Source organism: Vulpes lagopus, chromosome 3 (assembly GCF_018345385.1).
Source record: "Vulpes lagopus strain Blue_001 chromosome 3, ASM1834538v1, whole genome shotgun sequence".
NCBI lineage: Eukaryota > Metazoa > Chordata > Mammalia > Carnivora > Canidae > Vulpes > Vulpes lagopus.
This window is the reverse complement of record NC_054826.1, coordinates 146,295,110-146,367,198: the sequence shown is the minus strand read 5'-3', so window position 1 is coordinate 146,367,198 and position 72,089 is coordinate 146,295,110. Positions and strand designations below refer to the sequence as shown.

The 72,089-nt window shown below is 39.2% G+C and overlaps 1 protein-coding gene across 1 annotated transcript; it reads left to right on the top strand.

Moving 5' to 3' along the window:
- The first annotated feature begins 26,240 nt into the window (after nt 1-26,240).
- Nucleotides 26,241-55,125, top strand: CDC7 (cell division cycle 7). The gene is made up of 12 exons (XM_041750844.1): nt 26,241-26,351; nt 27,041-27,238; nt 35,874-35,957; nt 38,536-38,671; nt 41,852-41,945; nt 42,031-42,173; nt 43,319-43,571; nt 44,190-44,285; nt 45,035-45,213; nt 46,019-46,101; nt 48,246-48,395; nt 51,036-55,125. The coding sequence occupies exons 2-12, from the start codon at nt 27,121-27,123 to the stop codon at nt 51,428-51,430; spliced, it is 1,731 nt and encodes a 576-aa protein (XP_041606778.1). The 5' UTR covers nt 26,241-26,351; nt 27,041-27,120; the 3' UTR covers nt 51,431-55,125.
- The last annotated feature ends 16,964 nt before the right edge of the window (nt 55,126-72,089 follow it).

Sequence of the window (72,089 nt, the reverse complement as noted above, 5' to 3'; positions counted from 1 at the left end):
TAGCATTCCCCTCCTTCATTGCCTCAGGGAAGGGGTGTTACAAAGAAAGCAGATTTTAAAAGAGCCTCTTCCTAGTTTTTGAGTTTCATACCTAGGCTCTGAGGGAAACTGAACAGACTGGTATTTTTTCAGAAAAAAAGAAAAAGAAGAAAGGAAACAAAAATAAGAACCTGGCTTCAATCCTGGAAGGTAGAAGAGAGGAGATTCTGTAGAGGACAGCAGTAAGAGTGTAAAAGCTTGGGGTCCTTGAGAAAAGGGCGTCTGCATTTCCTCACTTGGGTTGGCATCTGCGCTTCCTCCTTTGGGTTGGATTGAGACCTGAGGAGATCTACAGAAATTCTGGAGAGGTTTTGGAGAGACAAGAACAGATGAAGTCCTGCAGGTGATAAGGCCCTGGAACCAGGACCTTGGACAGTCTCATCCACATGCCACAATGTGCTGCAAATCATGGAATGCCTTCTATGTGCTCAAGAGGTCACAGAAGTGACAAATGACCCAAACAACTTACAGAGCTTTCTATGGCTCAGCAGGTCATGGGAGCACCTCACTGAGAAGCAGAATAATTGCTACTGCCCTAGAGGAGGGACCTAAATCCAAAGGGCTTTAAAAATGAGCTTGAGAAGTAAATCAACATATAGCTGGCGTAGATCACAGATTGAGGATCCAAGGAGCTGATGGTAGTCCCAAAGGATATCAGTTTGGCCAGATGACATCAAGGATCTAATGTCTAACCCCAACCTCACACCCTAGAACTAGAACATAAGTACAACCTTGGGAAAAGGGAGGAGAAACCCCAATTTAACTGAAATTACATTTTTGCCATCCAAGGAGAAGACTCAAAACAGAACTTAAATTGAGCTAGCGACAAAGACATTTATATTTCTTGTATATCTGTATTTGTGGATGAGATTTGAACCCACTACCTATAGGGAAGGACATGCAAGATCACAGAATCATAGCACAATCTGCTCAAAAAGATCAATGGAAGAAGAATATAAACCAGAACAACTTTGAATCTAGACCTCCTTTACTCACCCAGTGAATTCAAATAGCTCCCCTGCCCCTTCACTCCTTTTGTTTTTAAATTTTATTTATTTATTTATTTCAGAGAGAGAACACACACAACCACAGGCAAGGAAAGGGGCAGAAGGAGAGGGAAAGAGACAATCCTCAAGCAGACTCCTCGCTGGCATGGAACCAGACACAGGGTTCCATCCCAGGACCTGGATATCATGACCTGAGCCGAAACCAAGGTCAATTGCTTAAGTGACTGAGCCACCCAGGCACCCTTCTTCCACTCCTTTTAAAGCCACTTTAATACACTTAATATACTCTGTTAGCATGACTTTTACATTCCACTTCCTTGATATCATCCCCTTCTTTCTATTCCCACGGCCACCTCCTTAACCCTCATCATTTCTCTTTTGCACCAATATATTAATAACAACAACAACTACAAGCTAACATTTATTTATGTCTGATTATGTGGCAGGTATTGTACTGTGTGCTGTACCTCTATTACTTCTTTTAACTGTTGCATCAATCTTATGAAGTAGGTACCATCTTCACCTCCATTTCACAGATGAGAAAACTGAGGCACAAAGAAGTAAATTATCCCTAGCTATACAACTAGAAAATGATGAAGCCAGGCAGTCTGGGCCTAGGTTTAAAGCACTGCACCACACCCCTCCCTTTTGTTTCCTCACTGTCCCTGCATCTGTGTTTCTCCCCGCCATGCTACTACCCATGTAATCTTTCCAAACCATAAATCTGAACTGAGTATATATTAAATAAAATCTTTTAATGGCTACCCATCACCTCTATTTATTTTTTTAAAGATTTTTATTTATTTATCCATGAGAGACACACAGAGAAGCAGAGACATAGGTAGAGGGAGAAGCAGGCTTCCTGTAGGAAGCCCGATGCGGGACTCCATCCCAGGACACCAGGATCAAAACCTAAGCCCAAAGCAGATGCTCAACCATTGAGCCACCCAAGTGCTCCAATCTACCCATCACTTTTAGCATAAAATTTAAACTTTTTGGAAAAATGTACAAGAGCTGAATGATTCAGCTCCTGCCTACTTGTCCACTCCATCCCATAGACATGTTTCCCTGCCAGTATAAAACTAGTGAGTTATTCCCTGCCCCAAATGAATGGAAAAGACACCTCCCCACACACATACCCCAGTTTTTATTTGTTCCTTTAAAGAATCCACTTATGTGCACCTTTAGAAGCACCTTTTTAGCATCCTATTCTAAACATATAGTATTAAATTCTAATCAGTAACTTTTTTCTCTGATCAGTGATTTTGTTTGCTCCCTGCACTAAAATCAAGTCTATATTTTTATTGTTTGAATTGGGTCAGAATGTAGTAGGTACCCAATACAATTACCAAGTAAAGTAATTGATCCAAATATCTTTCATATTCTCAACTTTTCTGCGTATTTTCAATAATAATTTCACAAATATAAATTGTGCAACTGCTAATTGCCAGGCACTTTGACACATACTTTCAAATTCAATTTTCCCAGGCAAAGCATAAGATAGATGTTATCACTCCAGTTTCAAAGATGAAGTAAACAGAGCAGCTGGGTGGCTCAGTGGTTGAACATCTGCCTTTGGCTCAGGTCATGGTCCTGGGGTCCTGGGGTCCTGAGATCAAGCCCTGCATCAGGTTCCCTGCAGGGAGCCTGCCTTTCTCTGTGTCTCTCATAAAGAAATAAAATCTTTAAAAAAAAGATAAATTAAACTAAAGCTAAGAAGTGCATACAGAATAGGATGCAAGGGGCACCTGGCTGGCTCAGTTGGTGGAGCATGAGACTCTTGGTCTCAGGGTTGTGAATTTGAGCCCCACGTTGGACATAGAGATTACTTAAAAAAAAAAAAAAGAATAGAATGTAATAATAACAAAATACTTGCAGGATTGTTTGAGAATTAAAGATAACACAAGTAAGTACCAAGCACCAGATCCTGAACATAGGAGCAACTCAATGACTGGTAATCCTTATAATTTTTTATCAGTAGTAAGCGCCAGGGTTTATTAGTGTCTCCTAATTATATGTCAGTGCTGCTCTAGATCTACCACAGCTGCTCAAACTCAAAATAAATGGCTCATCTTCCTTTCCTAACGCTATTGGCTATTGCTTCCTTTCCTTGGTGTTCATTCTAATCCTTGGTGCTATCCTTGGTTCCCACAAGGTCCACATGTCTAATTTCTAGAGATCATTCCACAAAATGAGACACAGCTCCCCTCTAGAGACTTCTTGACCTCGCTTTGGGGAATACATTCTTACATTTTTCCCAGCATTTGAAAACAATTTCCGCCCTGGCTTTAAAAAACTGAATGCTGCCCGCTTCTTGTCATTTGGGAGTTGATGAGTTGCAGCCTTGCCTAAGCACAGTCAAGCGAGCACAGCTAGGGAGTGCTGGGAGAGAACCAGATGGTTCTTCTCAGATGAGCCACGCAAGACTCCCCCAAATGTCAGTTTCATTTTCCAGCCCCTTTCACTAGCACCTGGAAATGCTCATGCTCTGTAATGCTAATAGGGTACCATACAATATTTACTTCCCATTGAGGAGTGGGGGTTGGCTCTGGCCACCACAAATGAGCCATCCCTTCTAGCTTGCCCGTCCCAACCATGCCCAACCCCAACTGCCTGAGCTCCCCCCACACACACACACACTCCCCAGAGATTATGGTGAGAAGAGACATGGGGACATAAAAAGAATGCAAAGAAAAACCACAAGGGATCCCACACCAGCTCATACTTACTCAGAAAAAAGGATCTAAATTTGAAGATCCAAGTGTTAGAGGAATGCACCACAAAACCAACTAGTTCACTGGTGATTAAATTTCTTTGCATGTGGGGCGAATTCAGGAAAAATGAAAATGTTTACAGGTGTGGCAGGAATGCATCTTTGCAATTTAACTTTTTTTTTTTTACCCTGTTTCCTTATAGGTCATAACCTTCTCTTCACTCAATGGCAGATAGAATATGAGGCATGCATCGCCTCAAAGAAAAGATGACACAGCAGGCCATAGATAATAATTCTTGGTTTATGAGTTTCAAAACCCTAGATCTAAGCTTAATAATAATATTATATCAAACTAAGCACTTTACATGTATTCTATTATTCAATCTCCACAATAATCCTATTACATGATATAGACAGAATAATGGCCCCTCCAAGATCTCCATGCCCTAATCCCCAAAACCCATGAATCTGTTAATGCAGATGAGACATAGTTAAGGATTTTGAGATGGGGAAATTAGCCTGGATTATCCAGGTGGATCCAATGTAATCACAAGGGTTCTTTATAAGAGGGAGGCAGAAGAGTCACAGTCAAAAAAGATGTGATGGTAGAAGCTGGAGGGTTAGGGGGAGAAGGGGAGGGGGAAGTTCGGGCAATCACTCATATCAACCAGGATCAAGGAATGTTTGATTATTTTTCTGATTTGACAAGGTTCATATTTTGTCCTGACCTAAGTATGGAGGGGTCCCATTTTTGCCTTGATCCATCCCAGTTGCAGAGTAGACTTGACTGATGTTGCTATTTTGTGAAATTGTTTATGTTCAACAGAGAAACAGTAATGCCTGGCCAATAGCACCATGCTAGCTCTCAGATCAGGGGCCACTTCTTTCTTTCTCATTTTTCATATAGTTTGTATAATCACCCATTTGATGTTTCATTCTTTATTCTGTTGGACATACAAGTTGTTTCCAGATTTTCTGTAAAATTGTAAATTTAGGCCTCAAATTGACTTAAACAATAAAGGAGTTTGGTTCTTATGATTCACATCAAAAAAATGAAAGACGTCACAGATTAGAAGATATTTGCAAATAAAGGCCTTGTGTATACAAAATACATAGAGCTCTCAAAACTCAGTTTAAAAAACCCTAATATTTATTTATTTATTTTTAAAGATTTTATTGATTTATTTATGAGAGACACAGAGACAGAGAGACACAGGCAGAGAAACTCCATTTTAGGATCCCAGGATCACAACCTGAGCCAAAGGCAGATGCTCAACCACTGAGCCACCCAGGTGCCCTGCTCTGACGATTTTCTTACAAGAATCTTAGAAGTAGAGTTACTGTGTGTGGGGGAAAGGTACGAAAAATTTTAAGACTTAATGTCCTAGGTAAAAAGAAAAGAACAGCACACCAAAGGGGTAATTGAGGAGAGTTTAGTAAAGGACAGTTTTCAAAGGAGTGAGAATTAGGGGCTGATGGAACCACTGGGGACCAACAACAGAAGGGTGGGCTGAGGACTAGGGAAGCCTTTGTGTTTTCTAGACCTGAAGGGTGAATATAGAGCTGTTCTTGGAAAGTGGTAAGAGTAAAACCTGTGGAAGAGGAACTCTGGGGGTGGGGGTGTAGGCCTTGGGTAGGGAACACAGTCCCATCTACCTGGGGCCCAGCAGGGAGGGAGCTGGATAAATAAAACCTCAACCTCTCTCTTGGTGCTCCTTCTCTCCTGCCTCCCAGTTACCCAGCCTCACCGGACTCCACTAGGTAATGTGGCCCAGTCAGTAAGGATCAGGGTCCCAGGGCAGAGAACAGAATGAGAAGGGCAGAGCTTGGATGTAGAGAAAATATCCAAGATGATAATTCACGCTAAATTGCTTTCTACAAAGCTACTATTTTTTTAAAAGATTTTATTTATTTATGTGAAAAAAGGGGGTGGGGGAGCAGAGACATAGGCAAGGGAGAAGCAGGCTCCGTGCAGGGAGCCCGATGCGGGACTCAGGACTTGATCCCAAGACCCTGAGATCATGCCCTGAGCCGAAGGCAGATGCTCAACCGCTGAGCCACCCAGGCATCCCCACAAAGCTACTATTTAAAAATGGGTATTTGCCTTTCTTAAAATATTCCTGGGACGTGATTAATGAGGGACTTACATGGCCTTTAAGAAACAACCTCCTATCCTACCTTTGCCCCCAGTTTGTTTGCAAAATATGTTTGATATCATCCTACAACTGAAGTTTTCTGAAAGGCAGGACAGCAGAGCATCTGGCAGAGCCAACAGGGAATGGTTTTTTAAAGGAGTGTGTTCCAGTGTGCTCCAGTGCCTCAAACCACCTTAAATCAAAAGAAAGTCCAGATGCTCTGTTTCTCTAGGCTCCTTATGCTTTCAAATGCATAAGCCAAACAGTTCTGTGTGAATAAAAATATAAAATATCAGGGCACCTGGCTGGCTCAGTCAGAAGAGCATGCAACTCTCTCTATCCTGGGTTTGTGAATTGTAGCCCCATGTTGGGTGTAGAGATTACTAAAAAAAAAAAAAGTAAACTTAAGATATATACACATATATAGTCATATATAGTATCAGTCTCCTCGCTTTATCTTTAAACACAGGGTGGGGGAGTGCCCTAGAATAAAAAAAGATGGGACATTCTTCCTGAGAATAAGCCATATTAGGAAAGAGGAAAGCAAATGAGAAAAAGATAGTGACTTCCATGCAAAACAGGAATTCCTTTGATTTCCAAGGTTTGATGCTATTATAAAGTTATGTTGTTGGGTCTTTTAAAAATTTTTTTTAAGATTTCATTTATTCATGAGAGATACAGAGACACAGGCAGAGGGAGAAGCAGGCTCCATGCAGGGAGCCCGATGCGGGACTCCATCCCAGGTCTCCAGGATCAGGCCCTGGGCTGAAGGCAGAGCTAAATCACTGAGCCACCTGGCCTGCCTCTTGTTGGTTTTTATTGGAGTAACAGAGAACACTATTGAAACAATGACCTTCTCTAGGTTTGTCTGGTTGCATCTGCAAATGGCTTAGGCCAAATTATAACAAATGTGAGCCATGGAGTCTACAGATAGAGAATAAATCCTATATAAGGCAGGGTTTCTCAAACTTCAATGTACATGGGAATCATGTAGGATCATTTAAAAATGCAGATTCTGAGGGGCACTTGGTTGGCTCAGTTGGTTAAGCATCTGCCTTCAGATGGCTCAGGGCATGATCTCAGGGTCCTGGGATTGAGCCCTTCATTGGGCTCCCAGCTCAGCAAGGAGCCTGCTTCTCCCTTTCCCTCTGCCCCTCACCTCATGCTCTCTATTGCTCTCTCTCTCAAATAAATAAATAAAATCTTTTAAAAAAAATGAAAATGCAGATTCTAATTCAATAGGTCTGAGGTAGGGCTTGAGATCCTGCCTTCGCACCAATTCCCAGGCAGTGCTAATACTGCTGGTTGAGGAGCATACACTGACTAGGAAGACTATAAAACCAGGGTGCAAACTCAAAGTTCAAGCCAGCAGAGATGTGTGATGTGTACAACATAACATGTTGGGTTCTAGTGGGAACTGTGGTGAACTGGGGCATGCATTCTCTGCCTTCAAGCATTCAAACAGCAATATCGTGCTCTCCCAACAAAAGCAAGTCTGCCTCTGAATTCCACCCCACCAGTGTTCAGCTGGTACAAAAAGGAAAAGGCAGGCAGGTGCACCTGGCCTAGTGGCAAAACCTGAATAATAAACAGGAGGCCTAATTCTTGCTCGCTCAGAATTTTTCAGTTTAGCCTCAGCATGGACTCAGGTCTATATTATGAAGAGCAGACACTTTATCATTGTATGGAGCTGTTGCACTTAAAATTTTCTAAAAGATATTTGGGCACAGGTGGTATACCTCTGCTCTCTCTCTGATAGTAAAACACAAAAACGTCAGAGCAGCATTCTCCCCTAACTGCAGTTAGGAGTTATTTTGGCACTTTGAAAGTTCCCCTGTAGTCACAGAGGTGGCAGTTTCAAGTAGATGCAGTGGTTCCCAATGGAAGTAGCAGCCATGGTGCCAGAAAGGTGATGCCTACAGGAAGGGGGATGAGGTAGGAGGGAGAAAAGCCACATAGTAACTAAAATTTGTTCATGAGAACCCCTGAGAATACCCAGAAATAACAGGATGGGGTGAGGATGGGGGTTTCTAGAAGCTAGGAACCTACATTGGTAGATGGGACAAGACTTAGCAAAACACAGGTTCCATTAAGATCACTAGAAAACATTTCATTTGTCTTACATGATCATTTGTACCCCTATTGTTTTATATTCCATCTTTTTTCCCATCTTTTAAAACAGGCTACACCAGCACAATTCAATAGAGATATAATGTGGGTCACATATGTAATTTTAAATGTTCTAGAAGCTATGCTTTAAAAAGTAAAAAGGGCACCTGGATGGCTCAATGGATTAAGTGCCTGACTTAGTTTCAGCTCAGGTCATGATCTCGGAATTGTGAAATCAATCCCCTCTTCAGGCTCTGAACTGGGCCTGGAGCCTGATTATGATTATCTCTCTCCCTCTCCCTCTGTCCCTCCCCTCCCCCTAATAAAATAAAATAAAATAAAATTTAAAAGTGCAATTTATTTTAGTAATATGTTTAACCCAATACATCAAAAACATTATCATTGCAACATGTATTCAATGTAAAAAATTGAGGCTTTTCACTTTTCTGGAACTATGTCTTCAAAATAAGTGTGTGTTTTATTCTTACAGTATATCTTCCGCTCAGACTAGCCAGATTTTGAGTGTTCAGTAGCTATAAATGACTGGGAGCTACCATACTGGGCAGCACAGGATTAGACTATACTAACCTCTTATCTTGTACTTTAAAAGCCTCATTTCACATGCATACTTGTATTCCATAGGATGATTTCCCCAAACTTTAAATATCATATACTTGTATCCTAAAGTTTATTCTAAAATGTATTACAATATAATTTATATGATCATTAATCGATTTCAATAAAAATTCATTCCAGATAACATATCTAGGGGCATCTGGGTGGCTCAGTCAGTTAAGCAAAAGACTTGATTTCAGCTCAGGTCATCATCTCAGGGTTGTGAGATCAAGCCCCTTTGTTGGACTTCATGCTGGGCCCATGTGAAGCTTGCTTAAGGTTCTCTGTCTTCCTGTGCTCTCCCCACCTCACACTCTCTCTCAAAAACAAAAACCAAAACAAAAACAAAAACAAAAAAAAACCCACCATTATATATTTATTTACTCATCTACCCGAACTCTAAGTACTTTAGTGGTGGAAAAAAATATTATTGTCCGATCTTGATCAGCCACAAAGCTAAATGTTAACAGCTTTAGTTAATGTAACTTAATGAAATTAACACCATTTTGTCTCATTATTGGTGCTGTGTATTTAAGTTAGAGGTTATCTAAAGATTTAAAAAACTGAAACAAAGTACTGTGTAGCTTTAAAGTATTGTGGAGAGCAGTGAGGCGTTTTAAAATTACCTACCTACTTTACATGAGAATATTGAAGTGGTAATTTCAATAAGCTGTACCTTGATCACATGCTCTAGTTTTCCAGGAACAATGCCAGTTTATACCTGTTGTCCCATCATAATTATTAATGACGCCTCCTTTTGCTCTCGAAATTATCCCAGTTTGAACAATTTTGTATAAAGTATTACTAATGTGTACAACTTATACTTACATATTTTCTCAAAAAACCCCAAAAACTTCCTATGTTGAGTTTTCTTTTTTTTAAAAAAGATTTTATTTATTTATTCATGAGAGACACAGAAAAAGAGACAGAGACATATGCATAGAGAAGCAGGCTCCACGCAGGGAGCCCAACGTGGGAGTTGATTCCGGGAGTCCAGGACCACGCCCTGGGCCAAAGGCAGGCACTAAACCGCTGAGCCATCCAGGGATCCCTATGTTGAGTTTTCCTATGTAAAATCTTATATTTAGGGTAAAGAAAAAACAAAGGACATTTCCATCTTTCTTTATGCTTCATACCAAGACTATACTCAATAGACTTAATTTACATAAGTGAATTATAGAAAATTGACCCATCAGCATAACAGTCTGTCTTTATTTTCTGTGCTTTCTTTAAGATTATTTGTTCCCCCACAATAAAAGAGATTATTTTGTTTCAGTAAGATGTTCATTTCTTTTTTTTTTTTTTTAAGATTTTATTTATTTACTCATGAGACACAGGGAGAGAGAGAGAGAGAGAGAAAGAGAGAGACACAGGCAGAGGGAGAAGCAGGCTCCATGCAGGGAGCCTGATGTGGGACTCAATCCCGGGTCTCCAGGCTCAGGCCCTGGGCTGAAGGCAGCACTAAACCACTGAGCCACCTGGGCTGCCCCAGATGTTCATTTCTGAACATAGCACTCTTAGCAATATGTTAGTATCAGGTTTTGCAAAAAAGATACTATGTGGATATAAATTCTTCCTGCTACTAAGGTAATATAATTATTTTTAAATAAAAAAGAGAACTACTTTAAGCAATTTATTTTAAATCACTACAGTTCACCTGGAATAATCTGGACCCAGATGGAATAGTCTAATATACTATCAAAATGCGCTTTCAGTTGTCTGGGAGGGCTGAGTCTGCAAGTGGTCTCTCTCTCTCTCTCTCTCTCTCTCTCTCTGAGATTATACAGAAAGAGAGCCTATTTGCTTTTCTCAGAAAACTCTCAGTATGTAGATTTCCAGATTTTCCTTTTTCCTTCTTCATTTTATGGATTCTATACAAATTTTTTGTTGGTGTTTAACCTTGTGTTTTATTGTTTTAGTTAAAAGCATATTCTGAGATTTATTTAAATCTCTGTGGGGTGCCTGGCTGGCTCAGTAAGTTGACTAGAGCTCAGGGTTGTGCCTTCAAATCCCACAAAGGGTGTGGAGATTATTTAAACATAAAAATTTTTAAAAATAAAAGGAGTTTCTTTACGAGCTGTATAATAGAGTCTTTCTTAGGGTATTATCTCTATTTATTACTCTAATATTCTTTAATGTCTTTTCCAAAGGCAAGTTGCCACTTGTCATTTTTGCTTCTGAAAAATCAAAGTATAATTTAACCAACCAACCAAACAAACTGCTCTAGGGAATCTCCGAAACCCCCGTGTAGAACATCCAGAAGATCCCCTTCAGTGCTCTGGGATGTGCAATCCAGAAAAGAAAAGGAAGGTAATCAATGGGGAAGAGAAACCAGTGGATATAAACTTCCTTCCTCTTTTAACCTCAGTGGAAAGTTCTATAATGTATATCCACAAGCTCTCAAAGAGGATCATTGCAGGATCATGTACCAATCACCCATAGGGGTAGCCAACCCCTTAATACATCCTTGCCTTGCCTTCTCCTCTCTCCTGCTTTGTATGCCTGATCCCTGGAATCACACTGTTTAATAAATGTTATTGGCCTTAGGAGAACCCAGACAAAGAGAGCATCTTACATGTCTTGGCTTTAGCAATTGTTATTTTCCCATAAGTTAATATCCAGAATATGTGAAGAGTTATTGTTTTGGGACTAAGCTGCTTAGTGTAAAGAGTCTGGGATTCCGGGTCCTAACAGAATACCAATGCTTTTCAGGTGTGGTAAGAAGAATGTTTAGTCCCTCTATTGATTTCTAGCACTTTATTCATTTCTAAGACTTCCTAATCTCATATTGAAAAAAGAGCAAATGGGGACGCCTGGATGGCTCAGCGGTTGAGCCTCTGCCTTTGGCTCAGGCCGTGATCCTGGAGTCCTGGGATCGAGTCCCACATTAGGCTTCTGCATGGAGTGGGCTTCTCCTCCCTCTGCCTATGTCTCTGCCTCTTTCTGTGTCTCTCATGAATAAATAAAATCTTAAAAAAAAAAAAGAGCAAATGTAAAATGATAACTACAAAATGAGAGAAATGGGTGTATCCCACAAACACATTAGTTTTTATAACTGCCTACTCAAGTTAAAAAAAAAAAAAGGCATGAAAATTAGAATGCTGGTTTTTAGACCAATTCTGCAATAAAGTGCTCACTTTGTTCAAGCAAAATGTAAAGTTTAAGGAAACTTATCCTTCATTTTTCATATTCATAGTGATTATCCATGGGTAAACTGCAGTGGAAATGTGGTGGAAAGAAGGCATTGGCCAGGGGTCTTGCTATAAGGAACTATCTTGTAAAGTTAACTCATTTTGACAAGTTCCAGATGTGCCGCATCTTACCAGAATTATTGAGATACTAGAGCCTAGCATAGATCATGGAGATGTGATTTTTGCTATATAGAAAATGAGTCTTTATGTAACCAGTTATCTACTTCTAGGATCTAAAAATAGAATAGGATTTTTATTTTAATCTTTAAACTACTGTTTATTTGGGATATTATGCTTTATATGTCACAAGTAAGAGGTCATCAATCATTTTAATTCCTGAGCCTCTCTTTTTCCTTCTTTTTTATTATTTGGTTACCACCCTCAGCCACTTTCTCAACATATTGCTCACTATCTTCAGCTATGGCTAACAGGCAAGGGGTCCTCTTTTGCTCCCTACAGCATATTCTGAGATCACTGTTACCCTTTTTTGAAGAACTTCCAGGTTTCCAAAGAGGTGCCATAAAAATTACTTTTAAAGTTTATGATGTAACTTATTTTAAAGACTTTATTTGGGGGGAGGAGGAGCAAGAGAGCACACAGGAGAGAACACAAAAGAGGGAGCAGAGAGAGATGGGAGAAGCAGACTCCCCACTGAGCAGAGAGCTCTATCCCAGGGCCCTGGATTTATGATCTGAGTTGAAGTCAAACGCATAACCGACTGAGCCACCCAGGCGCTTACTTTAATTTTCTCCAAATTTTAAGACACATATGCTACTCCATTTTTTTTTCATGTGGCTAGCAGGAGAGAAGGTATTAGGACATATGTGTAACAATGTAAATAGGACTTAAAACTGTTAAGAAACAATTATTACTATTGAAGGATGTTGAAGTAATTTTACTGGCTTTAGCACAATTCCCAGCAATGCAAGCACAGTAAGAAAAGACTCAGTGAATCTTTACCTTCACTTTAAAGAGGCACTGAGTAGGGATCCCTGGGTGGCGCAGCGGTTTAGCGCCTGCCTTTGGCCCAGGGCATGATCCTGGAGACCCTAGATCGAATCCCACATCGGGCTTCTGGTGCATGGAGCCTGCTTCTCCCTCTGCCTATGTCTCTGCCTCTCTCTCTCTGTGTGACTATCATAAATAAATAAAAATTAAAAAAAAAAAAAGAGGCACTGAGTATTTGCTGGCCTCTCCCCACTGGTGTCAACAATAAAAACCCAAGGTACTGTCCATCCATAGTCACATTACTAATATTCAGTATATGGAGTCATGCCATATATCCTCCATCTCTGCCTTTTGTGTTTTTCTCACATGAAGAGGATAAATTGAGGCTCTCCTGTCAAGAAAAAGAAACTACCATTAGAAAGTAGTAGGCATAAATCTAAACTGTTGTCATTAATAACACTAAAGTATTTGTGTCCTTTTTTTTCTCCCACATTAAGTAGCTGACTTAATGTATCGTAAAAATTTGTCCTGCACTCCTTAGTGACATTTGTTTAATTTGTGTATTCATGCTACAATACAAGCTGATTTGATGATAATCCAGGAGTTGACAAACTTTTTCCATAAGTAGTCAGATAGTAAATATTTTAGATTTCATGAGCCACACAATTCTGTGGCAACTACTCAATCCTGCCAATGTAAGGTAAAAATAGCCACAGACAATACATAAACAAGTGAGTGTAGCTGTGTATCAATAAAACTTTATTTATGAACACTGAAATTTGTTTTTTATACAATTTATACAAATTTCAGGTGTCACAAACTATTTAAAATTTTTTTCAATAATTTAAAAATGTAAAAATAACATTCTTAATTTGCTATGTGTATGAAGACAAGCAGCAAACTAGATTTGGCCCACAGAGTATAATTCACCGACCACTGATGCTCCTAAAGCAAACTTATTAAAATTCATCATTATGTTTAAAGCTTAAGAGTAAATTGTGCCTGTGGCTCCAATTTAAATTACATTTTGGGGACATTTTGGGGAGGGGTAGGGATTTACAAATTAACTGTAAAATTTCTTGGAGGGATAAAATCTGGTATTTAAAACCTAAAGCAAAGAAAAAAATTATTCTACATCTGAAAAATCACTAGCAGTGAACTCCAATTAACATTATTGTATTAAACTATATTTTGATAAACTATCTTAAAATTAATGGACATTTACCTCTGAGTTTTTAAAATAAAAGTTTACTAATTATAGTCTTTTTTTGTTGTTAAAGATTTATTTATTTGTTTGTTTGTTTATTATAGACAGAAAGAGAGAGAGAGAGGCAGAGACACAGGCAGAGGGAGAAAACAGGCTCCATGCCGGGAGCCTGATGTGGGACTCAATCCCGGGACTCCAGGATTGTGCCCTGGGCCAAAGGCAGGCGCTAAACTGTTGAGCCACCCAAGGATCCCCACTAATTATAGTCTTAATCCAGAATTTTAAAATATACAGAAATATTAAAAATTCCGTACAATATTGATATAGCATTTTAAGAATTTACTCTCCAGTGTATTTCTTTTTCCTCAAAAGGGCAGCAAGAAAAAGGCCCTGAACCTGGGAACTTCTAGGGATTTTTAAAAATCATCTTCTTTAAAGATAACAAGCAATTTGGAAGTCAAATATTTATGACTTCACTGGAGTGAATATTCTTCCCATTAATGGCTAAACTGAAATTGTCAGCCTACTTCAGAGTGGTACCAGATGCTACAGAGTTTCAGTGCCTGGAGATGAAACTTGACACATTACAGAATTTGCTCCTTGACCTCCCAGTCCTACTAGTATTTTACTTTACCATGGAGCCCAATGAATAAAAAACGAAAAAACAGCAAAAATAATAACAACAACAACAACAACAACAAAAGACAAAGCAAAACAAAACTCAGCTTTCGTAAGTTTGCATTAAATTTTAAAAATATGAATTTGGTCCTATGACTCTCTGAATGACAAGATTTATCCCAGAATGTTTGAAATCTATATGTTTTAAGGTGAAAAATTCTGCAGTCACCTTCAAGTACAGCACGTTTATTTTATCCTATAAATATTTTTTTCTTCCTTGTTAGATTTCCAGATATTTTGTACAAAGGTCCTTGTTCTTATTTTTATTTTATTTTTTAAGATTTTATATTTTCAAGTAATCTCTACACCCAACATGGAGTTCAAGACTCACATGCTGAGGCAGTCAGGCACCCCCTCATTTTAATTTTGAAACTGGGTTACAACTACCCACAGGTACCACAAAGATGGACAGATGAATAGACAGACAAGACAACAAGATGATATTATACTAAACAGCTTGGCTTCCTTTTAAAAAAAAACCAACAACACCTACTCCTAAGAGAATTATCTCTTTAAACTATGACACAAAGGGCACCTAGGGGGCTCAGTCAGATAAGCATCTGCCTTCAGTTTAGGTCGTGATTCCAGAGTTCTAGGATGGAGCCCCATATCAGGCTCCTGGCTCAGCGGGAAGCATGCTTCTCTCTTTCCCCCTGCTTATGCTCTCTCTCTGTCTCACTAAATCTCTCTCTCTCTCAAATAAATAAAATCTTTAAAAAAAATAAACTATGCCACAAAATAATAAGACAAAACTCAGTATGTTCTTTCCAATAATAGAGTATGGAATTACTTGTACTTTCAAATTGAATTTAAAATTAACTTAATCTGAGCCATTTATGTGCTAGTTATGTTGAGCAAAATTCTCTATCTTTTTTTGGGGGGGGGGGGACAGAAAGATAGAATCTTAAGCAGGCTCCACACTCAATGTGGAGCCCAACTTGGGACTTGATCTCATAATCCTGAGATCATGACCTGAGCTGAAATCAAGTCAGATGCTTAACCAACTGAGCCAGCCACCCAGGTACCCTGAGCAAGACATTTTAAAAAATACAGTTGAGGTTGGGGTGCCTGGGTGGTTCAGTCCACTGAGCTTCTGACTCTTGAATGCAACTTGGGTCATAATCTCAAGGTCATGAGATCGAGTCCCACATTTCCCTCTGCCCTTCCTCCTGCTCATGAACATGTACTCTCTCTCTCTCTCAAATAAATAAATAAAATCTTTAAAAATATATATGCATATACATGTACAACTATATATGTATATATAGTTGACGTCTTACTGGAAAGACTGGATATCCACATGCAATAGAATGAAGTTGAACTTTTCCTAAAACCATATACAAAAACTAATTCAAACAGACCAAAATCCTAAACCTGAGAACTAAAACTATATCTTAGAAGAAAACAAAGGCATGTATTCACAACATTAGATCTGGCAATGATTTCTTGAATATGACAACAAAGGAAGAAAAAATGGACTAATTGGATTTTATGAAAATGAAAAAATTGTGTGTATCAAAAGACACTATCAACAGAGTAAAAAGGCAACCCACAGAATAGAAGAAGACATTTGTAAATCATACAGTTGATAAAGGATTAACATCCAGAATATATAGATAATCCCTAAAATCCAGCAAAACAAAATCCAATTTAAAAAATGAGCAGAGGATATGAACAGACATTTCTTCAAAGAAGATACAAATGATCAACAAGCACTTGAAAAGATGCTCAACTTCACTAATCATTAGGGAATGCAAGTCAAAACCACAATGAGATACAACCTCACACCCATTGGGATGGCTCTTCTTTCAAAACAAAACAAAACAGAAAATGACAAATGTTGATGAGAATGTGGAGAATTAGAACCCTTGGCCACTGTTGATAGGAATGTAAAATGGGATAGCTACTGTGGAAAATTATATGGCAGTTCCTCAAGAAATTAAAAATAGAATTACCCTACAATCCAGTAATTCCACTTCTGGGTATATACCCCCAAATAATTGAAAGTGAGGTCTCTAAGAGACATCTGTATACCCACATTCATAGCAGCATTATTCACAATAGCTAAAGTGTAGAAGCAAGCTATGTCTACCAATGGATGCGTGAGTAACCAAAATGTGGTATATGCATACAATCAAATATTATTCAGCCTGAGAAAGAAAATTGTGACACATGCCACAACATGGATAAACCTTGAGGATATTACGCTAAGTGGCAGAAAAGGCATACTTTGATTGCTATTGACTCTCATCTTCCCATAAGGTAGAATCAAGGCTCAATCCATCACCTGGACAAAGCAGGACACACATAGGAAGTGCCTTCTGTGTCTAGGGCTCAGGCTGTCCCCTTCCCAACCCCTACTCCCTAGAAGACTCACTGCTCACTAATCTACCTCCTCCAAAAATGGCTACATAAAAAGAAGGGAAGTGTTTTTCATTGGCTAATTTGTTCCTACATTCACTCAGAATAGCTGACCTAGTTAATATTGCTTCAACTGTTTTCTCTTGCAAAGGAGACTACATTAGCAACACTAGAAACAACATTCTTGTGGTCAGGTCAGCAATGATGAGAACAAACTTGCTACTCCTGCTTTCTTGTACACTTTTTAGTTCATAAGGAAACTAGAGGCTTGCTCTCCTTTCAATATCCCTCAAGGAGATATAAACACAAACAAACAAAATAGAAATGACTTGTATACAACATAAAACCTCATGAAAGAGGAAACACACAAAAAAATGAAGGTTTTCCAAAAAGAGACCATTTCAGGTCATCTATTTCAAGTTCTTGCTCCTCCTGACTCTAAACATTTATTTAATAGGTCACCCAATTATAGCCTCTTTCTTCTATAGTTTATTTTCTATACTCTCTCCAAAGTGATCTTAATAAAAGTAAAGTTTATATTTTTCTTCCCCCCATTTAACACATTTATTAGCTTGCTATTACCTATTTTGAGAATAGTGCACAAGAAGGTTCATGTTGAGGTCTGTGTCTACTCTCTAGCTCATCTCTCTTCAATCTTTTTCTATTTGTGTTGAAAATATTACTAAGCAACTTATAATTCTTTGAACACATTTGTCTGTTTCAGTTCTTTTTCAATGGCTAAGAGAATGCCCTTCCTTCCCCTATTCACCTGGTGGTTAACTTATTAATTTTTCAAAACTCAGCTTGAACTTCAATTTCCCCAGAAAAAGATCTCTGATTCAGAGTTAATAACCTGTTTTTCTGTGCACTTACTCCGTTTTACTTATTCAATTATTTGACAAGATTCAGTAACATTTGACAAATATTTACTGACCTATTTAATACATATCAGGTACTGCACTAGGGAATCTCATCATCATCTTTGTCTTCCTGGCTAATACATACAGCTCACCCAGTACTGGTGAGGTACTGGTGAGTACTGCCAGGTACTGTTCTAAACAATATACATTTATTAATTAATCTGAGCAACAACTTTGTGAAATAGATACCCTTACTATCATCATGGTATAAATGAAGAAACTGAATCTCAGAGAGGGTAAGTAAGTTGCCCTGACAATCTAGCTTCAGAGTACATGGTCAAGACAGGCCTGGTCCCTATTATAAGAGATAACAAGTCTAATGAGGAAGATGAACACTATCAAGTAATTGTGACAAAAGTGATAAAAGAAAGAGTACAGGGTGCTATGGAAGCATACACCTAAAGACCTAATTTGTTCAATTGGTGATGCTTCCTTGAGAAAGAGGTGCTTATAAGCCAGCTCATGAAGGATGAATATGAAAACAGTCTACTTTAACCCCTACATAGACCTCAAGCCGCTTAATAGAGGAGTCCTCTTCTTAGTCATCTCCATATCACAGGACCTATTCTATTGCTAGGCACAAGAAGTATGAGAAGATATTTATTGAATTAATAAATTAATTAAAATGTTAAGTGTCTTCTAGGAGCTCTACCAAAAGCTCTATATGTTTTATGTAATCTGTGTAACATTCCCACAAGGCAGTTATTTTTCCCTCCTGCATTGCTAATTGAGAAACTGAACTTTGGTTCATTCAATTTATATATTCCAAAAATTCTTGCTATTCCACTGCAGCTTCAGGATTGTCTCTTCAGGATAGACAGCTCTTTAATTTTTAAATATTTTAAAAATATTTTTCCCCATGAAATGTTAGTGTTTTTTCCTGTGTATATTTTACAATGAATGTTTAGAATTTTGTTTTATAACATGGTTTATTTCATGTACCTATTTTTGTCTTAATTCATTCAGGCTTCTATAACAAAACTACCACAAATTGGGTGACTTAAACAACATTTATTTCTCACATTTCTGGAGGCTAGCAAGTCCAAGATCAAGGCCCAGACAGATAAGAACATTTTCCTTGTTCATAGACAGGAGCCGTTTTGTTGTGCCGTCACCTGGTGGAAGGGATGGTGGGCTCCGTGGGGTCTCTTTATAAGGACACTAATCACTCTCAGGATCACTTCCCAAAGGTACCACCTTTTCACACTGTCACAATGGGGACTGGGCCTCAAAACCAACATGTGAATGGAGGGCCCCTTGAAGCATTAAATCTATAGCGATTGCCCTAAGAGAAAATTTCTGTTCATATTCAAAAGCTATATATTTACTTTATATCATAGGTTATCTTTGAGGATTTCCTGAGAGAGTATCTCAGCTTACTAGTGGAAGTAAAAGAAAAAACAAAAAAGAAAAAAAGAATTTTTTTTTTAAAGTAGGAAGGGGATAAGACTTCTAATAACTTTTCCTGTTGGTAGGTGCCTCCACAGAAAGAAAGAAAAATGAATAGAATTCTTTGAAAGTTGTGCTGGAAATTTATTCTGAGTTAACAATACAATTGACAGGGACTCCTTGCTTTTTTCCTAGAATGAGAGACTACACCCAAATCAAATTTCCAACTGCCCCAAGTCTCCACCTGCTGGGTACCTGGTTTTCCCAAATAAATTGTCTGTAATCCCTTAGCATCTTAAACACGGATTGCCTGATGCCCAAATAGTTTGAATCCCACTAATAAGATCATCCCCATGTGTTTCTTATAAGAAAGGGGAACAATAGGAGGGCAGGATAACCTTTGCTGCAGCACAAACCGGTAATCTCACTAGTAACAAGAGGTCTATGGCTTCTCCTGCTAACCGTTAGCTAAAAACTTTTCCCAATAAAGGTTATTTCTTTTTCCAGAATATGTGACTCTGACACTATAGAATTCACTCTTAGCCACCTTGGAGGACAGCCCTAAATGATTTCTTATCTGTCAAATAAAAATTTCTGCTTTACAAAGCACTCAGGAGTAAAAGGTTTTGAGAGGGAGCTGTGTTAAAGGGTAGAAGGTGAGAAGAGGTCTGCTGACAGGGAAAGGTTTTTAACACAACTGGATAAACATGGGAGTACTTGGAGCCATATGGCACCCCATGCTCCAGCCCAAGTAGACAATGGTTTAATTGTCCTTCTAACTTGCTCACTCTTCCAATGAAAAATGCACAGGCTTTGGGACATGAAGAGTAGAATTATAAGTCCTGACTCACCTGCTATTGTGTGAATTTATCAAGCAAGTTTGACTTCTAACACAGTTGTTCAAAACCCTGCTGCATTTATTTACCTAAATCCAATTTAATTTGCCTCTGAGACATCATTCTGCTGAGATGTAGGAAATTCATTCTCTGTATCCCCTCAAACCCTGCAAGGAATTATGCAAAGATTCCGGGGAGATGTCGTATGTAGCACCACAGCACTGGGGAGACCACCTGTTGGTGATGGGATGCCCACTGTCCCATTGTCCAGTCTACCTGCTCCCACCTTGCTCCTGCCCACAGCACATGGGCATCTCACCAGGCCTGGGAAGAAGCAGTCTTCCCATAAGCACTGCTTAGTCATTTCTCCACTGAAGTCTTCCACCTTCTCCTCCAGGGGATAGGGCCTACCAATGTGGCTGTCTCCCTCTGAAGGCCCCTTAACCCCCTCCTGATAGCAGTTGCGTAAAATCATTGAAGAGCTTTCTCATGACTTTGAAATTAAAAACTACCTCCAGATTCCCATTTCAGTGGGTTTTGCCTCTGTCTCTTCTAAGTCTCCCAACTCTCTGTTTCCCCTTCTTGATAATCCTTAACTGTCTCCTGTATAAGTGGAGGAAAGAGAACAACCTACTGTTACAGGATTTCTGTTCCTTTAGTGCCCGTGGTTCTGAGTCACACCATTTCCAAGACTGAAGAGGTAGACCAGACGAAGAGTGATAGGCAGCAGAGTTTATTGATAGTATTAAGTGATGGTACAAAACTTGTCAAGAGGGAGAGGATCTGAGAGGGTTGCCACTGGAGTTTCTAAGTTTAAGGATTTTTATAGGCTTGTTGGTGGGCTGTTTTAATCTGATTTTTAATAAAGATTTTATTTATTTGAGAGAGAGAGAGAGATAGGGACAGAGAGCACAAACAGGAGAAGGAGAAGCAGGAACCCTACTGAGCAGGGAGCCTGATGCAGAGCATGATACCAGGACTCTGGGATCATGACCTGAACTGAAGGCAGATGCTTAACCAACTGAGCCACCCAGGCGCCCCTGTTTTGATCTGATTAACCCTCCATGTGCCTGTCACCCAGTCAGGTTTTTGTCATCTACCTATCACAGGGGAAAAGGTGGAGGGTCCTTCCAGGGTGGTGTAAAATCCCTTTAAGGGTGGTTTTCTCTTGGGGCAGGGGGGCCCCTAGTCCCTGCCTCTCTTTCTTCTGACTATCCTTCATTACTACCGAAAACAAACTCTTTCCCTCAGAATATGAGTTTATTTACATAGGATCAAAAGCTTAATACATATACACCGGAAACTAATAACACCATATGTTAACTAACTGGAATTAAAATAAAAACTTAGGGATGCTTGGGTGGTTCAGTGGTTGAGCATCTGCCTTCGGTTCAGGGTGTGTTCCCAGGGTCCTGAGAGCGAGTCCCACATCAGGCTCCCCACAGGGAGCCTGCTTCTCCCTCTGCTTCTCTCTCCGTGTCTCTCATGAATAAATACATAAATCTTTAAAAAATAAATAAATAAAATAAAAACTTAAACTCAGTACATGTTGATGATGACTGCAAAAAGCATTAGTAAAACACTCTGCAGTTAGCATGAATTAAGTGCTATGAAGAATAAAAGACATCCTTAGAAGACAAGGTCCTTTTCCAAAAGATTGCAGTCAGTTCGAACATGAAATGCACCTAAGAGCATGTACTTCAGAGAACATGAACAGAAATCTAACAAAGAACGGAATTATTCAGTAGTAAAGTAGAAAACAAAACACCCCGTGTGAAGTTTACTTGTAAATGGTCCATAAGGAGTTAACCATGAATTAGGAAAGGGACAGATCCTGAGCTGGGATAGCTAGAGAAATGGAATCTTCACTAACTTTGGAGGATACATAGATACAAACAGAAGACACACACACACTCCTGAAGAGGCTGAAAAAACATGCAGTGAAGGAAAAATAGTGAAGGCACTGGTCTGACTCTACATAGTTACATAGGGTTACACAGTTAACAATATCCTTAAGTAACAACTATTAATTCACCCCACAAGTCAACAATTGTTAAGTGTTTATTTAATAATTAAATATCAGTTATATGCCCATTTGTATTATTAATCTGAATTTTATAATTAAATTCAACAATCATTAAATCAATCCATCTTCTGCTTGCTCCTGGAGATAAATATGCAACTAGCAATTTGAAACTTAAACTCTTAAATAAATAAATAAATAAATAAACAAACCTAAACTCGAGGGGCTCATGGATAACTCAGTCATTTAAACATCTGATTCTTGATTTTGACTCAGGTTATGATCTCAGGGCTGTGAAATCAAGCCCTGCATCAGACTGTGCTGGGTGTGGACCCTGCCTAAGATTCCCTCTTCCTCTGCCTCTGCCCCTCCTACCCTACTCTCTGCCTTGCTCCCTCTCCAAAAAAAATTTTTAAAATAATAAAACCTAAACGCTAATTGTTTATTAATTCCATAGCCATTTATTATTCCTCTACCTTGTGGGCAGCACTGGGAATAGGACATAGGGAAAGAGGAAAAAAATACCGACTATAAATTAAATGAGCTAACATAGGCTTACTAGGCTAGCACTTTACATGTCTTATCTTACTTTATCTAAGTCAATCCCTCCAGCAAAACAAACAAGCATTTTGTGCATTTTACATTTTTGAAATAGAGACTGAGTACCAGAGACATCGAGTAACTCATGTAAACTACACAGCTAGTATACAGCTTATAAACAATTTGAGACAAAAGATATAGTCATTCAAATAAGTAGTTACTGTGTACTCAGTGTAAAGGATACAAAGGGGAGGATAAAGACTATAGAAGTAATTATATGATTAATGAGAGGAAATAACTTTGGCAAGGATTATGATAACAAGCTTTACAGATTAATGTGACCAAATCTAAACTAGTGGTTTTCACCCTGTTGCACATTGGAAACCAATGGGGGAGCTTTAAAAGAATCTGATGTTTGGATCCTATGCCCAGAAATTCTGATGTAATTGATCTCGGGTATAGTCTGGGCTTTAGAATTTTAACAGCACGGATTCTAATGTGCAGGTAAGGTTGAGACTCTGTGTTCTAGAACAGTGCTTCGAGGCTTTAGAGATCATACAAATAACCTAGCGAGGCTCTTTTACTGAAGATTCTGATTCAGAAGGTCTGTGGTAGGGCCCAGATTCTTCATTTCTTTCCTATGCCTATGTGCTGAAATGGCAGCATGCATAAAGTACTAATGGAACCGAGAGGAAGGGGTGTTACTAATTGCTTGGGGACAATGTGGATTAGGCAAAATAACTGATATCTCCCTGGCCTTAGCATGGGTTTTGGACTAGGACAATACAATCTTTTCACACCATAACAGATCTTTTTTTTTTTTTTCCCTCCAGCAAAGTTAACTACCCTCTTGAATGCAATAGCATTCTCTGAAATCCCAGTTTTCACGACTCCATGCATCATCAGCTAGTTCTGTCCTTTTAACACAACCTCATAATTCAATTATACCAATTCTTAGATTACAGAGAGAGTTCCAATCCATAGTTCCCAGCACTTTTAATCTATATATCAATCTGTCAATCTATATATCAGTATCTATCACCTTCCTATAACCTTTTCTTCTTGCCTTCCAAAGATTCCATGACACATCATTAGCAATCACTTCCTTGTAAACACCCTCACTTGCTCCTCTATGGTATTCATCCTCAAAAAAATCCAACCATTCTTTTCCATATCTGCTTTCTCTCAATTGAATGTTCATTGAGAAAATCATACCACCATGCCAATCTGGACTCACTTTAAATTGAAAATAGGCACTCAGTCCTGCTGACAATATCACAATCTTTCCACAGTTCACCTTTTCACTTCAAAATATATCTCTGGTCTTCTCATTCCTCCCTCTTCTTACCCCCTTTTTGCCTTACTCTTAGCTGAAGACCTCATCTCATTTTATTAAAAAAATGTATGTCATCTAATAGGAACTACTTTATTCTCCCACCCATATACAAACATCTGCATCTGAATTCATCTTCTGCTTTTTCCTTCTTGTTAAAATGATGGAAATCTATGTAATTTTCAAAGGCCCACTTATGCTTTGGATCAATTCCTTCATTCTCCCCTATAATTCCATTCCTGTAGGTATTTTCTTTTTTCTCTAACATCAACAATTTCTGTACTACATCACCCCTACCACTATCACTTATCTGCCAACACAACAACATTAACAAAAAGCTTCCCTTGGTCTGCTTAACCCACTCACCATCCTATTTCTCTGATCTTCATCCCCCACCCTTGCCCCGCCAGAATAACTCCAAGAAACCAACCAAAGAAACAAAACCTGAAGCCATGTCCACACTTGTTCATCTTTTGTTCTTCAGTCTTCCTACCTCACTACACCTTGAAACTATTCTTGCCAGAAACTAATGATTGCCATATTGCCAAATCCATTGATCATTTCTGTGTCCTCACCACTTCCATGCAGCATTTGCTATAGTTGACCACTTCCTTTCACTTATAAAACTTCCTTCTCTTGACTTCTATGACATCAACTTCTTACCTCACAGGTTGTTCCTTCTCAGTCTCTTGCTGGCTCTTCATCCTCTGTCCAATTTTGAAATGTTGGAGCTTCTCATAGCTCAATTCTCAGTCTACAGTCTGCTTAGGTAATCTCATGGAATCCCAAGGCTTTAGGTTTCATGTATAAATTCATAACTGCCAATTTTATGTCTCCAGCCTAGAATCAGACCAATATATCCATCTGTTTACTTGGCATTATCATTTGTATAATCGGTCTCTCAGACTTGATTATTGTCAATGCCACTGACCAAAGACCACTGGGAATAAAACTATTGTTGAGCAAGGTGGGTTTATTGTTTTAGTAGGTGAGAATATACACCATGGAGAACCTTGGGCGTTTCAGTAAAAGGGCGTTAGAAATTTGGACTTGTTATATGACTAGGGAAAGATTCAAGGGAAAGGGGCTTTGATTTGGATTGGAACCTACAGGGAAGCAGGAGTAATTTTATAGCTATACTTTAATAAGTATTATCTAGAAGGACTCAGTATTATCTATTGGGCTGAGGCTAAGACTATAATTGGAAAAAAAAAAAAAAAGCAGCAGTCACTCTTATTAGCCAGGATAGGAAAATGTTTGCTCATTTTGTGGCTCAGACAATATTTATGTTTTTTTATTTTTGTCTTGATTTATCATGGTCATAGAGTGGCTTTGTCTGATGTTGATGTTCTGTGAATTTACACCTTCCCTTATCACTTCCCCCAACATACCAAGTTCATTGCTACCTCTGCACCTTCTCTATCCTTTGCCTGGTAGTCTCTTTCCCTATTGGTCCCATCATGGTACCTCCTTTCTAGTCACTAACACATCCTTCTACTTTATTTCCTTCAGAACACTCAGCAATATCTGGAAGAAATTTGTTCATTTGTTCATTTCTCTGTTGTTGCCTCCTTACTGGACTTTTGCTTCCCAAGGGGATGGTGTTTTTCTGTGGTGTTCACGGGTGCAAGGCAACCCCATCCTCTAGAAATCCGCCTTACAGCCCAGGGGGGCTCGATAAACCTACACTGACTGAACGAATGTTTGAACGTCGCTGGGCTCATTTCTGCAACAGTCATACACAACCAGCAATTGCATTTTTTGTTTTAATGAAGTAGGGCATTCCACAAAAAGAAGTGAGAAGCATGGGGTCAGGAAAGTGACCACCTTTAATTCATAGTATGTGCCCAGCATCTAGTGTGACCACGGTAGGTCAGGATCTGCTCTTTTCTAGAACCTGAGGGTCTGCTGTCTCTGAATTACCTTTCCTGAAAATAGTGCTGGACCCTTAACCGTACGGTCCACCTTTTTCTTTCTTTCTTTCTTTTTTTTTTTTAAGCAAAGAAATTTTTTTTTAAAGCAAAGATTTTTTTTTTTTTTTTTAAAGCAAAGAATTATTCCCGGGCTTTATTTCCGTAAACGCTCGGCCAGCCAACCACCGCCTAGGGGAAGAAACCCAACCCCCTTGCGCAAGCGCCCGGCCGGCGATTCCGCGACTCGGAGCGCTTTACAGTGCGCATGAGCAACTCGAAGCGGCGAGGCGGGAAGTGCTGCGCAGGCGCGTTTGGCCGACTCGCTAGGTGTGGAGCTCTTGGAGGCGGCGACCCAGGCATCTGGGGAGCCACAGAAGTCATATTCCCTGAAACTGTGAGTTTCCGACGGTTTGTCCCATGGCGCGGGATTGTGAGGGATTAGAAACGAATTCTGGATCGTGACTTGGGTGTTATAGCCGCGCAGTAAGCCCACCCCGCGCCTTCGGACCCCGCAGACCCGCGGCGGGAAAGGCGTGCGCCTGCGCGCTAAGCACCCCGGCGGCTCTCGGGTCTGAGGGGGGAGGTCGTTCCGGGCTGAGCTCGCGGCCCGCCCTCCCCGGAGGAGCCCATTCATTCCCTCTTCTCTTTCTTTGCTCGGCGCTCGCGGCCAGAGTCGGATCAGTTCTCCATCGGCTTGCATGGGCCCTCCCACGGGCCTCCTGGCGCTCCCTTTGAGGAGTCAGAACGATTTCCCCCTTCAGCCCTCTCCCCGGGGTCAAGCCTCTCCCCCCACCAGGCCTCGCCCGCCCCGGGCTCTGCCGCCTCCGTTCCCCCCAGCACCTGCCCCCTGCCGCCAGCCGCCGCCGAGGAGGCTCCCCTGACTAGGACAGTTCCCCCTCGTCCCCCTGCCTGTGTTTCTGGAAGGTGAAAATGAAGCAAATGGAATCCTTAGAAATAGCCCACGGGTTTCCCACCTTTGGGGACTTACACATATGGTGCGCTTTTAAACGTTTGCCCCTTGGGGGACAGTGGCATCTTTTAGTGCCTGGTTCAATAGTGATTTAAACTTCTCGTGTTCTCCAGTATTCTAATTTTCGCAGCTGCTTTGCTCCCCCTGTGGACATGAGCCCTTGGCTGGCATTTTGCATCCCAGTTGTTTTGTGATGGAGGCGTCTTTGGGGATTCACATGGATGATCCAATGGCTTTTTCTCCCCGGCGTCGTGACCAGGTTCAGGTGGATGGCTCGTTAAAAAAACATGAGCAGAATGTTAAACTACCAGGTAGGTGTTTAATTCCAAGGACGTGCAGGCTACAGTTCTGTGATCTTGATTATTTTTCCTTAAAAAGGAACTTCCTGAATGGTAAAGTGAGTTGTATGTTTATATGGGAATATTTTTTTACAAATCAGTAAAGCAGGGGGATCCCTGGGTGGCTCGGCGGTTCAGCGCCTGCCTGTGGCCCAGAGCGTGATCCTGGAGACCCGGAATTGGGTCCACGTCGGGCTCCCTGCATGGAGCCTGCTTCTCCCTCTGCCTGTGTCTCTGCCTCTCTGTCTGTGTGTGTGTGTGTTTCTCATGAATAAATAAATAAAATCTTCAAAAAAAATTAATAAAGCATCCTGAGATCTAGATTTAGGATTGGAGTGCATTTTAGGATTACAGTCCATCCATGTCCTTTTACAGATGATGTTGCTAAGGTCTAAATATTGGTGGTTATCCAAGAACACAATTGTTGATGCCCAAACTAAAATTTCTTTTCTCCTAGACCTGTGTTCTTATCTCTACACACTGTATAGCATTAAACTTGGATTTAGAAGTCAACGTTGGAGGGGTTTTCACTTAAAATATTGAAAAGCAGAATTCACTGACAAAAATAAATGGTTGTAGCAATAGTAAAGCACTGTATCTCAGTGTAACATCCTGAAGTGTTGTTTGACCCTAACCAAGACCCTGAAGTGAGAAGGAGAGGTGCAAATGAGACCTGATCTTGTACACTAAAATACCCACCTTCATTCCTGCTCTAGGAGTGTTTGGGACATAACAGGCATTTAATAAATATTCCTTAAATAGTGGAGTTCCAGTTGACCTTTTTTTTCCCCCTTAAAAGATAGCTAAATATTCTTTTCCATCTTTGTTTTAAACATATTTAGTGCTTGCCCAAAAGATACTACTTTTGACCTTCTATCCATGACATATATTTACCCAAAATAGATTTTAACAACACCCTGGAAAAATGACATTACATGCTTTTGCTTCTTGACTAAAACTAAACTATTCTTTGGTATCAAAATGAGTACCCTTTCTGATGTTCCTATTTTTGGTAATGAAAGCTGCTATTATTCCACTTACCTATGCTTAAAACTTTAGAGATGTCTTAGATTTGTTTTTTGTTGTTTTGGTTTTTAAAGATTTTATTTATTTATTTATTTATTTATTTATTCATTCATTCATTCATTCATTCATGAAAGACACACACAGAGAGAGAGAGAGAGGCAGAGACACAGGCAGAGGGAGAAGCAGGCTCCATGCAGGGAGCCTGACATGCTGGGACTCCATCCCAGAACCCCAGGATCACGCCCTGGGCTGAAGGTGGCGCTAAACCGCTGAGCCACCCGGGCTGCCCTTTCACTTAGAATTGTAATTTTCCCCATATCCAGTTACCCAGCTTTATCTTTTTCCTTTTTTTTTTTTTAATATGTTTGGCATTGCTTCTTTCCATTTCCACTTCCACTACAGTCATTCATTCCCTTACACTTTGCTCCTGAATTGCAATGAAGTTTCATATCTAAACTACCTGCTTTCACTTCTTTTTCATCCTACAGTTCATCTGGTACACTGCTACTAGAACAATCTTAAAATGCTAAAGTTTTGTGGCTTTTATGTAACAGTTTTGAACCTTATAGGCAGTATCTTTGATAATTCATAAAACATCCTGAAATTTTAGTCATAACTTTTTTTAATGACTCTTGGTAAAAGCTAAGGTTATATCAAAAAATAGCTTTAGTCAGGAGTAAAGCTGATGAAATCCAGGCCCATAACTGTTTTATGATCTAATATGATTTACTTTCCCTTGATGGAATAACTTTTGAATGGTGGGAACTTTTTATACATCTTTATATTCCCAGAACCTAATAGTGTGTTGCACATAGTAGGTGCTTGAGAATACTTGAATGAGTGGTTTAATGCAAGGATTTTTTCTTTTTTTAAGATTTTATTTATTCATTCATGAGAGAGAGAGAGAGGCAGAGACACAGGCAGAGGAAGAAGCAAGCTCCACGCTGAGAGCCCGATGCTGGACTCGATCCGGGTCTCTAGGATCAGGCCCTGGGCTGAAGGCAGGCGCTAAACCGCTGAGCCACCCAGGCTGCCCTAATGCAAGGATTTAAGTAAAATATTTAGTGTAATGGATGAATAATGATCTTTTATTTTGGGAGATTTGTCAACTTTGTATAGCTTTTTTTGATAAAAATTATACTTAAAATTTAGAAATGATAGAAAACCAAAATAAGGAAATAGTATCTCGCTATACAAATATTGTCACTGTTACATTTTGTTACAGTCCTTTAGTCTTCCTTTCATACAGCGGTACATAAAAAAAAAAAAAATTAGTATTGTAACCAATTTATTCCTAATCCTTATTAGCAGTATATAACCTGAACACTTCCTATATATTTAAATAATCTACAGGTTGATTTAAGTTGACTGCCTAATGTTTCATTGCATAGTATGCTATTATTTAATTACCTTTTTTGTTGAACTTTTGTATTTTCCATTTTTTCCTATTAAGAAAAATGCTCCAACAAACGAAGTACTGGGCATGGTATTAAATGTTTATGTTCCTCTGTATTGTTGAACTATACCATAAGGCATGCATTTGGTGTGTTATATGGATGCTCTTAGCTCATACTACTGAAGTGGGTTATAGGTGCCATATGATATGCCTGGGACAGATCCAGTTTATGCTTATTGTCACACTGTCATTATTATTAGTGCCCCATTTTCACTCTCAAAGAGTGCCTCAATTTGGACTAAATTATATGATCTTCCTAGTTTAAGGAATGTAAGTCAGGCAGTACATGAAGCTCCAGAATAAGCATCACATATGTTCCTAGAATGTCCGTTTTACTCCTTGGTAATTGAAAACATTTCATTTATATGATGAATATTAAATGTTTATTATGTGCAATTACTTCTCTAGGTACTGGGATAAATCAGTGCATACAACAGAAAAAAACCATTGCCCTCAGTCTAAGGGAAAGATAGACAATAAAAGAAATAGTATGTTCAAAAGTAGTTAGTACTGTGAAGAAAATATAGCAGGGAAGTGGAGATAGGAAGTGTTAGAGGAGGACATTGTGATTTTTAATAAGTGTAATTGGTCACAGAAGACTTCACATTTGACCTAAGACTTTAAGATGGTAGAGAGCTATGTAGGGGAAAGCATTCCAGGCAGAGGAAACAGCAAGGGAGAAGGCCCTCAGATGGGAGTGTGCCGAGCATTTAGGAATAGCAAGGCGGTCCTTGTGACTAGAAGCTGGAGGGTGATGGGAGTGATGACAGAGAGGTGTGAGGAGAAGAGGTAGTTCCTTAGCTTTTATATGAAGCAAGTTATTAAGCTCCTATGGGTTGAGCAAAATAGTGATACGATGATGTACCTCTCACAGGATTACTCTGGCTGTGTTACAAATAGATGACACAGGCCAGCAATGATGAAAACAGGGAGTATAAGGAGGCTCTTGCTGTATTAAGGCCATTTGGGTATATTATGTAGCAGGAAAAAAATTTTTACTTAAAATTTCAAAGCAGAAGCCTAGACCTTTATGTTTAAAATATAGGCATTTAGGGCAGCCTCGGTGGCTCAGCGGTTTAGTGCCTGCCTTCAGCCCAGGGTGTGATCCTGGAGATCCAGGATCGAGTCCCATGTCAGGCTCCCTGCATGGAGCCTGCTTCTCCCTCTGCCTGTGTCTCTGCCTTCTCTCTCTCTTGCTCTCTCTCTCTCTCTGTGTCTGTCATGAATAAATAAATAAAATCTTTTTAAAAAATAGGCATTTAAATAATTTTTTGGCTTATAGACTTTTCAGGCTCTTGCCCTAATCCTCAGAGGATATATTCATTCATCTCTGTCTTCATTAGTATTTTCCATCGTTTAACATTAATGCTCTCTTCTGCCGTTTACTCTCATCTCCATTTCAGAATTGAGGATTTTGCCTTCAGTTTGGTTGTCAGAAAGTTTTACTGTTGTTTAAAAATGTCAAAGTTGTGACTGGAAATTAATACAAACATATTTTGGGTTTTATAAAGATAGGTAAGTACACAGCAGGTTAGTAGTGAGTGATTTGAAAGCACATCGAGCTACATAGTCATTCACATGACTTGTGCATTACAGTAGTTCTTTATTACATAAAATCTCTCTCTGGTGATTTCTAGTAGTTAACTAGCATCTCTACCACTGACTGCCAGCTCATGCTACTACAGAAGGAAGTTCCAAAATACGGAACTCAGTAGACTTGGAAGTAAAGTTCGTTTAATATGACCCTTTTGTTTGCAGGTTAAGAAACTGCAACTGGACATTAATGTGGTTTAGTGATAACCATTGAATCTAGGCTTTCTTCTTCTATATCAACATTCCAATAGTACTTTTTGTGATAATGAAAATGTCTCTTTGTTGTCACCTCTGGCTAGTGTGACTGAGGAACTTTTTAATTTTTTTAAAATTTTAACTGAAATTTAAATAGTCACATGAAAATAGTAGACACACAACTCTTTATCATAGTACTACAAAGCTTTTGGTATTGATCATATATACACATACGATAGAACATGCACACAAACTTTATTAGTTTGATATGTTTAGTAATAAAAAGACTACAAACAGGCTTAACATATTTCATCATATACAAATATCATTGATTGTTAGATATACCATTTTATGTACTATGCAAAAATGCTAAAAAAAGAAATGCCACCAGTTATAACACAATGCTTTCTTATCACTTAGAATTTTTTATTTTATACTTTTTGAAAGAGTTCTTTTAGATCTAATTGAATAATTCTTAAATTATTAATTAAATTACATTAAAAGGGGGATCCCTGGGTGGCGCAGCGGTTTGGTGCCTGCCTTTGGTCCAGGGCGCGATCCTGGAGACCCGGGACCGAATCCCACGTCGGGCTCCCGGTGCTTGGAGCCTGCTTCTCCCTCTGCCTGTGTCTCTGCCTCTCTCTCTCTCTGTGTGACTATCATAAATTAAAAAAAAAAATTACATTAAAAGGAATTAAAATTAAAAAGGAATACGAATATTTCACATCTTTCTCTCCTGAGTCAATTTTTGTACTCCAGACTTTTTTTTTTTTTTTTAAGATTTTATTTATTTATTCATTCATGAGAGACACGGAGAGAGAGAGAGGGAGGCAGAGACACAGGCAGAGGGAGAAGCAGGCTCCATTCAGGGAGCCTGACGTGGGACTTGATCCCGGGACTCCAGGATCACGCCCTGAGCCGAAGGCAGGTGCTAAACCGCTGAGCCACCCAGGGATCCCCTGTACTCAGACTCTTTGATACCCTATTTCCCCCCCCCCTCACAATATTGTTCTCTATACATTAGTGATGCAGAATTTCTTTGAAGTTTATCTTTTTAGAGCCTTTTTTTTTTTTTTTTAAAGATTTACTTATTTATTTATTCATGAGAGAGAGAGAGAGAGAGAGGCAGAGGGAGAGGGAGAGGCAGAGGGAAAAGCAGAGGGAGAGGGAGAGGCAGAGGGAAAAGCAGAGGGAGAAGCAGGCTCCATGCAGGAATCCCATCGTGGGACTTGATCCCGGGTCTCCAGGATCACGCCCTGGGCTGAAGGCGGCGCTAAACCGCTGAGCCACCTGGGCTTCCCTTTTAGAGTCATTCTTAATGGGAGCTCAATTACATGGAGCTAACCTATGTTTGATTTCTCCTTCACTACCTTTACCATGTCTCCCTAAAACCATTTGCTCATAAGGGTTAAATGTGAATGCTCCTTTGTGATTTCTTGGATTTCTTTAAGGTACTAATACCTGTTCTGTAAGTTTTGATGCTGGCCAACAATAATTGTAGGTTGCATCCCAATTTCAGATTTTTTAAAATGTGTTTCAGAATCAAGGAAGTGTAATACAAAATTGAACATATTTTACCCTGTGACACTGGAATTTGAAACTGGTTGGAATTGACACTCATTAGGAAAGATTGCAATTGACTGTGGTGACTGTGACTGCTAGAAAGCTGGCTTTTCCCCCAGGCCTTGGTTTTGGTTTTTAGAGTGAAGTAGTGTGGTAGCTGGTAAGTGGTTGCTACTGTCTTTGGCTTCACTCTTTTGTAACTTCTAAACTTTTGGGGTTTTTTTCCCTACAGCTCTCTCTCAGGGCCCGAAATGATAGTAATAATTTATTCATTGAACAAACATGGCAGGCACTGTTCTAACTAGGAGCTGAATGTACGGTGGTAAATTATATAAACAGAGACTGTACTGGTGGAGCTTATATTCTGGTGGGAGGAGGCAGAGAGCAAACAAACAGGATGATTTTATAGTGGATAAGCACTCCAAAGACAATGAGTAGGGTAATATGAGTAATGAGAGGAATGGTATTTTAATTAGGGTGTCAGAGAAGACTGACCATTGAGCCAGCCACATGAAACTATTTGGGAAAAAAATTTCAAGTAGAGGGAATAATAAAAGCAAAAGTGCTGAAGAAATAACAATAACTACAACAATAAGAATTACCACTGTCTTTTATTTAATATTTACTATGTGCTAGGCATTGTGTTAAAAGCTTCTCTTGGGTATATTATTTCATTTAATCCTCACAGTATGTCAGTGGCATGGGTATAGTTATTGCCCCTTCGCTGTACATGAAGAGACTAAGGCTCAAAGCAGTAAGTTGTGTGCTGCCTGTTAAATATTGGAGCCAGGATTTTAATTTAAGCCTCCTATCTCCCAGACTGATAACAAAGTACTGTTATATTCTTGCCTCTGGTATTGAATGAAACTCATGAAGCTTCTCCAGTTCCCCTGTGAAGTAGATGGTAAAGTTAGTTCTTCCCATGCTTAGATGGATTGAAAGAATACTGGACTAGCTCTTCTTGGCCTGTTATTTAGTTCCAGTTTTTTTTTTTTTTTAATTCATTTGAGAGCCAGCACACACACAAGAGCAAGTAGCGGGGAAGATCAGAGGGAGAGGTAGAAGCAAGACTCCCTGCTGAGCAGGGAGCCTAGTGATGTAGGTGGGGCTTGATCCCAGGACCCCAGGATCATGACCTGAGCTGAAGGCAGACACTTAACCAACTGAGCTACCCAGGCACCTCTAGTTTCCAGGTCTTAATGTTGTATTTCCTCCCTTCAAATTCATCCTCTACTTATTTTTCTGCTTAAAAGTTTTCCATAGCTTTCACTTGCATTCTCTGTCTTTCCCTTCTTCAGCCACATTGAATTTCATTACTTCCTCACCTGCCTCTCCCCAGAAAATAATCCATGTCTTTTTCCTTTTGTATGTCTTTGCAGACATAGTTCTTTATTCCTAAAATACCTCATCACTTTTTCTACTTGGTGCTTCACAACACAGCTTAACTGTTACCTGAAGCTTCCTGGTACCTTCAGATGTGTTTGTTCCCCTCCCCCTCCTGCTATCTAGTAATATGTGCATTGCCTGTATTACTACAATTACTGTTTTGTATTCAGAGTGAGGTTAATCTGTTTTTTTTCAATTAGACTAAGCTCTAAGAGAACAGGGCTGCACCAAATTTGTTTTTTTTTTTTTTTAACTTACCCATCACTGAGCATTTTTAAAATACAGTGTTTATTAAATGGACAAATGATTTCACTTCCCTGAATAGGGTTTTCTTATCTGAAAATCAGGATAATTTCTGTTCTGCCATTACCTCAGTGCTGTTGTGAAGATCTGAAAAGATAATACAGGTGAAAGCGATTTGATAGCGTCTTAAACCATTAAATATACTATTCAGATTATTATAACTTAAAAAGTAGCTGATGATTGGTTTAGATGTTGTAATAAAATCTGATGGCTTTTAAATATGTAGCTTTCTTTTTATATCCAGTAGTTTATCACACCTGGTTTTACTGCCTCTCCTTATTTTTAAACATGTATATTTTTGTGGAGAGCTTATATTTATTTAAAAGAAATTTATCATTTGCTCTCAAGGATAGAGGATACTATTGATAACTGGGACAATTCTTTAAAAATATTTCTAACATTCCTGAGAGTTTGGTAGACTTTTCTCTCTGAAGGTATACCATGACTATTCAATATATAAAACTTTCCCAAGCTTTTAAGATTTTGTGTCTTTGGGAGAGAGAAATATTTTCAAAAAGATTAGCATTGTGTCCTTGTCATGCCATCTAGTGATCGCAGGACAAATTGTTTAGTTATTTTTTAAATTTAGCTTCTTTATTGTGTTGTATTCTATACAACGGCAGTGTATCTGTTAGTATGTAATTCCAGAGTAATAAAAATTCGATGTGTGTTATTCTAGGACTTACCAGTTTTACCTGTTTGTTCAAGAAGGTATGTGTGTTATAGCAATCTAACAGGGTTTTAAATATTTTTACCGGGATCCCTGGGGGGCGCAGTGGTTTTGGCGCCTGCCTTTGGCCCAGGGCGCGATCTTGGAGACCTGGGATCGAGTCCCACGTCGGGCTCCTGGTGCATGGAGCCTGCTTCTCCCTCTGCCTGTGTCTCTGCCTCTCTCTCTGTGTGTGACTATCATAAATAAATAAAGAAAAAAAAGCTTAAAAAAAACCAAATATTTTTACCATGATTTTAAGATTATAGCTATGTTTTAATTCGTAATTTACTCTTGTTTTAGAATTTATTTCATTGAGTTTATTTTAAAGTATAAAATACACTCATTAATTATAACTATAAATTCTTCCTTGATAGGTGTTAAAAAAGATATCGAGAAGCTTTATGAAGCTGTACCACAGCTTGGTAATCTGTTTAAGATTAAGGACAAAATTGGAGAAGGTAACTTAGAGATCTACTTTATTTATAAGTTTCTTTTCCTTTGTATAATCTTGATTTTCATTACTATTTCCTATTGAAAAGTATATCCTTTTAAAAATATTAAGAACATGGTCATATTACTAATTATGATATCAGGTTTTCTTTTTCCCTGGAAAGAATGAAAGAATAAGTATTTACAGTAAAATGAACAGTCCTGTTTTCATCTTTATGCTGTTATACTATTAAAAGTATTGGTATACTAATATATCATTAATGATAATTATTAAAAATGAAAATTTCTAAATGCATATGGGAGAGTTTGATCAAGGGAAAACACCTTTTCCTTTCTCCATTAGTCAGATAGAACTGTATGCTGAAACATTTATGAAACTTAAGGTGGCAAAATGATGAAAATAAAGTGGTACAATATTTATAAGAGAGTATTGGGGCACCTAGGTGGGTCAGTTGGTTAAACGTTTGCCTCTTGGTTTTGGCTTAGGTCATGATCTCAGGGTCATGGGATTGAGCTCTGCACTGGGCCCCTGGGTCTGTGGGGAGTCTGCTTGAGATTATCTTCCCCCTACCCTCTACCCTCGCCAATAAGTAAGTTAAAAAAAAAAAAGAAAAAAAGATGGTCAGTATTAAAATAAATGTCATTAAGAGACTGGCAGTCTTGTTGGCTGAATGAAGGGTGAATTTATGAAGTCAATAAGAAGGTAAAAGATAATAGAAGTTTTTGATGGCTATGTTGGGAAATGCCTAATTAAAAACCAAAAAACCTTCCAATTACTTCATTGCTTTTCACAATGAAAAGTATCAGATAAGAAAAGCCTAGGTCATTGGGAGCAGAAGAATTAGAAGATGAGATGATTTGGGATGCAAGAAGTAGTTCTTTACATCTTCTCCTTACCTTTTTTGAACACTAACTTAGTGTTCAAAAATTCTGTTCTGGAATCCATTTGTCCTAACATTGATAGTTATTCCTGGAGTGGGGGAAGACAGGAGGATGGTCTAAGTTTAGAAAATATAGTACTTACATATAGCTCCCTTTTGGTTATTCATGATGTACTTTTTTGTTGTTTTTTTTTTAAAGATTTTATTTATTTATTCATGAGAAACAGAGAGGCAGAGACACAGGCAGAGGGAGAAGCAGGCTTCATGCAGGGACCCCGACATGGGACTCGATCCCAGGTCTCCAGGGTCATGCCCTGGGCCAAAGGTGGCATTAAACCGCTGAGCTACCCAGGCTGCCCTCGTGATGTACTTAAACACATTAAAGCTCTGGAAATTTTTGTAGGAAATTTTTGTAGTAAAGAAATTTATCGGGCAGCCCCAGTGGCGCAGCAGTTTAGTGCCGCCTGCAGCCCAGGGCATGATCCTGGAGACCCAGGATCGAGTCCCACGTCAGGCTCTCTGTATGGTGCCTGTGTCTCTGCCTCTCTCTCTCTCTATGAATAAATAAAATTAAAAAAATTAAAAAAAAAAAATTTATCAATTTGTTTTAACTCCGTATTTCTCCAATTTAACTGGCCACCAACTCCTTTCTGTTTTGTTTAATGCTAAATTTAAAAGCATACTGGTTGGTGTTTGGCAGATCCTAGGAACTTCCATCTAATTTCCCTGCATTAATCTATGCGAGCAGCTGTCAACTTACTGGAGGAAAGAAACTGCCCAGAAATTTTGAGATGCTTAAATACTTTTAGACCAATTAGACTTATTTAATATGAATACTTGTTTTTTTTTTAAAGGATTCCAATAAAATACTTTAAAATAAAAAAAATAAAAAATAAAAAATAAAAGCATAGGTGTTTTTGTCTTTTCCCCCAAATCCTATAAATATTTCTGCTTCTAATAGACCTATATCCAAATGTTAAAGTCATTTCAAATGACAGTATTATAGAAAAATACTAGAATGGATTATGACCACGGAAATTTTTTTTTAAGATTTTATTTACTTAGTCATGAGAGACACAGAGAGAGAGGGGCGGGGCAGAAGGAGAAGCAGGCTCCATGCAGGCAGCCTGACATGGACTCGATCCTGGGTCTCCAGGATCACACCCTGGGCTGAAGGCGGCACTAAACCGCTGAGCCACCCGGGCTGCCCATGACCATGGAAATATTTTGTGCTATCTCAGGCAAACAGATTTACTCTAGAGCTTTGGTAAATTAACATACCCTATAGGGATCCCTGGGTGGCGCAGCGGTTGGGCGCCTGCCTTTGGCTCAGGGCGCGATCCTGGAGACCCGGGATCGAATCCCACGTCGGGCTCCTGGTGCATGGAGCCTGCTTCTCCCTCTGCCTGTGTCTCTGCCATTCTCTCTCTCTCTCTGTGTGACTATCATAAATAAATAAATAAATAAAAATTAAAAAAAAAAAAACATATCCTATAAAGAACTGAGAACAGTAAGAATTTATTAAAAATTGAAAGTTAGATATATTTATAAATGTTGTTACTCTTTGTTTAATATAATTAAATATATTAATGATAGATTAGGATAACTTTATGGGTTCCAAACAGTTTTTAGGATCTGTTTTAGCATCATTTCATTAGCATTTAAAGAAACCAAATACTGAAAAATCTAATAAATTGTTTTACAGGCACTTTTAGCTCTGTTTATTTGGCCACAGCACAGTTACGAGTAGGACCTGAAGAGAAAATTGCTCTAAAACACTTAATTCCAACAAGTCATCCTATAAGAATTGCAGCTGAACTTCAGTGTCTAACAGTGGCTGGGTAGGTAATATAAAGATATTTTAATTGAACCGGCTATATATAATTTTTAAGTATCTAACAGATGATGAGAATATCCATGAATTAGACATTTTTCAGTCAGGTGTTTGCAATTTGGTAGCACTTTTCCTGTAACGTTGGAATGGTTAATTAAATTTATAATTTTAGGGTGGATTACCCTTGGGGCTAAGCTCGACTTCCTGTTCTCTTACCACTTTTTCTAATTTTCCTGCCAGATCATAAACCATGGTCTAGATATTTTTTAAAATGTAGTGAATTCATATTTCACATCTCCCCAGCCATTGACAGCCTCATCTCTTACTTTATTTTGAACAACAGAAACATCTGGTATGTCTTCCACATTGATCTCACTCTTCTAGGTCATTCTCCCTCTACTGTCATCCCTCTTCCAGCTGCTCCGTTGTCTTTGCTGCCTTTCCCAGCCAGACTTCCCAAAAATGATCTACATACACTGTTTTCACTTCCACACCCTACCTTCACTATCACAGTATCTGCTGTTCTCTATGCTAAACTGAAACTACTTTAGATAGCGTTAACCAGGACTTCCATTTTGCCAGGTTTGTCTTTTCTCTTCACATGAACCCTAGGCAGTGTTTTGATTTGAACCATTGTCTTTCGTCTTTTGACTTCTGTACTGCCACACATGCCTTGTTTTCTCTGTGCTTTATTTGGCCTTTCACTTTTAATATCCTTTTGCCAGTTCTTCCTCATCTACCTGATATCTAAATGTTGGAGTTTCTTGGTGCCTGATCTTGGGCTTTTTTGCTCTGAACTCTTCTCTGTATTTCCTTGTGGCTTTAAATGTATGGTAATGATTCCTGTAAGTATATATCTTGCCTCAGACCTCTTACCTATAGATTTGTATACACCCACCTGCTGATTTGACATCTATTTGAGTACCTAATAAATATTTCAAGCCTAATATTCTGTAAACTAATTTTAATACTCCTTCGCCCAAAAAACCCCTATTGCAACAGCCTGTTTTTGTCTGCTCATCTCAGCATCTATTATTAAATCTTGGCCATTTTGGATCCAAAATATTGTCTAAAAACCTATCCATGCTTTTCTGTCTTCTCAACCACACCTCAGACCAAGCCTGGATTACTAAAATAGCCTTCTTTTCTTTCCCCCTGAATCCCATGGTCACAAAACAGCCAGAGTGATCTTTAAAATATAAAAATTTGTATGTATATAATATAAATAGTATACTATTAGTTCCATCACTTAAAATCCTTTAATGGTTTCCCAGTGTCCTTTGGGAAAAAAAAATCCAACCTTATCCTGTGCCATTCTTCCCACCTCCCTGTGTTAGTATCTTCAAATTTGTCTCACACTTTCTCATCTCAGTTTCACTACCCATACTGTTCACCAGTAAGACCTCTCCCAATCTTTGCCTGCTGACCCCTATTCTTTCTGATCTGACCAGGAGTGGCACGACTTCAAAGATGTCTTCTGAGGGGCACCCAGGTGGTTCAATCAGTTAAGCATCTGACTCTTGATTTCAGCATGGATCTTGATCTCGGGGTCCTGAGTTCCTCTGAGAGTGGAGCCCACTTAAAAACAAAAAACAAAGGTGTCTTCTGAATTAAATTAGATTCACTTGTTAGTGTCACAGCACCTTTTGATCTCTTTCAAAACCCTTATAACCTGTCATGTTACCTTATATGTTATTGTCCATTAGATAGTAAACTCCATGAGGGCAGATACCACATTAATTTTAATTCACCTTCCCATTCCTAGTATCTAACATGGTGTCTACCAAATAATTGTATTTATTATTTATTAAATACTAAATATTTATTGGATGAATGAACAAGCCTATTTCTTTGTTTCACCCTTCTGTATATTAGAGAAGACAGGAGGATGAGTTGGCCTAAGACATAATTACATACATTCTAGTTAGTCACCTGAATAAAATTGTTTCTTTTTCCATAAATATTTTTCTCTACCACTTTTCCTTTCCATGTACTTCAAAAAAAATACATGCTAAAAAAAGTCTTTATCTGGTCTTGCTTCCTTTCTAGCTCCCACACTGGTTTTTCTTCTTTTCTTTGCCAGATATTTCAGGCAAATTGTATGTTCTGCTTCTATTGTATCCTGTTTTCCCTCCTTAAGTCCTATTTGGCCTCTTCCTTTCCACTTAAATTGCTCTCTGAAAAATTACCAGTTAATTCCTCTTTGCCAAATTAAAAGCCTTCCCTCAGTCCTTATTCTCATGACCTCCGTACTATTTACTACTTTGTTTAAAATTCCTCACCTAGGTGGCATCTCTTTCTGGGCTTTCTGCTCCTTCTTCCATATTTTGCCCTCCAACTCGAGACTTTTCCAAGACTCAAATTTTCTCTTTTTCTCAAATCTTTCACAGCCTTTAGGTATCACTTTTCTGCAGGTATTGTCACTGACCTCTCACTTCTCACATAAGATGTATTCTTTATCTAGAAATTTTTATTAGAATGATGTCTTGGTTTTCAATGCTTTTTTTCCACATATTTTGTTGGTATCCATGTTTTACTACTTGGACTCAAAACCATGGAATTCAACTTTACCCTATTTTTCCTATCTTTTATGATTCAGTATAGCAGAGCGGTTAAAAGCATAGATCTAATTCAAGTCCTGCCTCCATGACTTACTAGTTTAGTATCCTTGGGAATGTTCCTAAGCCTCTCTGTGTCTCAATTTCCATTTTATACACAGGGGGAGGAAATAATAATAGCATTGTCCCAATAGAGCTGTTGTGAGGATTAAGTGAATTAGTTAATAAATGTAAAATGCTTGCTTAGATCAAAGTTTGACATATAGTGAATGCTCAATAAATGTTAGCTATATTTTTTTAATCAACTTACTTATTACTAATACTATTTTATTGGCTACTAAAGCTTATTAATTCATTCTTGTTATTTATGTTGTCCTCATTCTGCCACTTCCCCAATTAAAACTCTTAATTCTCTGATGTTTGAATTATAGTAACCTCATAACTGGTGCTTTTTAAAAAAACTATCTTGTACAAGTCACTTATAAACATGTATACTATTCCACAAATTGGTGGTTTTAAGTAGTTTTCTAGCATTATTTATGCATTGCTAAAATTTCATTTTTAAAGAAACTGAGCATAAAGTTTCGTTTGACCTTTTCTCTAAAGTTCATTATGCATTTTTCCACTAGGGGGCAAGATAATGTCATGGGAGTTAAATACTGCTTTAGGAAAAATGATCATGTGGTTATTGCTATGCCATATCTGGAGCATGAGTCTTTTTTGGTAGGTTTTAATACTTCCTTAATTCTTATTGGCTAAATATTTAATTGAAAACAATTTTATGACCTTATTCATAACTTTATTTTAGGACATTTTGAATTCTCTTTCCTTTCAAGAAGTACGGGAATATATGTTTAATCTGTTCAAAGCTTTGAAACGCATTCATCAGTTTGGTATTGTTCACCGTGATGTTAAACCCAGCAATTTTTTATTTAATAGGCGCCTGAAAAAGTAAGTATGAAAAGTTACCAGAAAATAATTATAACTTGAATGAATTTGTGCTATGGGGTTCATCTCGAAGATACAGAACATACTGCGGCAGCCATGACAGATTTTTTTTTTTTGTTCAAATTTTCATTGTGATTGGGGAATGGAAATACATTGAATAAAAGATAAAATTGTATTAGTAAAGCAGTGTACATCATTAGATATACCATAGTTCAGTGAAAATAGCACTTAGCTAAAAGAAACTTTTAGAAAGGGGGGATACCTGGATAGCTCAGTCCATTAAATGTATGCCTTTGGCTCAGGTCATGATCCTGGAGTCCTGGGATCAAGCCCCATATCAGGATTTCTGCTCAGCAGGGAGCCTGTTTGTCCCTCTCCCTGGCTCTCTGCCTACCTGTGCACGCGTGCGCGCGCGCATGCACACACACACATATGCTCTCTCTCTCCCCTCCTTGGTCAAATAAATAAAATCTTAAAAAACAAACAACAAAAACAACTTAGAAAAGGTCTAGGCCTTTTCGACCTTCATATTTGTCTTATTTCTGGGTGTCATGGTAGCCAATTTCCTGTTTCAACACTAAAGTTGTGTTTTATGTATATTATATGTTGTGTGTGTGTGTTTTATGCTGATAGAGGCATTGTAAGCTGAATACCTAACTTAAATACTATTCAGTATACAGTGGATCATACTATGGTAGGAAGTACAGAACTATAACTTCTTGAAATTTATACTTCTGACTTTTCCCTTTAGTTTTCTTTAAATAAATCTAATTTATTTTTCTTTCAAGTGTATTTAATTAAAAATGATCTACTGTGATGCCATCTCTGCCATTGTTACAGAACAAAGGATTGGGCTTCTATCCCGCAATCCTTGTCTGCCTTGTCAGCACAGGGCATTGGAGAAAGGAGAGAAAGATTTTTGTGTGTGTATGGGATATATCATTCCTTACTTTTCAAGCCTAGTTAGCTGTTAAATCATCACCTTCTTTATAAATTCATTTTTTAATCTTTTTTCAAGAATGTTATACATTCTTAATGATCCCCTAAAGAATTACACTTTTTGTATGAATATGACTTGAGCATATTACAATGTTACTAAGCTTTAGTGGTTACAAAGAAGTAAAGATGCTTACTTTTTGTTGTCTTAGGTACGCACTGGTAGACTTTGGTTTGGCCCAAGGAACCCATGATACGAAAATAGAGCTTCTCAAATTTGTCCAGTCTGAAGCTCAGCAGGAAAGCTGCTCACAAAATAAACCCCATGTAATCACAGGAAACAAGATTTCATTGAGTGGCCCAGCAGCACCTAAGGAGTTGGATCAGCAGCCCACCATGAAAACTTCTGTTAAAAGGCCCTACACAAATGCACAAACTCAGATTAAACAAGGAAAAGATGGAAAGGTTCTACCTCTTTTATTTCTTAAATACTAATATGGTCTTAGAAATGTACTGCTTCATCCAACAGAGGGAGATATAATACCAGGATGATGCTTGTAATTAAAAAAATTTTTTTATATTTGCTGCATATTAAATTGATTAGATTCCACTAAGATTTATAATGGATCATTTTACCATTTCAAAACAAATTACTTGGTAGATTTATAACGTCTCTGTCATTACATAATGTGACAAATATGGAAAATAACAAATTCTCCCTGCATGTTATAAAGTTCAAAACAGTCGTTCGTCCTTTTTAAAAGAAAACATTAGTTATAGGAGAAAAATTCTGAAGTGTCTATCTCCATTTTAGCTGCACAGCAAAATTGTAACATCCATGCAGGTGGTTTTTAAATTTTTTAGTTATATATATTTGTGGATTCTGATAACATTGTATGGGTGTTAAGAGTTCTGTCTAGACTATTTTCTCCTTTCACAGAAGTGTTTTGGTGCCTGAGAATGACTTGGATGCAGCTGTTTTTGTTTCATGTCACTTAACTCTTTCAAAACTGGCAGAGTACAGCTGGCAGAAAGTGTTACAGATATAATCCTTATTTTCCTTGTTTTTTGTTGGTATTGTAGGAGGGATCTGTAGGCCTTTCTGTCCAGCGCTCTGTTTTTGGAGAAAGAAATTTCAATATACACAGCTCCATTTCACATGAGAGCCCTGCAGTGAAAGTAAGTAATGTAGCTTAATAGTGCGATCATCAGTCAGTCGTACACTGAAGAGAATTTAGGGATTGGTAGTTGAGCATTTATTATCACTAAGTTTCTAAAAGTAGAGTTTTGCTGTGGCAGAAGGTATTAGTGCTTTGAACATCTTATCAACACTTTTATTTTCTCCAGTTTTTTCCTGAACTTTTCTGGTGGAATTTTTCATCATTTTTGGTTAGCTAACTATTGTTGCTCTTTTCTAAAGGATCATTTAGAATATTAAAGTCTTTTCTCTCATTGGCTGGAATGCGAGCTCCTAATAATTAACACATTTCTGACACACAGTTGATAATGTAAAGATGTTTGTAACGTTTACGAAATTGTAATCAATGTTAATTGGTTTTAAATTGACTTATATCCTATAACAGCTAGATAGCGTGAGCAACAAAACTCTGATTTTAGCCAATGTAATTGTGCAGTTTACAGTTCTGAAATGGAGTTAGACACTAGAACGTAACTATGTTATACTTTTGTAACATATCAGGAGAAGTTTTAATACAGTGTAAGTCAAGTCTTTACCAACTGAGGACTATTTAGCGAATTTTAATATGTTTATTCAACAGAGAAACCTAAAAAGATCTTAATTACTTTAATACACACCTCTTCACTTAAAATCCAACAGCACATTCGGCAATTTTATGTTTGCCATACTAGCATTTGAAGACATCATATTAAACATCATGAAAATAGAAAATACAACTTTTCTTTTACAGCTTATGAAGCAGTCAAAGACTATGGATGTACTATCTAGAAAGTTAGCGACAAAAAAGAAGGCTATTTCTACAAAAGTTATGAATAGTGGTGTGATGAGGAAAACTGCCAGTTCTTGCCCAGCTAGCCTGACCTGTGACTGTTATGCAACAGATAAAGTTTGCAGTATTTGCCTTTCAAGGTAATGTGTTTTGATGGTGCTATAAAATCACCAGCATGCTGCCAGACAAGATTAGAAATTGCATTGATTTTGGTGGGCAGTTGATTTAGTGTAAGGAAAGGAACAACACAGACACTGATGTGGAGAGGTACCTTGAAGAGAAAATGATACCTGTTGTATTGTTCATTTGACATTCATATGCTCTTTGAAAAACACATTTGCTCTTACATGCATAGAATTTTGGTGGAGGCAAGGGTAGTTATTTTGGAACCTTAGAATTGCACATTTTTGATTGCTGATTTAATCTTCTGTTTTCTTTCCTTATCCCCACCTATGTAGAATAACCAGAACCAAATAGTGTCTCTCACTCCCACTTCCTACTCTGAGCCCCATAAATTCCTCCCTCTCTTTGAAAAGTTGCATGAGCTTTCATGAGCCTGTAACTCAAGTATGTAAGAGACTAAGTAGATCAGAAATTTTCTGATATCACTCCAAATAGAAATGAAGTTTTATAGCTCTGAATTATATTAAATTCTGTTGTATTATGCTTTTCTGTTATGGTTATCATCTACTACCTATTTTTATACCTGGAAGTTACCTTAAAATTTTTCTGGAATAAGGCCTGGTAATTTGCAGGGTGTAGAGGGGAGGGACCAGTAGAAACAAAATCTAAGATTTTCATTACACTGGATTATCATTTGCTTTATAAATAACTATATAGATATCAAGGCAGAATTTACTGTGAAATAAAACAATAAATGTTACTTTTTAGTCTTAAATAATTAAACTCTAACGTAACTAGAAAATCTTATTTCATCATTATAAGGCGGCAACAGGTTGCCCCTAGGGCGGGTACACCAGGATTCAGAGCACCAGAAGTTTTGACAAAGTGCCCCAATCAAACTACAGGTATGTTGCACTAGAAATACAGAACCCAATTAGAATTGGTTATCCTAAGTATATTTTATTTTATGATCTTTGTTTTACTATTAAGGTTTTTGTGCTTTTAATAAATTATATAAGTCGTTCTAGCAGTAGAGCAGGCCCATTTTTGAGATCATGCTATTAATGAAAATCTCTACTCCTACTGTAGCCTTTTTTTTTTTTTTGGTAAGAATTTTTTTCCTATAGATTACATCTTGCTTATCTATTTACAAGAAGATTTTTTCCAGGAATTTTGTTTGTGGAAGAAAAACAGTTTTTAGTAGTCTTTGCTAACTTAAGACTTGTAGCATTTTATCTGTTTGCCCAACACCCCAAAAGTCTTCTATGAGGCACATGATTGTGTGTTTGATTAAAATTATTTTTGTTATTGTGAAAATAGTACAGTAGCATTAAGGAGTTTTGAAAAAGGAAAAGTTTTGCAATCTACAAAAGTTATCATGGAGCCAAAACCCAGGAAAAATTTCATTGAGTAAATGAATCCTGTCATTCACTTGGATTATGGACTTTAAAGAAATACATTAATCCACTGTGTATACTCAATACTTGCTAGTGATACAAAAAAATGAAAGTATCTACTTAGTCTCAAATAATAATAACCTGTTGAGGATGGTTATAAATCTTTATACAGGGTATTTTAGGGACACCTAACTATTCCTATCTGACGGGAATATGGAAGGAATTTCACGGAAGAGGGAACCTATGAGAAGAGAATGTAAACTGGAGTGAATGGTTGGCATTGATACATGAGCAGAGGATCTCAAGAAACAGAATGGTCTAGTCATATAGGAAACAATAAGTTTAGTGTTGCAAGAATGTAAGATGGAAGTGAAGGAATGGTGAGAAACCTGATAATAGATCAGATCCCACATGTTAAATAGCTTAGACTGTATCCTCTAAGTGTTGGAAAGTATTCAAGGGAGAGACATGGTAATAATTATGTTCTAATTGGATCATTTTGGTAGGTGTACAGAGAGGATAGGTTTTGGAGAGTGGTGGCCTACAGTGGTCCAGATGAGAGATGATGAAAGCCTGAATGAGGGCATCATTAACAAGAAAAAAGAAAGGTGAAGGATTGGAAAGGCAGAACCTGGTAGATAATTGGATATAGGATTTGGGTTTTGAGTGGTGAAAGAAAAGACATCCAGGATGTTTATCAGAGTTCTAGCTTAGGGGACTTGAATGGGTATCAGTGACTAAGGTGGAGAATAAGTAACTGGTTTACAAGGAAAGATAAGGTGGATTAGGGTGTAAATTGGTCTGAGATACTTGTGGGACACCCAGATAGAGATGTTCAACAGAATAAAAGTCAAGCTCAGGGAAGTTGGGGCTGGAGATACAGTTGAATGTCATCAGTACAGAAAAGATGGTTAAAGCCATAAGGAAGATGTAGTCAGGGAGAGTGTACAGGGGAAGAAGTGATTGGAACTTTGGGGAACCTTAGCCTTAAGGCTTGGAAAGGCAGGTGATATAATGGCCAGGGCAATAGAGAGCAAATAACTTGGTGATACTAGGAGGTCAACAATTAGAAGAGCTGTCCCTAAGAGAAATTTTCTTAACATGAGCCTGGGCTGGTCTTAATGTTAACTGCCAGAATTCTAGAGATTAAAGTTTCTATAGCAGAAGTCAGGGTTAGCACCTGGCTGAAGAAAAGCTTCTAATGTTCAATATTTTTCACTAAAATGAACCACTTTCACGTTATGTAATTCTTGAGGAGCATCCAGATTTTTCCCACATAGCTATTTTTGGATTTCTTTTGATCTTCTAAAATATTTCTATTTATGGTTTTCTAATGATAAAATATCCTTTAAAGTTACTAACATGTTGCTTAAGGAAGAAGACATTGTATTCTGTATTAAAGATGTTGGACCAGTGTTTCTCAGTCCTGGTATCACACTATATCCTCTGAGGAACTTAAGGAGTACGATGCCTGAGCTCTATTCCAGAACAATGAAATCAGAATCTCAGACAGTGGGCCTGGGCATCAGAATTTTTGTAAGGCTTAAGATAATTTGCACAGCAAAGGTTGAGAACTATGGATATAACATTGACTACTGGTGATAAAATTACAGGTTTGGGATTTTTTTTTTTAATTTTGTTTTCTGTTACAGCAATTGACATGTGGTCTGCAGGTGTCATATTCCTTTCTTTGCTTAGTGGGCGATATCCATTTTATAAAGCAAGTGATGATTTAACTGCCTTGGCTCAAATTATGACAATTCGTGGATCCAGGGAAACTATCCAAGCTGCTAAAACTTTTGGTAAGCAGTTTTATATTCTAGAACAAAACAAATGCCTTTATTATCTCTGTAAATCAAATTATGAAGAAGTTCTCTTTACAAATAAACATATTCTGTGTTCATAAAATTCTCTGGTGTTAGATACAGAATTTCTCTGATGCTCTAAAATTAATTGCATTGTGTAAGAAGATAATTTATCATCACTTCTATATAATCATTTAATTTTACCAAGCACAAAGTGCTATTTAAATATTTAAAGTTCAATTTTATAATCTTAAAAGAATAAGGGACTCCCTATAGTTATAATTTAACTTCATTACATAACTATTTTTTAATAGTATGTTTTAATTTGTTTATTGTGTATTTATTAAGCATCAGGTGTTCTTGGGCCTGCCTTAAATGATCTTACTCTATACTGACAAGTAAACTGTTAATTATGATGCAGCATAATAAGGACTATAGTAGGGAAGATAATAAAATATGTGTTAGTTAGGTTCCTTAGGGTAGGAAGGAAGAAAAATGAGGAGAACACCTTTGCTGATGGAGTTATTCTTGTAAGCATATGTTGGAAATCCTAGTTTCCAAAGTAGGTGCTTTCTTGTACCTACTATAAGAAAATTTTATCTGAGGTAATAGGGTGAAATAGTACATACATACAAAAATAAATGACCATAAGTAGAAGGCAAGATTGAGACTTTGGAAATTGTATTCTTCCACATGTTTATTCTCAACTGATAAGAAAACTTTTTATCTACTACTGGATAACATGAGAATTTTATGAACATAAAATTTATCAGAGAACTGGGCAGCCTCAGTGGCTCAGCAGTTTAGCGCCGCCTTCAGTCCAGGGCGTGATCCTGGAGACCCGGGATCGAGTTCCATGTCAGACTCCCTGCATAGAGCCTACTTCTCCCTCTGTCTCTCTCATGAATAAATAAATAAATCTTTAAAAAAACTTATCAGAGAACGAACACCAAAACATTTTGTTGAAGAGCTTAAATCTCCCCTTTCTGTAGTCAAAGTTTTAAATGAGGATCAACAATGGAAGCACAACATGTGACATGAAAACATCCCAGTGTGAATGTCACAATAGTAGGCAAGAGCTTTTAAAGACTTATCATTGTAATGCTTGTTCTCATCTTAGAAAAATAATAATGGCAGGTAATACTAGTCTTAGTTTTATTAGTAGGACTTCTGCAGCTGTTTCAGTCCAATCTTACTATAACTTTGGGCTTAATACAGAAGGACTCAAAACTTCAGTAGTTACAGTTCTTTAAGACCCAAAGAAATGACTTGCTTCAGATTAACAGTGGGAGTGCTTTTACTTCTGTTGTGTATAACCTGCTTCCCTATCCTTAATTCCTAGAGCTGACCCCGCTGTAGATTGTCATCAAGTACTTGTTGAGTTCTGTCACATTCAGAAGAAAAACCTTGAGCTAAATCAAATGCCTGACATGTAGTCTGTAACAAAATATATTTTTTAAAGGTTTGAGAGAGAGAGAGTAGGGGAAGAGATAGAGGGAAAGAATTTCAAGCAGACTCCCCACTGAGCAGGGATCTCCAAATGGGGATCGATCCCAGGACCCTGAGATTATGACCTGAGCTGAGGGCAGATGTTTAACTGACTGAGCCACTCAGATGCTCCCACATTTCTGTCTAAAGGAAATAAGGCCAAGATAATATAGTATTGCCTGTTTGTATGCTTATTTTTGCCCATGTCTGAAAATAATTCTGTCAGGAAATTGTTTCAGAGACATTTATATTTTTAAAAACTGAGCTTTGGTTTATTAAGTCATTCAGAAACATTTGTTGGGAGTTGATGTGGCCCAAGTACTAATATTGAGTCTGTTCTCACAGAGCTTAAATTCTAGTGGGGGAGGCAAATCTGTCAGACGAGTGGTATTAAGATAAAAGGGGAAAGGAAGAGAAGAGGACTCCTCTTATTTCAGAGGTTGGTCAAGGACACCATCTGTAAGGATGTGATATCTGAACAATGACATGAGAGGCTGAGTAATGCTTTTTTTTGTCCAGTCCAGCAGACATTAATTAAGAGCCTACTGTGTACTAGACACTGTCCGGGCTTTGGTGGTTCAAATGTAAATGAAATAGTCCCTATCTTCAAAGAGCTCATAATGTAGGTGAAACAGACCTCCAGTTACAATACAGGCTAATGAAAGTAAAAAAATTTCATAGGTACAATAGAAGTTTAGAATGTTCAACTCTGTGAGAGTGTCGGGCTTCACAGATATAACTCTTAAGCTGAGTGATGATATAAGTTAGAGTATCCCAGGTGCAGGGGATCCTAGGCAAAATAGGAGCCACATAGCCAGAGGCATGTACAAGTATGGAAAGGGGAGAAGGAATGGGAGCTGCAGCTGATTACAGATTACAGAAAGACACTATAAAGCTGAAGAAATTAGGCAGTCAGGTGAATCCCTTACATAGCTTAGTAAGTCACTGCTTTCTGCTTAGTACGTCCTACTTTTGATTTGGTCTTCAACTGTGTAGTACAAAACACAACTTAAATATTAACATGTGGTGCTCTGTCTCTATATAGTGTAAATATATCCACAAAGTGTATGGTTGGACTTGCATTATTCTCATGAGAGACTTCTGATATTTTCAAATAATATTAAATACATGTGTTTTTTTCTTTTTCAGGCAAATCAATATTGTGTAGCAAAGAAGTCCCAGCACAAGACTTGAGAAAACTCTGTGAGAAGCTCAGAGGTATTGATTCTAACACTCCCCAATTAACAAGTGATACACAAGGGCCTGCTTCTCATGACCCAAGTTTTTCAGAGAAGACTGACCATAAAGCTTCTCACCTTATACAGACACCTCAAGCACTGCCCTCAGGGAATTCACTGTGTAAAGGGGACAGTAACGGCTGTGGGCGTGGTTTGAATATGGATACTGCCGATTTAGAAGGATGGAATGAGGTACCTGATGAAGCTTATGACCTTCTTGATAAACTTCTGGATCTAAATCCAGCTTCAAGAATAACAGCAGAAGAGGCTTTGTTGCATCCTTTTTTTAAAGATATGAGCTTGTGATGATTGTTCTTCATATGTTTGCTGTTGTGTATTATGAGACAGGTGAAAAAGAGTTCCTTATAAGAGCTATAACTTCTTGATTAGAGACCAGGGCAGGATAAATAATTTATTTTAAAATTTTAGTATTTGCTCTTTGGCAGATTCTAAAATATGGATTAAGATTAAAGACAGCTGGGATAGTTCTTTAGGCTAACTACATGATCTTTGAGTGAGATTTACCCAAGTACAAAAAAAAAAAAATCTACCCAAGTATAATCAGATCTTTCACTTCCCTAATTACTTGTCACTGCCATATGCAGAAAAAGCAACTGTTTTACCCTAGTATATAGGAATCTGAGGTGTAAGTCTTAAAATTAACAGATGTGATCAGGACTAAATGAGTCAAAAGAGTTATTTTATTGGTTCCTTTAAGTTATGGCTATGTGTACTTCTAGAAAACTCAACCCGGTGCTGATGCTCTAACCATTCTGTAGGTAAAGGAGATCATTTCCTCTTCTGGAGGCATATATTATACCTTTTATGAACACTAAAAGCAATTAATGAGAAAATGTTGGAGGTAATATCACTTAAAATTGAATTTAATTTATCCTCAAAGTATTTTGTTAAAGCATTTTTGTGTGAACTGCCATGTTTTTCTTAATGGTTTCTCTTGATTTTTCCACTTTCCCCATCCCCACCTAACACATTCTCCTTGGAAATTATATGGTGCTTTCCACAGAGTTTCTGGGTACTTTGTTAAATATTGCATGTGTTTACAGTTGGGAACTCACTGCGTACACTGGTTGATTAAAGGGAAGCTGCAGAACCAAGGTGAAGGCTGATAGTCCAAAATGCTTTTCTTTTTCTCACCATCTTAGGTGTAATTAGGTAGCTGCTAAAAGGGAAAATAAATACAGCCTTGAGAATATTATTGGTTATTTTTTCCTCTGTTGAGTCATCAGGATCTCTGCATCCTGTTATAAATAAGTTGGTCCTGCTCAAGGAAGATTGACTACTAGAGTCTTGGGTGCGTTGGAAAGAGAGATAAGTGCGCAAAGTAGAAGAGGACCAGAGATAGAGATTTATGTATTACTATATTCCAAAATGATACATATCAGTGACAGTATTTCAAATGCTCTCTGTGAGAAATAAGTCACGGGATATGGATCTGCTGAAAACTTTCCCATTTAGTAGGGATAGAGTATAGTGTAGAAACAGCTTAGGGATCTAGAACATATATTCTGTTATTTTGTGCATTCAAGTAAGTATGTCACCTACCCTATTTGGTAAGTATAGTATATACAGAAACCATTGCCACAAATATGCTCTGTATTCTCATAATCTTAAAAAAAACTTGAATGTTCTTAAATTTGTATGTTTAATAAAGTTATTTTATATTTTTTATGTCCAGCTACTCATTTGAAAAATACCCTTTTAAGAAAAAGTATTGATCACTGGAAATATTTTCCTTCTGAGTTTGAGGAGTGCTCTCTCCAGCAAATATTAGGCAGTAGATTAACAAAAATTGACCTGGCTCAACTAATATATGAAAGATGGAGATTGATTTCTTTTATAGAAAAGGTGCTCATTGACCTCATTTATAGGAAAATTGCAACAAATAGTAAAGCAGTAACCATCTCAGTAATCAGAAGTATTTACTTAACTAAAAAATTTCTTGGTGTGATTTCACAATCAAGTTAACAAATTCTAAGAAAATTAATAGGAAGAAAAATTTAACTACCAAAAGTAGAGGGCAGGAGACATTCTCTAAGAAAGTTTAGTGTTCGGGGTGGTTGTTTGAACTTTTTATTAATATCACTGTTAGAACAGAACTTGGCTGTAAAGGTAAAGGGAGCCCATGTTTTAAAAGATATTCAGGGTTGTAAATTAGTTCTCAGGGAATTTCGATCTCACTAAAGAATGTTGAGTCAGTGTTGGGTGCTATATAGATAGAAATTAGCAAGAAGCTTCCATAGGCATATTCTTTAAGTCTTTCAGCCTTCTAAACACCATTTTTTAATGGCAGATATTGCCCTAAAATTTTTTAATTAGTTAAAAAAGTCATTTTTAGGGAAATATTAAGAAGGTAACTAGTTAATGCCATTTCCTATTATTATGGAAGTTCCCAGAATATTCAGCTATTTTTCATTGTCAGCTTTTTAAAATTCTTATTGCTCAGACTCTTGAGATAAAACTGTTAAGGGTGTTTTCATTTAATAAGCCTTAGACATTTAGAACTATTAATATAACAAGCTACAAGTATTGGTTTTTGAAACAGGCTGCAGCTCTGTAGCATTTTTAATGAAACTTTTCCTTATATGGAGATGATTATGGTTGTCTTAATGACCTAAATAAAAATGTGGCTCAAGAATGATTATTCCAAAGAATTAAACTTAATTTGTCTCAAAATCTGAACAAAAGTCATCAAGTGATGTTAATCTCTTGTTTCTGGCATCAGCATTTTAGGGACAAAATGGTGCTACAGATGTCAGAATATCAATTGCGTAAAGTCTTGAAACCCACAAGACATGTAGGCTTAGGTCTTAGTAATTTCTGCTGTTTATGTAATTTCAGCCCTGCGCGTCACTGAAAAGTTATTTATCTTAAGAAACTGTGGCCAAATTTGGCGGGTAATGCTGTCTGCCAGTGTCTGCAGATGTATTGTTTCCTCCTACATTGTGCGTGCTGTCTGTGGTCTTTAAAGAACACTACCTAACACAAGGCAGAAATGTCAACTCCCCATTCAGATTTTTTCCTTTGTTCTTAGAACTGAGGTTGCCATTTCCTAATTTTGTCAAATTTTGTGTTTGAACTCTCTTCTTTCTTGAAAGGGGGATATTATCACCCATGTAGTAGATAAGTAATCAGAAGTACTTAATGCTGTGTCAAATTACAGTAAGGTTTTCAACAAAGTAACCACAAAGGTCAGTGCTAAGGCAAGTATTTACTAAATAATGACATTTTAGATATCTGAAATGAAAAGGCTGTGATCTTAGGAAAGCAGTTACAGGTTGGGTGAGAAGATTATAAAAATGAAGTCAGAAAAGTGATAGCAAAATAGTTTAAGCTTGATGTGACCTGCTAAAGTTTTTTCTTCAGTAGAAGAAAATCAATTAAAAGAATAAAGTTGCCTTTGACCACTGTTTTGAATCCTTTAAAAAATTAACAAAATAATGTCTGGAAAAGAATTCAAAAGGATAAGCAAAAATGTTATGGGGGGAGTGTGTACATAGCTTTTGCAAGGCAAGGAAGATGACTAGAAAAAGTTGTAAATGGTTTAGAGTTCTGATTTAAACATGCATCATGCGCAAAATGCTCTTTCAAATTTAATACACCATCCCAGCCCTTAAGTGGATTCCACCTTAGACCCTACTGAAGCAATTCTTTGAGGAAAGTAACAGGGTTAGCACTAATTTTAATACCATCATATAAAGGAAAATAGAGAATAACTTCTAGATTCATCTCTAAGTCTAGATTTAGAGAAGGCAAGTATCACTCCCTCTAGTAGGAAACCAAGATGAATCAAGGGATGGGCTTTAGAGATCCTGAAATCAGTAATAACATGTCAGCTGGGGAATGAGTTTCGCAGATCAGAAAATGGAAACGCCACTTGATTATTTTTTAAGACTTCTTTTAGAGAGACACCTGGGTGGCTCAGTGGTTGAGTATCTGCCTTCAGCTTGGTGTGATCCCAGGTCCTGTGATCGAGTCTGACATCGGGCTCCCTGCTGAGAGCCGGGAGAACCCTCTGCCTCTGCCTCTGCCTCTGCCTCTGTCTCTGCTTCTCTGTGTCTCCCATGAGTAAATAATTTTTTTTAAAGATTTTATTTATTTTAGCATATGTGAGGGGGTGGCAGAAAGAGAGAAACCCAAGCAGACTCCATGCTGAGCCCAGAGCCCCCATGAGTAAATAATTTTTTCTTTTTAAGATTTTATTTATTTTAGCATATGTGAGGGGGTGGCAGAAAGAGAGAAACCCAAGTAGACTCCATGCTGAGCCCAGAGCCCAACGTGGGGCTCCATGTCACTATCCTGAGAACATGATCTGAGCCAAAATAAGAGTCAGTCACTCAGCCGACTGGGCCATCCAGGTCCCCATCACCTGATAATTTCTTTTTAACCAGAATTTGTATATGTATTCCTTACCTACATTCTACTGATGTGTTTTTATAGGTGTATATTTAAGTATGTATTCATCCTTTGTATAAATACCTTCTCTAACTTCTCTGAAGACTAGAAATGGCTCCAACCCGTACAAGACTAAGTAAATCAGAAGCAAATATATGGCTGTGTAGCCTCGCTTTGTTATTTTAGCTCTGTCCATAAGCAAAAGGAGCAGGGTGGTGGGGAATCCAGCCACCTCCAAACTTTTCTAACTGCCTTAATGCTTTTTACGCAGAAGTTGCTTTATTTCTTGTGGCATGTTGCTGAATTATATTCAGCGCTCAATATTCTGATTAAGGGATCCTGGGTGGCGCAGCGGTTTGGCGCCTGCCTTTGGCCCAGGGCGCGATCCTGGAGACCCGGGATCGAATCCCACATCGGGCTTCCGGTGCATGGAGCCTGCTTCTCCCTCTGCCTATGTCTCTGCCTCTCTCTCTCTCTCTCTGTGTGACTATCCTAAATAAAGAAAAATTTAAAAAAATATATATATATCAATATTCTGATTAAAAACAAAACCAGCCCCACTGTATCTATATATATGAGTACTCTTTAGACAAGTATTAGCAATGCATCTTTACACTTTTCCCCCAAGGTTTGTGAAATGAATGCCTGGTGTTGTGAGTGTCCTGTCATTTTAATTTCTTATTTTGAAACCCCACAGATAAATGGCCGTATGAAATGGGTACTCCTCATAAAATCAAAACTTGTCAATTTTATGTCTAAAAATAAACAGCATCTTGCATCTGTTTGTTGTGTGTGAGGAACCATCTTTCTTATTTGTTCCTATGTTGTGTGACAACCAAGCCTGGCATTTACTGAGCTCAATAAATATTTGCTAAGTGAATACATTTAAGTTACAGTTAATTGATTTGCCTTTCTGGCAAGATACTAAGCCAGAAACCTCTCTTATAAGGTTGCCTCTTCTCCTTAGTTTGTTACAATTTATTTGGTAGGGAGTGACATAAAAATGAAATGCCTCCTTCCTTTTTACATATCTCTTTTGAATAGACTGTGCCCACCCCCAAAAAATATGTAATTTAAATGAAAGCAATATTTTGACGTCAAGCTGTAGGTTCAAAAGAGCCCTAAAGAGTTCTTTGACTTTGAGTTGCCGTAACCTGCGCTTCCTCTCCCTCTGCATATCCCAAATGTGTTCTTAATAGGCAGTCAGAAGTCACATTCCTCCTGCCAAACCTTTCCTCATCAGTCTAATTCAAATGACCATTTTCTTGATTTCTTGCACTCAGATTATAAATTTCTGAAAGGTACAGACTGTTTTATGTCCTCCGACATTTCTTAGAGAATCAAGTATGCTGTCAAAACTAAGGGGCTGACTGGGACACCAGGAGGAATCTCCAAACCCCCCCAGGACAATCTTAGCCTAAGAACAGCCCCATTTATTCTTTTTAAAATATTTATTTGAGGAAGAGAAAGAGAGCACGAGCAACGGGAGGGGGAGAAACTTCCCTCTGAGTGCAGAGCCCGACATGGGACTAGATCCCAGGACTCCAGAGATCATGTCCTGAGCTGAAATCAAGAGTAGGATGCTTAACCAACTGGGCCACCCAGGTGCCCCAACCCCTTTTATTCTTAAACATCTACAGGATTATGCTGTTTTTCCCTCTCCTAATTTCCCAAAACTCCACCCCATCCTAGCCATGTTAGTTCTAATTTCCCTCCACTCCATTTTGCTGGTGTACCATTCCCATTGCTTAAACCGCAGTGGAGACAGAACAGCTGCGACATTGTCTATAATAACCTTTCACTTCCTTCTATAAGAGGCAAGTGAGCAAAAATTTCATAATTATTACAGTTGTGTTTTTACCTCCTACAATGTACCAGGCGCCATAACAATCAAATCAATTTGTTTTAAGGACTTGTAAGTATGCATAAAGTACTATGGGAAAGCATTATATACACACTTGATTATACTTTGCTAAAGCGATTCATTTTCATACACATAGAACCCTGTTCATCTCAGATTTTCCTGAGACCGCTTCAGGTCCAAAAATGTTAGTCCTTGATGTGTTCTGTGAATTTCAAAATTTCTGCATCCAAATTGCATTTTTAAGAATGTCTCTCAACTAAGTAGTGTGAAATTGTTAGAAATGTGTTCTAGTTCTTTAGCTTCAAAAATATGTCCGCTATAATGTGGCATTTAAGGCTCTCCTGCTTTGTGAACCATCTGATGCATATATTATTGAGTAAAATGGACAGTCTTCCCATGTTTTTTAAACACCATATGGGGCCTTAAATATTTTCATTGAGGTTAACAAGCATAGATGTAACAACTGGGGAACCAATGCCCCTTTACTCATCTGTTACCAATTAAAAATAAATCATGTCTGGAGGCAACATAACAGAGGAGTCAGCCAAGGCTGGCTCTTCCCTGTACTTTGAGCCTTGCTTTGCTTAGCTATAAAATGGGGTTTATATACCTACCTCATCGTTTAGAGGAATGAATGAGAACATACTCCCTAAGTGTAATGTTGACACACTACGTAATTGTTTCCCTTCCCTCCTTCCTTTCTTCCCCTTACATTTCCCCCTCTACAGGGGACTCTTGTCTAAGAATATTCTTACATATTTTTTCCATAACCATTTTTTTGTTTTTTGCTATTAGGGCTTTTAAACCAGTGAGTGGAAGATTGCCATAATCTGGGATGCTGTGAACCTGACACTTGTAATACTTATTTTCTATGCATAATGATGTCCTATCCACCAGATGGCAGGAGTTCCTTTGGCATGTTCTATCAGCTGTCCAGACATGTTTGGACTAGTGTATTAGTAAGGCTATTAAAACAGAAAAGAACACACACAAAAACAATGGCCCTTATACAATAAAAACAATTTTGCCAGGCAAAGGAAGGGGGGGGGGCGGGGAGATGGTGGCTAGTGATCACCGACCCTGCCCTCACATTTTCCAGGCACAAATTTCTTATATGTTGTACTCTTTCTCTCCTGGGCTTTTTCATATCCTCCTCCCTTTGCCTGGAATACTTCACTAAACCCTGGCCTTGATTACCTGAATAACTCCTGTTCATCCTTCAGGGCTCAGTTCAGACATCACCAGCTTTAGGAAGCTGCCTTTGACCTCTCATTTTGAGTTCAGTGCCCCATGCCCTTCCTCCCTGATCCTCCAGTCCTGCTCATCGTTTGTATCCCGTTCAAAAGTTTTCTCCTCACACAAGCCTCCCAGTTTACTTATTTATCATCTCTTCCTCTAGAATCTAGAACAGTGCTTTGGACAAATGGACAGTCAAAACCCTATGGTAAGGATGGCTATTTCCACAACACCCTGTAGTCTCCGGTCATTTCTGTGTGTGGCATTTACAGCGTATATTATCAGTTTCTTATTTGTATCTCCTACTAGATTGTAAACTTCATGACAAGATTGGTGCCTATTTTATGCACCACTGTATCTTATAGTGAAGGCTCAATAAATGTTTGTTTAAAAATGAGCATACATCACTTTAACATACACCCATGTATGCAGTATGACTACAGTGAAGCAAATTGGTTTTTGAGGAACTCAGTGAAGCAAAGGAGGAGACATGGTGGCAGGGCTACTATTTATACTTTTTTTTTTTTTTGCTACAACAGCATCTGTGCGTTTATTATCAGCCCCCAAACAAAAGTATTCTAAGCTTTCTGACCCAGGGGTGGTGACTGAACACCTAGCTTTTAAAAAACCCCACATTCTAGAGATGAAGTGTGTGGATTAAGGGTGAGGAGATGTCTGATATGTTTTTCTGTCTCTAAGTACAAGTGCTGGAGGATTTTCTGTTCCTAAGTTCCCAAGTAAGAAAATACAGCAGTGCCTGACCTGTTGTGTGCCTGTAGAAATACTGAGTGGCTCATTTTCTCAACTGGTCATTTCCCTCCTCTCTACTGCTGATGGTAACACTGATTCTGTTTTGCTTCCTCTCTTCCGTGTCTGCAGTGAAAACCAGGCTGAACAACTCCCCCAACTCCCAAACATGTACCCGTCTTCCACCTGCAGCTCCCCCACTCACCTGCTTCTTCAGCCTGCCCCTCCTGCACGTCCCCATGGCCCCTGCCTCCTCCTGTAGCCACGGACTACAGACAAGCCAAAGCACTGGTGGTCAGTGAAGAAGCCATGGCATTCCTCACCCTATATCAGATGCTAAACTGATTTTCCCTGACCCTGTAGAGCCATGAGGTACACACCTGGTACTCTCAACAAAGCCAGATTGTTTCGATGATCCTGATGGGACCAAGATGTTTACATTCTTCTCACTCTCTCATCACCACAACGTGAGATGGAGCCAAATATGTTGCAACAGCGTGGCCTTGGGCCTGTGGCTCTTGAGTTATGAAATGTTGTGGCAAACTCTTTCTACAGAGATGTTATCAGGAAAGGACTCTGTCCTGAATCCTATCAGTAAGAATGCTCGAGGGCTTTCTCCCTGTCTGTGCTCACAGAAGTGTTTCCCTGATGGAATAGGTATCTGAAACCTTCATAGAAGTATAAGCAGGAGTCCTCTGACAATTCCCTTTTTCCTTCCCAGATACCATGTTTATACAGTCCATCGAAATGGGGGCTTGGCAGTGGCATATGAACCCCCCGAACCTGATGCTTCCCTAAGTACACATTTAAGGGGTGACAGATGTTTGAATTGGCGGCTGGGCTGCAGTAGGTGGAAATAAGAACATTGTGTTTCTTTCCATGTAGAGTCATGTATAGTTTCTCCAGCATGTGATAATGTTGCAATAGGAAGGAAAATCTGAACTTTAGTTTTTTTGGTTTTCCTCTGGATATAAATTTTAGGGACTCTCTCCATATTGCAAAATCTCATAGGACTTTCTCCTTCTTTGAGAGCCTTGCATTGTCCTGATTTATGTGCCTATCTCATCCTTGAGCCATGTCTTACTGATTTTCACAATCCAAACTCATCCTTTTCCCCACCCAGTGTCGAACATAGTGCTTTACCCTGAGCAGGCATTTGGTGACTATCTGTAGAACAGTTAAAGTGGCTTTGGAGCTGTTTTCATCCAAGCCTTCTATTACCCAGTTTGATTTGGAGAATTTAGTATTTAAATTCTAAAAAGATGGCTGTAGGAGACTCAAGTTAGGCTATATGCTCAAATCTCAACAGCTCCCTTTTCCTTTGAGGGGTTCTCAATACACAGGATGGGTCCCCTAGTGATCATATCAGTATTGTTACCCTGCCCCCTCCCAAACATACCCCACATTTGATCTAGGGCTTACACCTGACCACATAGGGTCCCTCAAATTTTAACTTCCAGATATTTAAAACTTAAAGGGATTGAGTTGAGTCCTATTAAAGACTAGGATCTTAAGGGAAGAGTCAGACTTACATCCCCAGGACTGGCCTTGGGGATAGGCCACTTCACCTGTGACCTGGTCCTTCAGCTCCTTCCATTATGTAAGCTATCCAGCATCCTTCCAGGAAACCCCTTTTGCACACACATAGGCTAGGCTTAGTTTCTGTTGCATATACTCAAAGGACCTGAGCCAATGCAGTGATAGAAAAGGGCACAGAGAGGAGTACCTGAGTGGCTCAGTTGGTTAAGCGTCTGTCTGCCCTTGGCACAAGTCCTGATCCCAGGGTCCTGGGATGGAGGTCCGCATCAAGCTCCCTGCTCAGTAGGGAGCCTGCTTCTCCCTCTCTCTCTGATGCCCCCCCCCACTTGTTCTCTCTCTCTCTCTCTCTCTCTCTCTCTCTCTCTCTCTGTCAAATAAATTTTAAAATCTTTAAAAGGGCAGGGAGGGCAAAGAAAAAGCCTGCTAGGCTTTGAAGCCTGCCACTGCCTTCTACCTCCTGTGTGTTATAATACAAGTCATATACTACTATAAACCTCACATTTGTCTTTATGTCACCAGTGATTCAAACCAATGCTGGTGAGAGGACACTGAAGTATGGGTGGAATTGTAAGATGCAGAAATGGCAGAGGGCGTTCATTCTGAGAATGACAAATAGCATAGGGCTCCTATTTGGGAAGCAGAGAGCTCCTGTGGGGCATGAGATTCCTTGTTTTATTTTTTTTAACTTAATTTTTTAAAAATATTTTATTTGTTTGTTTGTTTATTTATTTATTTATTTATTTGACAGAGGGAGAGAGAGGGAGAGAGGCACAAGCAGGCAGAGCAGCTGGCAGAGGGAAAAGGAGAAGCAGACTCTCCTCTGAGCAGGGAGTCAGACTCAGGACTCCATCCCAGGATCCTGGGATCAGGACCTCAGCTGACAGCAGACACTTAACCGAACAAGCCACTCAGGCACCCAGATTCCTTGTTTTAAAGTATAAGTTTTATTATTATTTAGGTATGGCAGGCCAACCAAAGATTAGAAGATTAGGAGAAGACTGCCCTGGAAGAGATAGTTATACTCACAACCCCGGGAGAAAGGGCACGTTTCTATACCACGTTATAGAGAGCCACATGGGGAAGCACCAAGCAGCAGGAGCAGAGTAAAACATGGGCAAGAGCCTTTACTGTGGTTTCCATGGGAAGGAATGGGCAAGACAGAGTAAGGTTTAGAGTTGGCTAGTTGGAACAATTTTAGTGGGCTCAAGGGGATAGGGGCTGGCCCGGGGGTATTTCAGGCAGGGGAATGGTATCCTTGAAGGTGAGAGAGAGAGAAGGCATTTGGGGGTGTGGGCTCTGGATTGGTTGATTTGCCTTTTTTTAAAAGTAAGCTCTATACCCAATGTAGGGCTTGAACTCACAACCCCAAGATCAAGAGTTGCATGCTCTACTGATTGAGCCAGCCAGATACCCTGGTTTGACCTTTAAAAAAAAAAAAGATTTTATTTATTTGTTCATGAGAAATAGAGGCAGAGACAGAGGCAGAGGGAGAAGCAGGCTCCCTGCGGGGAGCCCAATGTGGGACTTGATCGATCCTGGGACTCCTGGGACTCCTGGGACTCCTGGATCACATGCTGAGCCGAAGGCAGATACTCAACCGCTGAGCCACCTAGGCGTTCCCCCCACCCCCGCCTTTTTTTTTTTTTAAGTAAACTCTATACCCAACATGGGCTTTGAACTCATGACCCTAAGATCAAAAGTCTCACACTTACCCAACTGAGCCAGCCAGATGCCCCTGGTTTGCCTTTAAAAGGTGCACTCTGGGGCTAGTTGTTTACTATCTCTAGGAACTGGCTAGCCCGAGGAAGGACAGTCCTTCCAGAGTCACCAAGGCCCAGATGTCAAAGAATCACAAAATAACCGCCCACCTCAAAAGCAAATAGCCATGTTTGACACATTCCTGTAGGAGGACACTTAGGGGGACGAAATGGGAGTTGGGACTAAATTATGAGGCACCACAGACATTAAGCTAAGGAGTTTGGGTTTCATCCTACAGATTCTCCTGCAGCACCCTGAAGGAATTTGGGCAGGGGCATGATAACAGAAATCCTATTCTGATGTCTTTGGAAAGGTTGAGGTAGAATTTAAGAATCAGATCAACAGGACCTGGTGACTAACAGAATGTAGGGAGGAAGGGAAGAAAGGAGTAAAAACTAACTCCAATATTTCAAGCCTTTATGATTGGAAGATAGCATTACTTTTAATAGATATAGGGCAGTTTGGGTAGCTCAGTGGTTTAGTGTTGCCTTCAGTCCAGGGCGTGATCTTGGAGACCCGGGATCGAGTCCCACGTCCAGCTTCCTGCATGGAGCCTGCTTCTCCCTCTGCCTGTGTCTCTGCCTCTCTCTCTGTGTGTCTCTCATGAATAAATAAATTCTTTAAAAAAAAGAAGAAGAAGAATAGATATGGGTGTCTGAGGAGAAGGCACCCCGGTAAGAGATGTGGGAGAAAAGTGGGCAGAAATGATGAGGAGGGTTTCACAGATGTGAAGAGGGGAATGGCACCAGAACATCTGTGTGACCATGGCCAATAGGCAGTTCCCATGTATTGCTGCTTTGTGTGATTATATGGCACTGTGGGAATCTCAACTCCCAGGCTATGTCAGAAGAACCCTTGTCACTTGTGTCTTCCTGTCTTTGTCCCTCTCTAACACATAGCACAGAGCTCTCCCTTTGTCCCTGCCCCTTGGGAGGCTAACCTAGACTATTTGTCAGAAGGCACATCTACCAGACTTGTCCACATGAGCAAGGAACCAGTCTCTTTCACTGCCTAGCAAAGGTGTCACAGGGTTACACACTCAGGACACAGAAAACATATTTAATACCTGTGAGCACTGGCTTCCTCATCTCCAAATGAAGGGTCTCTCTGGGTGTTCTCTAAGGTCTTTTCTCATGCTAACATTTAATGAATCATTTCTAACAAATGTATGGGTTTTGAGACTTTATAATGCTAGAAAGTAGGTACCTAGTAGAACAGGGCAGTTGCCTGCTCTTGTTTTGTCAGTACCACCCTGAGGCACATACCTCTTCCACCTTGACTCCTACCAGACCTTGTTGGCCTGAGAAGCAGTCAATTCTAAGGGTGTAAGTGCCTTCCTATTCCCTTTGCCATCCTCCTAACCTTGGCCCCCATTTATGCCTGGGTAAGCCCACCTGTTGGGGTCAGTGGCTTCCAACTTCTACCACAGACACAATAGTCAGAATCTAATCAGGACCTCTCTAGAGTGTCCTACTTCTACTGTAAGAACATGGTGATGATCATTCATTCAGTGGTGAAGTCCCCAGGATGAAGAAGAAACCAAGAGAAAGGGGAAAGGAAGTCACATTTCCTAAAGCCCTTCCACATGTGGCCCTCTCATAGATTCTCTTTTTTTTTTTTTTTTTTAAGATTTTTGTCTATTCATGAGAGACACAGAGAGAGAGGCAGAAACACAGGCAGAGGGAGAAGCAGGCTCCCTGCAGGGAGCCAAAGCAGGACTCGATCCCAGGACCCTGGGCTCACACCCTGAGCCAAAGGCAGATGCTCAACCACTAAGACACCCAGGTGCTTCGTCTAATGGATTATTTGAATCCCCTTATTAACCACTCTCGTAATGCCTTGTACGGTATATAATAACATCATCAGACTTGTAAACCTAAGTTCACTGTCTCTCTTCCCGTTAGAAGTGTGTGTTCCATGAAGACAGGGACTATATTATGCCTGTCTTGTCTTGTATCCTCACAGAATATAAAGAAAATGGTGGCTATGAGCAAATATTAAATGAATGAGTAAATAAATAAGATTTCATCCTAATAGTTCTACAAAGTAATAGTATTTCCATTCTACAGAAGTTGAGGTTCAGATGCATTTAGTAGCTTGCCTGTGGCCACATGGCTAGAGTCGGAGTGGGATGACTGATGGTAGGTGACCCAGGCTGGGCTTTTTCTATTCCCCAGGTGCATCCTCTGTGAAAACTGCCCCAAACAAGAGCCACTGCCATGCTATGCTCTAGGTCTGTTCTGTGAAATAGAAATGGACCATAGCTAACTTAAGCCAAACAGAATTTATTGGGATGATATCAAGGGCTCACAAAATAGGAGAAGAGTTAAGAAACCAGGGCAGAGGTGAGTATATGTAAAGGTTGAGTGAGGGCCTGGAGTCATATCCTCTCCAACAGACTTTGTTCCATTCTTATCAACAACACCGCTCAACTCAGAATCCACAAGGGAGACGTTTTTGGCCAGAGGAGGGCAGCATACCTGTATTGACAGTCCCACCAACATTGTACGTAATGGGGAGAGGAAATTCCCAAAAAAAGAATCCGCAGGATCTTACCAGGAAAAAATAGGAGTGTGTGCTAGGCATCCAAAAATACAGCAGGTGTCCTTTACAGACTGTTACATGGAGGACTGCCAGGGTCCTGAGCCAGAAATGAGTTGTCCCCTCAAGCTGCTACTTTTCCCTCTGCTCCTCCAGGGGGTGTTAATGGAGGAGGGGCAAGCGAGCGGAGGAATCTATTACAAAGCCATCTTTGAAAGCCACGTGGGCTCCTCAGAAGTTCCTCAAGGACTGAAGAAAGTGAGAGCTCGCTTGTCTCCCAACCCAAAAACCCCCTGTCAGACCTGGCCTAGCTGACTGTTTGTTGCTTCTGTTGTTATTCACACTTCCTGTGGGATCATTTCAAATCCCTATTTCCTGATGGTCCAACATCCTTCTGCAATCAACTGGCAGGGGGTAAAGCCTGCCAAAACCTCAGGTAGCAGCCCTGCCCAGCACCATTTTCAGCAACATCCTGTGTTCACAGCTTTTCAGTTCAGCTCCAAATGCCAATTTTGGTTTGTGAAAATTTCCATGGCCTCCTGCTAGGCTGGTGTTCACATATCCCAGCACATAGGCACAGTGACCTTGGCCAGACTATATTCCTCCCGCAATGGGCCCCAGCCCCCACTCTGTGCCCTGTGCTATCATTATGACCTTACACAGAACACCTTTAATGTTGGCAGTAAGCTCTGACTTCTGGAGCATCCTAGCAACCCTGTTTGGTAAATGGGCTTATCTTAGGAACCTAGAGAGTTTAAGAAACTCCCTTATAGTTATATGGTGTGATTATGGTAGAGCCAGTACTGGGAATCAAGGCTTTTGGTTCCTGGTCCCAGGCTTCATTAATAAGACTGTTCAGTCGGGTCAGTGAGAGGCTTGTAATTCTGCTATAGTACACCCAGAGAGCCCATAATTTTACAATTAAAACAAAACCCTGAATTTTCTGTAGAAGTAATTGGTTTAGAAATTTCGCTCGGTGAGTACCTACTATGTTGTCAGACTCTGGCCGAAGCACTTTACATACATTGCCTACGATGCTCACAACTACTTTAGAATTTACTATTAGCCTCACTTCATGGAGGCTCAGAGGTTAAGTAATTTGTCTCAAGTCCATACAGGTAGTAAGTGGTAGATGCCAGATTCAGGCCCAGCAGTCTGGCTCCAGAGCCCTGTGTTTTTCCACTGCACTTAAATCCATAACCACCTCCCATAGGTATTCTCTCTTCCTGTAACACACACACACACACACACACACAAACACACACACACACACACCCTCCCCAAAGACCTAAGAGCCTCCCTGTCCTTTGTTTTAATGAAGAATAATTTACATACTATAAAATTCACCCATCATATATGTACAGCTTCATTACTTAAGTGAATTTAAACATTCATACAGTCACTATTATAATAATCCAGTTTTAGAATGTTTCCATCCCACTGAAATTGTCCCTCCTATTCTTATGCAGTTCATTGCCATTTCCACCTCTACTCTGATCTGCTATCTCTATGCTTTCAACCATTTCTAAAAATTTCATATGAACAAAATCATACAAAAATTAGTCTTCCGAGTGACTTTTTCTACTATGCGTGTTTTTGAAGTTCATCTGGGTTGTTGCATATATCAGTAGTTCATTCCTTTTTATTTATCCCCTCATATGGATAAACCAGATTTTGTTTATTTACGTACTAGCTGGTGGATATTTGATTATTTCCAGTTTGGGGTAGAGGGAAGGAAAAACCATTTGCTCTCTACTTTTCTGACTACTTGGCCCAGACCCCTGAATTAAAAAAAACAGATCAATAAGAAAAAAACCAAACAAGTTTATTAACATGTATACCTCAAGTATACATGGGAGACACCCAGGGAATAATGGGTAATTCCCTGAGGTGGTCTCAGCCTCCAGCTGAAATACCATTTTCAGCTAAAGAAAGAAGAAAGTTGTCTGTGGGGAGGGAGTGTGGGGGTGGAGGCAGTTATGAGAGGTTACTAGAAAAAGCATGGTTAGAACAGGGTAAGGTTTGTTCTGCAGTTTTAGGTCAGTGCCTTCTACACTAATAAGGTTCTCTTGTGATTTAGAATCATCTTTCCCTTCCTGGTACAGAAATCTCCTTACAAATGGAGATTTCTTTCATAAATGTAAATTTCCCTTACAAAAGGGTAAATTTGCCTTTTTCAGAACTTCTCCCACGTCTGATGTTTCTTAAAATAATCCTTATGCCAAAGAGGCATATTTTGGGGTGGCATATTCTGCTACCCCTCAGGGGCTGTTAAAATGTAGCTGTGAAAGTTTGCATGTAAGGGTTTGTGTGGATATATGTCTTCATTTCTCTTGGGTAGATACTTAGGAGTGGAATGGTGGGGTCATATGGGAAATACATATTTAACATTTTAGAAATTGACAAGCTGTTATCCAAATTAGCTGTACTATTTTATGTTTCTAAAAGCCATGTATGAGAGTTCCAATTTCTCCACATCCTTGCCAGTACTTGATATTGTTAATCTGATATAGTAGCCATTCTAGTGTAGATGGTAGCAGCTCATTGTACTTTTAATTTGCATTTCCTTGTGACTAATCTTGAATATCTTTTCATATGTTGCATAACCATTTGTATATCTGCTTTGGTGAAGTGCCTGTTCAAATCTTTTGTGCACTTAAGAAAATCAATTTATCTTCTTTTTGTAAGGGTTATTTCCATATTGTGGACAAAAGTCCTTTATGTGATATGTGTTTACAAATATTTTCTCCTTTTTTTTCCCTCCCCTGTGGATATCCAATTGTTTCAGCATCATTTATTGAAAAGACTATTGAATTGCCTTGACATCTTTAGATAAAATCAACTGACTATAAATGTAAGGCTTACTTCTTGAGTCTATTCTGTCCCATTAATCCATATGCCTATCTTTAGGTCAATACCACACTGTCTTGATTACTATAACTTTATAATAAATCCTCCAACTTTGTTCTTCTTTTTCAAAATTATTTTGATTTCTCTAGATCCTCTGCATTTTCTTTTTTTTTTTTTAATTTTTTTTTCCTCTGCATTTTCATATAAATGTTAGGATCACCTTGTCAAAATCTACCCAAAAAACCTGCTAGGATTTTGATGTGTGATTATGTTGAAACTGTACATCAACTTGGGGACAATTCCTATCTTAACAATATTGAATCTTTCAATTCATGAACATGGTATATCTCTACCTTTGTCTTATCTTTACTTTCAGTGTATTAAGGTTTACACTGTATGTTTTGAGGTTTTCAGTATATAGATCTTAGACTTCTTTTATTAAAGGTATTGCCAAATATTTTTTGCTATTGTGAATGGGATTTTAACAAGTTCATTGTTTGGTCATTTGTTAATGGTGTATCCTAAAATTCTACTAAACTTGCTTATTAGTTCCAGTAGACTTTTGTAGATTCTTTAGGCTTTTATATATACAAAAGCAGTCACCTGAAAATAAGAACCATTTTACTTCTTCCACTCCAATCTGTGTATACAGTTTTCAATGTCTTTTTCTTACTCAGTTGTACTGACTAGGGATCTCCTGTTTAAAGGTCACTTGAAGTGGTGAACACAAACATTCTTGTCTTTTTCTGTCATGCCCTTTTGACAGATCTTGGATGGTCTCTTTTCAAAGGGATCCCTGATGCCTTTTCTAGAAAGGAGGAGGTACTGCAGATAACCAGAATCTCAGGACAGCAACTTTCTAGCAGTGGCCTGAGACTCTTGTCATCTCTCTTTTCCCCAACACCTGCCCCCTATCTTAAAGCCGTTTCCTGCTCCTACAACTAGTCCTATGCCTAAAGCCTTTCTGTTTTCTTAGGGTGTTCCCTCAGCATCTCCTCCTGCCTTATTGGCTCCATGCCTGAAAGACTTTTGAAACTCATTTCTTTCTTGAACTTTCCTCTCAGCACCAGTTTTAGTACCTCAATGTAGCACCTGCTTTTCTGGCCCCCTTCCATAGGGTTCAGTGAAGGGAGATTAAAAATCAACTAAAGTGCTTGGAATTCTGATGAAAGATTTCTTGAAATGCCAAAAGGAGCTGAAGATGAGTCTCAGGAGAAGACTGTGACAGCTGAGACCCTCCTAGGCACTGTGAGGTCCTGCAATGAGCTTTTTTCTAAACTCCATCTGCCTTTGCTTCCTTCTCTCCCATGCTCTTGAGAGCACCTGCTAAACCCAAACAGCCTAATCCCTCTAAAGCACCATAAACTCACCATGTTTATCTCATGGTCTTTGGTTATGCTGCTCTGTCCCTCCTGGAATGTATTCCCACTTTCCTCTGCCTGTCCACAGCCTGCATCTCTCTCCATCAGCACCTAGCTCCAGTTCCACAAAACTTTTCCCAATCACACTGGCCCATGGGGAGCTCTCCACCTCGCCACAGTTGTACTCAACTGCCATTCAGTTCACAGCAGGTTTGTGCTGTATAATTAGTATGATTTTCCCAGACCACTTGGCTGTGAGAAACTTCACATTTGCTTGTTCTAAATCATGATCTCTGGCTTGGATCTACCCACAAAAACTGATGAGAACTTCAATTTCATCTATCAACTTCTTCTTTGAGGTTCTGGTAGTGGCTATGGGGGCAAGTCTTAAGTATACTTCACTGCTAAGTTATTTACTATCTATGCCTCAAGGCCCATCAGTTAGTTAGGCAGTGGAGCAAAATCCAGTTGTCATGCTGAGCCCAGTAATGCCTTGTTGACCAACTGATACATGGAGTGCACTGGATTCCCTCCTACTACCCCTGGCTTGTTCTTCATGTCTTCCCTCTCTATAGGACAGCCTCCCACCTCCCCTTGATTCCCCACAGAACCCTGTGATGGCCATCCTGCATTGGCTAACATTGACCTATGTGATCACAGAAGTGGGTGGTGCCAGGCCTTGTAGCCTAGCAGGTGGTGCTAGGGGAGCTAGAGATGCTGAGGCCTGCAGGAGTAGCCAATCCCCTCCCCTGACAGTTCTGGCTTCCCAGAGGCTCCTCTGATGCCCTTGGGAAACCCCATTCTTGACCCTGGCACCCAGAATTGTCTCATGGTTCATGCTCTTTCTGCCTGCAAAATCCGTGCCTGTCTCTCTGCCTTGCCAGCATTTCCATAACACGCAGAGGGCCGTGAATTACAAAAGTTACTTTTCACCAGTCAATTCAAGCTAGCCTGGCACTCGTCCCTCATTCTCCTTTGTCAACGAGGCAAAGACTCAGTTGTTCACTCAGCTTTGTCTTGCAGCAACCCTTTCCCTGCCCTTCCTCTCTCCCCAGAAGCCCTGAATGTGCCTTGCTCTTGACCCTGCTCTGAAGTGTGTGGAAAATCAAGGCACAGGGCCACTCTGGGATAGGTGGGAATTGGGACCGGGAGGGAGGAAGTTGGTGGAAACAGTTCGCAGTTGGCAGCTCATTAGTTGGGTGTTATTTTACTGCTGGGCAAGAATGATCAAAATAATATCCGTGGGAAGGTCTCCAAAAGCCCAGGCACTGTGTACTGCTGGACTATCACAGTGTGGAAGGCAGGATGTGAGCTGGTTGCTGGATGTGCCCCGGCGGCTCACTCTGGGAACTAACAGGGAAGAGCGCCCTGTGGGTTCTTGACAGATTGAGGTATTTCTTTCCAACTTGATGGCTTCTTGGGGAGGCTGCTCCTCGACCTTCTCCTTCCTGCCTCCGTGCCTCCATCTTTCAGTCCCTCAATTCAGCAGCCTCCTTCATTCATTTGCACTGATCCCCCTGGATTATCTCCTACAAAATTCAGTGTGAAATTCACTTCTCTCTCAAGTCTCTCTTTTCTGATACCATCCAGTCCAGTTCCCTACAGGTTTGATCTCTTTCACCTGTCAGGGCTTTGAAAGGATCCGAAATCTTACTTTTTAATCGAAAGTCATAGATTATTCTTTCTCCCTCCTGTACAGCAGCTCATCCACTTCTTGGCCCAGATGATGCTCACCAACTCCCACAAAGCCTCACCTATGCTTCAAAACCAAACCCCAGGATGTCAGAAGGAAATATGCAGAGTGGTTCCTTGGACCAACCTGGTACAGCTACTACCCTCCACAGGCCCTCCATCTCAGAACTGCCAGGTCCCCTGATGCCTCTCCCCGCATGGAGACCAAAGTATGTTCATTAGATTGACAGATACTTTTCTGTTTGTACTCTGTTAACCCAAAGAAAATGTTTTGTGGAAAAGGCAAGTGGAAATTCCTAAGGGGAGCTGTTTATTTCAGAGCAGGTCTGTGGTTGTTAGAAGAGAGTCAAAGTGTATTTGTGGAAACAGGAGGGGCTGTTAACAGCCTATGGGTCTGAGGATGAGACACCAGTATCTCCCATAACCCTTTATTCCATGCTGACCCATATCCCCACTGCCTCCTGCAGAGCCCTCCCCCAGGAATTTTCAGTTCCTACATTGTGTTTCTGTTTTTTCTAGCTCTTGACATTTTGACTTTTTCATCCTGTTCTAGAATCTTAGTTCGCTTCCTGGCTTCCAATCTGACTCTCTCATTAACTTTTGAAACTTCAACAGATAATTCTTTTAGTACCTTCTGTATAACTCTGGTAGGCACTGAGGATTCCAAGTGAATCCAAGACACAATCCTTATCTCTTACAGCCTTGCATGGATGCCCTTATTCCAGGTCAGGGACCAGGCTAAGTGCTTCACTTAAAGAATTGAATGTAATTTTCACAATCATAACTGTGAGGTTGTCCCTACTTTCTAGTTGAAGAATCTGAACTCAGAGTCAAGTAACCCTCACAGGCACAGCTAATTAGTGGCACAGGCAAAATTTAAGCCAAGTCTTATTGCTTCAAAAGTCTGTCTTAAACTGGACTATAGAAGATGGTCTTCTCGTTCCTATTTCTCCAATGCTCAGGA

What these genes read in the sequence shown, in the direction of transcription:
- CDC7 (XM_041750844.1), top strand. Translation starts at nt 27,121, where the DNA reads ATGGAGGCGTCTTTGGGGATTCACATGGATGATCCAATGGCTTTTTCT. An exon ending in TAAGGACAAAATTGGAGAAG is followed by an intron (nt 35,958 to 38,535) that starts GTAACTTAGAGA and finishes ATTGTTTTACAG; the next exon opens with GCACTTTTAGCTCTGTTTAT. An exon ending in TTTAATAGGCGCCTGAAAAA is followed by an intron (nt 42,174 to 43,318) that starts GTAAGTATGAAA and finishes TTGTTGTCTTAG; the next exon opens with GTACGCACTGGTAGACTTTG.